The sequence below is a fragment of the Rhipicephalus microplus genome, chromosome X (assembly GCF_043290135.1).
Source record: "Rhipicephalus microplus isolate Deutch F79 chromosome X, USDA_Rmic, whole genome shotgun sequence".
NCBI lineage: Eukaryota > Metazoa > Arthropoda > Arachnida > Ixodida > Ixodidae > Rhipicephalus > Rhipicephalus microplus.
In genome coordinates this window covers 127,059,693-127,120,640 of record NC_134710.1, presented here as the reverse complement: position 1 = coordinate 127,120,640, position 60,948 = coordinate 127,059,693, and the positions used below count along the sequence as shown (strand labels likewise).

Sequence of the window (60,948 nt, the reverse complement as noted above, 5' to 3'; positions counted from 1 at the left end):
TCTGATCTCCTCGATGTTAAAGTCGCCCTCAAGACCTGGATTGGGCCTGCCCTGGTACTGTCTACTTGGTGGTGCCAATCCTCTTTTGATTGGGAGGTACTTATGCACGAGCCGCTGCACAACTTGCTGTTCTGTAGTGCGCCCTATCTCTTTATGCAAAATTCGAGCGATAACATGCTTTTGATTTGTTTTGGTGGTGTTTTCGTTGAGGAGATGCTTTAACATATTCCATGTCTTGCCATTGCGCATCTGACCATCGACGGAGTTGCAGATTTCGTCCCATTGCTGCCTGGATAGTGCGCGACAATGTTCCTCGACTGATCTGTTTACCTCAGCTATCTTCTTCCACAGTCTTCGGTTCAGGCGCTGACCCTTCCAACGGTTCAGTAGTGCTTGCTTTGCCTCAAGAAGCCCTTCTTATCTATGTAACTAAACATATTACACAGAGCATAAAATGTTGGCAGTGTTTTTGACAATCATTAAAATCGCATATAATGCGTGAAACCCACTCTATAATGAGTGAGAAAGTTGTTTAAACTTGACACCTCACCTTTTCTCAAGACACTTGTTGCAATGCCTCCTGCCAAATGCCTCCAAGCTGCTGCTACCAAACATACTGGGAAAAAAAAGCTTACAGTGAGATGCAAACACACTACCTCAAGCAGAAAAAAAAATCAGTATTATATTACGCTTAGATGTACATACATACTGGTGAATATGGCCTCGTTCACTTGAGATCTCCAAATGCCTGTGTTAAAATAGACTGGCAATATGTAATACGTGAACAGACATACATGAAATAATATTTCTGCTTTATTATGGATCCTCTAGCACTTTCATGTCCCTAAAAGCTAAATGTAACAGTAAGCCTGAATGGATCTGTCAGTAGCATGACCATAACTAGGGGGGAGTTGAGGGAGCTCCGACAGCTCCAGAAATTTTTTTGTTTCAACTTTTAGGCTGATACTTAAGTGCTTGCACGCCTTCACATGAACCCCCAGTTGCCAAAATTAGCCGTCCGACACATAAACATGCCCCCCCCCCCCCCCCAAAAAAAATTCCTGGGTATGGGCCCGGTCAGTAGCACTATGGTGTCATGCACTACTGTTGGTTTAGAAAAGAGTACCTCTATTGTTATATTGAGTGAATTTGGTGCATTGAAGCCTGATACGTCAAATTAGTGTTTTCAGTGACCATAATTTTCTTCGATAAAAAGAAAATCTCTTGTCACTTCACTCTCTCACATTAGCTGTTGCCTCCACAAGCAACTCCACAGGCAAGCCTGCTTTGACAGAAACTTGTAAAATGATTTCTACAAACAAGGGGCCTTTGAGTTATACATTTCGAATTTGTACAGTTAATTGTATTCAGCATTTGTGAAGCCATGATTTGATTTTAAAAAATTTTCTCCAGTGCACAGAGGCGAATTATCTTCCCTACAAAAGAGCGGCTACTTGGGCTGGTTGGTATTGAATTTCGGAATATACTTTTTTAGTGCGCAGGGAACGTTTCAGAAAGACGACAGATAGGACAGAGTGCTCTGCGCTCTGTTCTATCTGTCATCTTTTTAAAACGTTCCTTGTGGAATAAGAAAGCGTATTTAAAAAAAAAACCTTCCCTAGTTATCCCAGGGAGCAGGAACTACTCTTTCCTTTTTGTACCGTTCAAGTCATGTGCTTGATAGAAGTCCAAAGCAGTACTCTAATTGCAAATGGGTGCAAGGCTCACATATGAACATGAATTTACATAGGCAGAAACCAAGAGAAAACCTTCCAACAAAGGAGATCATGCCATGAAACTTGGAAAAACTTGAAATGGTAGCACTCCCAAAGCAATAATCGTCAGTCAATGATTTCCAAGCGCATCTGGTTGTGAAAATAGTCAATCATCGCACGAATGATACGCTTTTTGATATGGATATCACCACAAAGAAGAGCACACATCTCCACAATGTCCATAACTTCAATGTCTGAGAGAGCTCGTTGCACAGCTGTGATAAGCTCGTCCTTTTGGTCATCAGACATGTTGCTGATGATCTCAGCAGCAGACACAAACTTGTCTCGCATCAAGATTGCAGCTGCACAGCCACCAAGTGCCCCACCTGCAAGTGGAAACACATGCACATCACTTACCACTTTCAACACTTTTTTTTTTGTGCTTGCGGCAGGCGAATTCCAGGAAGACTATTCTTGAGACAAATGTTTTACCCTGCATGTTAATAACAGCACAAAAATATCGGGCCAAAGAATATACCAGTAAGATAAAGGTACCAAATTATCAAGAGATAATTTTATTATTTCTGGGTAAGAACTAAGAATGTGGAATTACAATGATCTTTAAATTAAATTTTTTCTAAACTTACGGGTACTTATACATGTGCTGATCAGTGTCTCAAATCCTGGATTGACATTTTGGCTACGATAGTAATTTTCATATTACCACAGCCAGCTATGTGACTGAAAGAAATACAAAAGTGAGTTCTTTTCATGTTGTGCTTCTAGTCAGCATCATATGCGGTAGCTGCACGCATACTGGTTATAATCCTGGTGATTACTAAACATCTAGCAAAAATATTTCAACATTTTTGCTGTGCTTCTGCGCTCCCCCTCCCAAAATGGAAGCATTTCTAGCTAAGCCAATCAAAGACAGCGAATATCTTTTGTTGGATTATGATATGAACAGAGGACATGGAAAAAGTTAATTGCATTCCTGGATTCCTTTTGAAAGCAAAGTTTGAACAAACAGACCAGTGCAAAATTTTTGCAACTGCACTATTACAAAGTTATTGTAGAGCAAGTCTAATGTGCCACTGTTTCACATACAACAAGAACAATTTTTACATGTTTTGCTGGCAGCCATAGGTGGCTCCAGGTAAAGCTTACATCCAGTGTTTTGTCTGGTGCAACCTAACGATTGCAGCAGCAAACGTTCCCACAGTATATTTCAAAAAGTTGGCTTTTCAGTATTGCACCATGCAACATGGCAAGGTCTTTCAACCTCTGTACGATTAGAAGGTGCTTCATTGGAGTGAAAGAGAATGTGGTGACACATGCATTTGCACTCACGACCAAAGAAAGGTCAGTCATATGACAATACTTAATCTCTTGAAACATCACCAAATGATGTACCACACTTAAAATGTCAAACAGGCATAAAGAGCAATGCTAAATAAATGACAAAGTGTTTTTTATAAACTCTACCGTTGTTATTAGGTTCATTACTGGAAGAACAACTCAAGGCCAGGAAGCCTTTTAAAAAACTTCATGCTGGTTGGGGAAGAAGCTGCTAGGGGGCCAAGCCACTCAGATGCCTCTCAAATAGGCTCTGACAGTTTTTTATTCTTGCGGCTGACTAAGGACAACCACAGGATTCCAGACCATCACAGTTGTCGCCATACGATCACCTTATTCGTCAGATGCCAGGATATACCAGGTGGGCCTCTTTTTTTGAGCCGTAAGACTTCTCTCAAGTTCCCAAAATGGCATCGCCTTAAGTACACCATCGCAGGGCCTTGAGCGCGCCGTGAAGTAGGCGACAAGTTGGGCCCTCAGCTTGTTCCAAGCCTACGAAATGGATATTGTGAAAACTGAGGGCGAGACGCTGTCTCCTGAAGAGTGCAACGCTCAAGGACGGGTTGTGGCCCATGAATGATGCAACAAGGCAAATGATAAGACAAATGCGGTACTAGCCACAAATGCGAAAGGTGCATCCAAGGAGGCATCTCGGAGACTAAAGAATTTTCTACATCGCGGGCCAGTACCGAAAGGAGCGCAACTGCTGGAAGATGATTACAAGGTAGTAATAAATATGCCCAGGAGGTGGTCTGGGCTTGACGTGACAGTACAGCGCTCATAAGAGCGCAAAAGTACAGCGCGGCAAAAATTCTACGCTTTTTTATATCTAGGAGTGTCAATCAGCGCCGTTCTTAGCCATGACGGCAAGTGTGGAAAACTGCTTTTTTGCCTATTGGAATCACGTAGCAGGTGATCTAATCACGAGCCAGCAGCTGACTAACGATCCCTTGCATACTTCCTGAAGGCACTAAGTCTGCCAGAATGAGACCCTCACTATGAATAGAGAAAAGAAGTGGAAATTTAAGGGCTTGTTTTTCTTTGTTAGACACAATAATAATGAGAAATAACAGATATTTATGCAAATAAACGTATAGGCAATCTTATTAGTTGTAATTGTCATGTGAATGTGAAGAAATAAAAGTGGACGAAAACAGAATGTACCACTAGCAGGGACCGAACCTGCGACCTTCGAATAATGTGTCCGATGCTCTACCAATTGAGCTACAGTGGTGGGCATCACTCCGTCCACTTTATGGGGTATATATGTGCATTTATTGAGGGTCTATATGTGCATCTTTTTTAGCCTATATTTTAACATACACAGCATATTTATTATTTGACATATATAGAGATGTGTGAAATATTAAATTGAATACAAAATATAATTCAAAATGGAATGAAACAACACAAAAATGAAATCTGCTCATGTCATTAAACACAAAACGCACTGAGTGACTGCTATGACAGATTTTGCACGTTTTCCTTTCCTTGCTGGAGAATTATCACTATTATCACGAATTAATAATGGTACATTTCTAAAACCTTCCCTCATATGACACAATGTTCTATAAATGTGCATTTTTAATGCAAATGACTTTATTCAGAATAAAAGCTGTCACAATGTTGCCCCATTATGGGGCAACATTGTGACAGCTTTTAATCTGAATAAAGCCATTTGCATTAAAAATGCACATTCATTATATGGGGCAACTTTGTGACAATGTTGTTCTTCGCTGAATATGGTTGGAAAAAAAAAGGCTGCACGAAGTTACCTCATCAAAAGTTTATTTGAGTTATCTACGATTGGTTTCGGCTCGAGCAACCTCACAATTCTATGAAAACTTATTCATACATGTACCTCTTCAATCAAGATCTTTCACCTCTAAGATGCCCCATTTGCCTACTGGCCTAGGAGATTCATTTGAGTACAGAATCTTCCTTTGAGTACCAAACTGCGTCTTTGCGATCCAACCATCTCCAATTATTTTGAGTCCTCTCCATAGTGCTGATGATGCACCCATCATGTTTGACTGCCGTCACTCTTCCCGGGTAAAATTGTCGTTTGAACTTCACTATGACGAAGTCAACCTTCTTGAAGGTTCTTTCTCCGGAACCCGCACCATGGGCTCTTGAGACGTTGCTAGTATTTAGTATCACGGAAGGGGTAAAAGTGTCCGTTTCAGATAACCTGTCAAGACTTCCGGAGAGTACCTCAGAATCAACTGTATCTGTTTCCGACCACTTTTTGTTGTCGCTGTGCTGACCATCTAAAGACGATTATTTCTTACTGCTTTCTTCTTCGCTGTTGTCTTCAAGAGGAGACCTCTTCCAAGGTCGTCTAGCTCTGATAACATAAGAAGAACTGCCCTTCTTAGGGTAATTTTGCTACAGTTGGCGTGTCACAAAGTTACCCCAAGAAGTATCAATATTTCAGTTTCCTTTCTATAACCGTAAACAGACATGACTTGATTAAATTCATGTTACAGTTTATTTTAGCCTACATAATAACAATCACAAGTATATACCAGTTTTCGCCGTTTTTCTCGTAGGGACGGGTCGAGCACAATAAGTTTACGGTGCTTCGAGAATGCGCGCCAAAACACCAGTCAACATGTCAGTGCCTAGAATGGCTACGCAGCATGGGAACTTTGGCCGGATGTCCATAGGTCACTTGGCATGGCAGGCGAGCTTTTTGAGCGGCCTATTGCTTGCTGGCGCGAGATTTAAAATACAGAAACCTGAGTGAGTGTCACGAAGTAACCCCTGCAGGCACAAGGTAACCCCCCCATTTTATGGTATCAAAAGACTATAAATTGTTATGCAGAAACACAATCTGTTAACACAATCTGTTCCACACGACCTGGCTTCAGGCTCTCTTACCGTGATGTTACGATGTTTCCGGTTTACCTTACAATAATAATGTTGAGCTTCATCATCATAAGTGGTTCAGGCCCACAAATCTTCGGGCGCCTGTTCACAGCAGCATTTTAACTGCACACTACATGATGGTAGATTCTGAACGAGTGGTGCAGTGCGGCAAAGGCAACTGCACAGCGTGAACAAGTTTTCGAACCAATCACCAAGGTGTTCGCAGGCCAAAAATGGGAGGTTTAGCAGCGCTTGTGGCGTACGCAACAGAAGAAATCCTAGCCTTCGTTTTGGAAGTGAAGTTGTCAAGGGCTTGATCGTTTTCTGCTGTGTTTTTTATAACATGTGAAAATGACAATCTCCTTTCAAATAAAATGTGTTCACTTTTAAACCAGGATATCAGAGAAAGTTTTAATGAAAGACTGGCCCATTCTAACAACATTCGCATTAGTTCTAGCTACCTCACCCTAACCAAGTTGCACCAATTCCCTTGGTCATGTTCTGAATATTCGTCTAGCCAAATTAATCGAAACTTCGAAAACCTTTTCAAAAGTCGCATCTAAGTATACGATTAGGTATTAGTCTATTTGAATGTGAAACTCGAATATTCGAACACCCCTAGGTTTATCAGAAATACAGATACAAGATACCCAAAGAGTATAAAAGATAGATACAGTATCTAAGATACATGTACCTTTGATAAAAAACCAGCAAATACTGAAGCCAAGGCAGGTATAAGCAGTGTTAATCGTTCTGTTTTACATGTATTGTAATCAGTGAGTCAAAAAAATGAAAAAAGAAAGCAATATTTCCCCAAAAGAAACACGTAACCGGAACGTTACCTATTATTTTGTTACGGAGTGACAACAAAGAATTTTATATAATTTTTCAGTGCACAGTAAAACATGACAACCTGCAACAAACAAGGTCATGAAATGTCAGCAATAATGCGCACATATCTCAAGGTACAGTAACAGTGCGCATCTCAGGTGGCCATTCTGAAGTAAAGATAAGTATAAATTGTGTAAAAAATGTAAACAGTGGCAAACATAAATGTTTAGCTTAAAGCAAGTGGACTTTCGTGTGCCTGTCATGCAGGCTAGCTGGAGAGAGTATTCTCGGCTTTGAAATTGGTTTTATCAGAATAGCGGTCACGCACATCAGAGTGAACTCTGTGACGGGTAATGCTTGCTGCAGTTTTCAGGAGCAAAAGTCTGGAATAAACTACCAGCAAAAATAAAATGAACAAAAAATTTTTCATCTGTGCTTAAAAAACACTCGCTTAGTCTGATTGATGTTGCTTCAGTGTTAACAATCAGGATGTCATTTTTTTTTTTTGCTTGTCAGTAGTTTCCTGAAACCTGCTAACAAAACCAGTTTTCCTTGAGGTTAAACATATAAATTTTAACTTTGTATATTAATACATGAAATTACCTTGTTTTACTGCCTTTACATGTTTACCTAGAATTGTAACTCTGCACTTACCGGTACATTTGCTTTCCTTTTGCACGCTTGAGCAATTTAAAAATGTAAAATGGTTATATCCATTCACATTTCTGCATCTTCCTTTTGTACATGGAAATCTTATTTTTTATTTATCATTGGACTACTAGCCTTTGGCTATGGGTCCAACCAGTTTTCATATTTTTATATCTGATGCCTGCAAATAAAGAATTGATTGATTGATTGACTGATTGATTGATGTGCTGCTACTGAGGTTATGCTCACTCCCTTGACACTGGGCATTAAACCTCCTCAAAAATTTTGTAATTAAATTTTGAAAAAATAGTGCAATAATTTAGAGGCATACTGTTTTGTGACACTTGGCAGGAATTCGTGGCACAGTTACTCCTGCTCCTCTAAAGATTGTGGCATGAGTGTGTTTTACCCTGTGCCACTTTCATAAGAGGAACACAAGTAACTATACCACAAGTCTAATATTTTTATTATTGTTAGTTTGACTTCCAATTTTTACATATAAGCATCATTATTCCTTTTTGTTTTTCATTCCAGAACATAAACAAAACTTTTTGCAGTGGAACGAAACTAAAATCAAAACCAAAAATATTTCATTCCAACACACTGATTGTAATAATAGTAGCAAAGATGTGACAACAGTAAAGTGGATGAAAAGACACCTAATCACTGGTAGGGACCAAACATACAACCTTTGGATATCTATATCACAATTATTGTAATACACTTAAAAAAGTACAATTGAATTATAGCTGCCAATACCTTCTGTGGTTTCATTATCCACTGGTTTTTATTAAGGTTATGAGGAACAAAGAAATGAGTATTCAAAACATTCCCTTCCTTCAATTATGTATCTTAAGCGCTGCCCAACCCTGAGTGCCACACACCATTTCTATACTAGCGCAGAGCTAAATATATTACAGAATTTACAGAGTTCACCAGAAAAAAAAATTAATGACATTGTTCTGGGTGTCAACATCCTGAAATCTTGCTGTGATTGCAAAGCATGCCACAGTGAAGGCACAGGTTAAAGGAGTAGTGACACAATTTTGAGACATCGCAAAACATCGCAGAGTTCGCGAACTCTGCGTCCTGTGTACAGCCTGAATTGTAGAAACCGCCAGAGACAATGCACTTATCGTTGTTTACATGTACCACGAGCAAATGACACATTTGCCATTAATGCGTCGCGAATTACTGTCTTCCTATGACGTCACACTGATATTGCACGTTACGAAGGAGCCACCCCTTCGATACTAAAACCGAAAGTGACTTTTTAAGATAGTGATATAAAAAATATGTGTTGCATTCCCAGGCACAATAGTACTCTCAAAATATTTAAAATTCGTGTCAGTACTCCTTCCACCTTGACTAACTTGATTTAAATGTATCTAAATTTAACTGTGGGTGTTCTTGCATTTCACCAACAAGTGGCTTCCATGGCCAGGAATTGAATTTGAATTCTCGAGTCAAGTAGCGCAACACCTTGTCTGCTGGCTACCACAATGAGTCAGTTATCAGCAATACGTACAGTTGCTAGCTTTGTGTTCTGCCATCAGAAAAAGAAAAAAACGCCTGGCCTGCGCAGAAGGCGCAGCACAGTCACAGCGAACACTAGAAGAGCAGCCTTTCAGAGCATCTTCTAAACACTGATTGGGTAACTACTGCAAGTACACTTGCTTGGTACCCACTAGGGCATTAGTAAGAAATTTTTTGAGTAGTAGGCCGGAATTCGCTAGGCTATTTTTCGTCATTCTTCTGAGAAGCGTGGTATCTGCTATACACTTGCAAGGAATTTCGTGCCAATCGTTCATGCAGTGGCTGACGACGATGAGGAATTATGGCTGAAGTGGGTATGCGCCACAGTTAATAGGGGAACAAGAACATGATTTTGTAATGAGTTAGAGCATTGGACTACCCACTCGTTACGCTATTCACATTGTGTGATGACTGGTTGTTCTTTCGCTGTTTTAAAACGCTTCATAAGTCGTATTAATGCGATTGCTTTCCTGACATAAAGCCTGCCTAAGGCAAGTTTGCCAACAAGTCGCAAGCACCGGCCAAATTTTATTTTACAAAGCTTTCAAGAAAACACTTGCTCCTATATTGCTGAATATTTTTCAGATGAGTTATGACATGGATACACTCCCACAATCTTTTTGCAAAAGTCACACTGTGTTAATACCGAAAACAACTGACAAGGAAAAACTTCACTTCGTCGAGGGCTACAGACCAATATTGCTGTCAAACGTGGGCTACAAAATTTTCGCAAAAGTATTAGCAAATAGGTTGCAATTTGCTATGTCGATCCTCATTGGGTCTCATCAGACATGTGGGATCAGAGGTCGATCCATACAAACAAATATACATGTCGCTCGAACAGTGCTTCAATACTGTCATGGTTCTCAAAAACATCTTGCAATGCTACAGGTAGACCTTGCAAAAGCTTTTGATCGTGTTCCTCATTCCTTCCTTTTTTCTCTTCTCGAACAAGCTAATGTTGGCAAAGTTGTTCTTAAAGGCGTTAAATTATGCTATAATGAATGCTCAACTCGTCTGATAGTTAATGGTCAACTCTCCAAGCCAGTTTCTATTCGCTCTTCTGTAAAACAGGGATGCCCGATGTCACCTCTTTTATTTGCACTTTATCGAGAACCACTGTGCTTAAGCATAATACAGTCGAGTTGCATTCGTGGCTTTAGAATATTAGGCAGTGATGTTAAAGTATTGGCTTATGCAGACGATGCCGCATTTTTTTGCACAGATAAACCAAGTGTCGAAAATGTGGTATATACTATTGAAAAGTTTGGCGTAGTATCAGGAGCTCGTTTAAATGCCTCAAAAAGTTTAGGACTGTGGTTTGGCTTGTGGGGTAGCACACCGAACCACTTTGCAGGGATTAATTGGACAAGAACTCCTCCAACATACCTCGGTGTACCATTGCATGCATATAGATTCAGTGCGCATTACTGGAAGGAACGCGTCCCTAAGCTTGAACGACAGGCCCAGACATTTGTTCCCTATCGACTTTCGATATTTGGGAGAGCTGAAGCTTGCAATACTTTCTTAGCGACAAAGCTTTACTATGTATTGCAACTTATTCATTGCGCAAGATTCTATATACGCTTTCATCGGATTTTCGCTACTTTCATATGGTCTTCGACTTTCGAGCCCATGCGTCGTGATAATATATTCAAGCCAGTTAGTGAGGGTGGGTTAGGACTAAAACACCTTTATCTATGGCAAATAGTGTCCCGATTCTTCTTTTTTCGAGACAATTCCCATCCTGTAATCCGTTCCTTCTTGCAGGTTACACTTGTTGATTCCTTACCAGATTTAATTGTTTCATCCAACTTCTCCGAACGCCCATACTTGTGGGGATTCATGCAAGAAGTTTACCTCGCAGTTCAGTTCCTTAAAGCTCACTTTTCTGTAGAATACCTGTACACAGTATCACGCAAGGTGATGTATAAGGACCTACTGAGTACACTCTTCCCACCTCCACTGTACCGTTCACTGTACTCCAATCTTCCAGGTCACGATGTGTTGAAGCGAGTGCGCAAAATGTACATTCCACCGAATTCAAAAACATTCTTCTATAAACTCCACTCTGAAACATTGGCGGTAAACACATGGTTAGAAAGAAAAGGCATTTTCATTCCGTCTGTTAACTGCCGTCTATGTGATGTGCCGGAAACGATTGAACATTGCTTTGTTAGCTGCAAAGATGCCATACTATTTTGGGATGTCCTTCAACGAGCACTGAAAAAACGTTTCGTCATTAATTCTCACACAATACATTATCTTCTACCAGCAACGCTTGATGAAGTACCATATGATATGTTTTTCCTCATGGGTTTGCACAGCTTGTGGAAGACACGAATGCAAGACCGCAATGCAGAGCCCACCACCTCTTCAAGCGCACACTTCATTCAAATGGCTATCCACCTAAAAAACATTTACGACGAGCTAGACTTTAGACCGGACTGGTACTCCGTCTTAGAGAACTGTTTGACCTCACCCCTTTTTTGTTTGTATAACACGATGTGAAGAACTCTCCATGTGAGGAACTCGCGCTGTGTCAGCCATTTAGTGTTTATGAGTAACGCTTGAACACTTACTTTCGCGATTTGATCGTACTTTTGTTCGCTTGATTTTGTCTTTATTGCCCAAGTACTTTAATAAATACCATGAAAAAAAAAAAGCACCGGCCTAGCTCAGAGGTAGAATACTAGGCTGGCACCCAGCAGACCCAATTTCAAGCCCCACTGTGTCATTGGAGCTAGGTTTTCATTCTAATTCCGCGCGATCTCATAGCAGCTTTCTTTTTAAAAAGTATAGACCAACAAGGCTAAAGCAACAAGCAGGAGATTGTTGCACAAACATACACATATAATGTGGTGTAGCAACAAAATAACACAATGTCCACCCCCAATTTTTTTTCTCTATGGCATACAGAGGGCAAAATAGCCACTTCCCGGCCCTTACTTCAAATAAAAAAAGTTTCTTTTTAAAAAGTATAGACCAACAAGGCTAAAGCAACAAGCAGGAGATTATTGCACAAACATACACATATAATGTGGTGTAGCAACAAAATAACACAATGTCCCCCCCCCCCCCCCCCTTTTTTTCTCTATGGCATACAGAGGGCAAAATAACCACTTCCCTTCCCAGCCCTTACTTCAAATAAAAAAAGTGCCCCCCCCCCCCACCTAAAGAAAAAATAAAATAAATCTGCCTACGCCCCTGCACATATGTACCAGCGCTCATTCAAAGCTGTCCGATTCACATTCTTGAAACGTGTGAGAGCTATCTATGATGCACTAAAAGGAATGCAGGGTATGCAAGTACGCAAACACTATGAAGCAAGGTTAATTACTTCAATATACCAGTGAAGCTCCTTTACCATGATTCACCAAAGTGACTTTCAAAATTTTTTTGGAAGAGTTCTTTTTTTTTTTTTTTCAAAGAAAAGAGAGTGGAATGCCTATAAAACCAGAACAGGCTGTATAAAAGCTACTGCAGAAATTTATTTAGGGTGTTCGAAGGCTGGCCTGCAGGTTGCTAAGGTGTCAATGTCTATCTAACACCTTGACATAATGCAAGACTTGGAGTGTTCAAATATGCCAGTGCACTCCACAAATAGCGTACACTGCTGTGACCATTTCAGCCAAATTTAGCAGTTGTGCACAGTGCAGACAGTTCAACAGTGGAACACAATTATGACCTCTTTCTAGATGCCGTTCTATAAAATGGAGACCTGCTGCCAAAAATGGGCCAAGCACATGCAATCTGTAAATAGTTATGTAAAAAATGCACCCCCCAGAAATGGGTTGACGGCGAACCAGCATGAAGTTATGTAACTTCATAATTTATGGCAAAATGAGAAAACATGTCGCTGTGTATTGAGACATATAATCAGGAACTAGTCATTCATGCATTTATTTTACTGATTAAAATCTTAAATATAAAATACAAAACACTGCAGAACGAAAGGGGACTAGTTACCTTCGGGAAGTATTCAAGAGTCGGCATTCAATAATAGTTATATATGCCTTACAAATGGTGCTTGTCTCAATAATTGCCTTGTGTTTAACACTCTTGTTTCTTTAGGAGGTCTACATACATTAGCAAAGATAGAAGTTTTGTTGCCATTGTAGATGCTCGAGGCTAAGGCAGCGGTACGATTAAGCACCTTGTTTAACATCATGCAGGACCATCAGGAACGACTTTAGATGCAAAAAAAAATATATTCAAGAGCCTCTGAGCTTATACCAGATATCAGCGGCATCAATTGAGAACGCATTAAACCTAAAACAAAACACAAAATAGGCCGATCGGATTATTGCATTACTTTATAATGAAATACGCGAGTAGTCATGAGGGGTGTTATAAACTAACAGACGTCGAAAGCAACACAAGACCGCTCACTACAGGCTGCACTTAAATTGAGAACACTTTCACACACTCGTAGTGTGCAACACTTCAGCCCATTCTGTACACTGAAGAGCGAGCAGCACAGATGCCTCATCCGCGCGAAAGGGTCCTAACTACAGTCGCTAGAGTGCACTGCAGTGGGAACAGACATGAATTCCTGGTTCCGACTACTACTTAGTGTTGCGACGCAGAAACTATGTAGGCGATAGGTACCATTTCTTATCCAACGCATTCAAGGAGAGCTTGTTAAAATAGTGGAACAATTCGTAAAAGTACTCACCAACTGCTAACCCAACAGGTCCCATAAGAAAGCCGGCTGCCATCGCAGTTGCGCCAGTGATAAGACCTCCTTTAGCCGAATGCTTCAGTGTCACTCTCAAGTTTTCTTCTTTAGACACCATGCACAGAACGTCCAACATTTCGTCCCTCTTGACAGGCATGTCAGCGGTCAAGGTAGCCACCCCAACGAAGGCCCGGCGTGAGTCTGGGCGAGTTCCACTAGCACTGAAGGAAACCAAAGAAAGGTTAATATTGTCTTTCTGGTACTTTCTTAGCGGAGGTATGACGCAGCGTTAAGCAATGCGTCGCAACACTTCAAGGAAAATTAGTCCGACGTGGCGGTTACCCCTACGTATTCTTAAAGGTCTCTTCATGCGGAGCGCGAAACAACTGTAGAAACGAACTGCCCGTGTAAAACTTGGTGAGGTACTGCATAGGTATCCAAAACGACCAAATCTTGTATACGTATTCTTGGCGGAGGTCTCTTCATGCACAGCCCAAAGACACTGTAGAAACGAACTGCCCGCGTAAATCTTGGTGAGGTACTGTCAAAGTATCCAAAACGACAAAATCTATGTAAAGTACGCGCCGTTAAAAGTATTCTCCCTTGCCAGCTGCACAGCGGAACGTAAATAACGTAAACAAGCACCCAATGCGCTATGCGATTCTACAAACTGGTAGGTGTTCTGTGATTCTACTACTGACGTCACTGGTACCGACTCTCATACTTGCCTCTAGCGGCTCGATACGGCTATATTACAGCCAAAGAAAAGAAATACATGGTGGAACAAAAACAACTAGATTGAAAGCTCCCGCAATGCCTTGCCACACGGAGAATGAAAAAACTATTTTTCTTCCTTCATGCCTTGCCAGCAGAAGAGGTGTTATCTGGCAGAAGTGAAGCCAGCTTTTGCCCTGCCAAGATGTCAGTAACGTGCTCTTTTCTGGTAGTGCCATCTTAGAGTTAGGTTTGAATGCTACGTTAATTCTATCTAAAAAGATAGTTGTTTTCGACAAAATAACACACAGGAAAGAGTATGGGTGACTGAATCTCCAAAGAACTTTGCCTCCAATTAGAGGCTTACTAAGAAAAACTAGTAACACTAAGACGCACTTGGAGCACTATGAGACCCGAAAAAGTTTCCACGTTACACTAATTGGGCGTGCGAGAGAAACGCTCCGTTCTTAATCGCTGAACCATCCTTCATCCATGCGCTGAACAGAGATACGATAGTGATACTTTATCACGCCCCTAGTTCTTGCCATAGGCACGGCTTCACTCGCGGGCTATTTCCACTCCTGCAATTTCTTTAAGCCTCCTTGGGTAGACCGTAAAGGAAAGACAGCGCAAAAACACGAGCACACGAAGAAAACACGTACCTTTATGGGCTACATGTTCTACGTGTATTCTCTTTGTCCTCAGCCGGTGACGGTTATACGTAGTTATAGTGAACTAGAATATACTATAGTACTATAGTAGTGAACTACTACTAGTAATGGCCGCGGCGATGGCGTAGTGGTTAGAGTATCAGTCTCGCATGCAAGAGGTCCGTGATTCGAATCCCGGTGCCACGCAGTTTCCAACCGTATTATAAAAGATAATCCGCGTGGAGATGGAAGTGCCTGCGGCCTCACCAGTGACCACCACCGGTAACGCACTCCCTTACCAGAGAAGGATTGGCCACCCTAGTGCAGTACCTAGCCGCGCATTCCTCCGTGTAGCCGCGAGTTAACAAAGGCAATGCCTCCTAGAAAAATTATGCCTGGAACGTGCGCCGCGAACGTGCCAAGCTACATTCGAATTTTACCCTCTCCCTCCGGTACGAAGGCGAACGCCTTTGGTGGTCGCCCCCTGCTGCTCCGTGCGCCCTGCGAATACAGCATTGCTCACACAGTTGCCTCCGAGCAGCTATGATGTCACGTGACAAAGCGGCATGGTCACGGAGGAAGGAAATGTTCCTTCCTCCACCTTTCCTTCCTCCATGGGCATGGTAATGTTACGTGAACGCGGCCGTTACGACACTGAGCGGTACGGAGGCGAGCGGTTCGAAGCGGCGAACGGTCGCAACACGTGACAGGAGACATAGCCTCCGAGATTTTGTGCTAGCAAAAAGCTCCCAATTGAAAAAAGCGCGACGTTCTAGGCATAGATTTTTTTTAAGAAGCGTTGACAAAGGCAAGCAAATAGACCCTCCCACCCTCCCATGCACTGCGCCAGGCGGCCTCACAAGGCTCTCGGAAGCTGCGCACTCATTGGCAGCGCTCATAACGATGCGGCATGACGATAGTTATAGCGCGAGAACAAAACGACGACACAGAGACAAGAAGGACGCTATAACTATCGTCATGCCATACCAACTAGCCCAAGCTGCCACACTTCTAAGATGCGGCAGGGTTCGTGTGTTGGGCGCCGGCACAGCTGATGCAGACGCCGCGGTGAAAGAGAGAGAGAGAGAAATAACGTTTATTGCACCCGTCTAGAATGACGGGGGAGGAGGCTTCGGCCTCTGCCCCCAATCATCCCCCTAGCCATCAGCCCTTGGGACTCGGCGGCGGTCAGGGCGAGACCGATGACTTGACGCTGTTCTTCGGCGTCACGGCTGTGTAATAAGGCCTCCCAGGATTCTACGTTTCTACTTGGATCATTGTAAGATGGGCATGTCCATACCATGTGCACTAAACCCGCAGTGCTGTTGCAGTGCGCACATCTGGAGTTGAACACTTCCGGGTGCCATTTACTGTACAGGTGAGGGTTTGGAAACACCCCGGTTCGCAATTTTCGCCACATAATTTCCTCCTTTTTGCTCAGCTGTTTAGCTGCCTCTGGATATATCTTACGGTGGAGTTTATAGTGTGCGGTGATTTCCTGAAACGTTCGTAGTTCGTCTCTTGTGGAGAGGGGCTGCTCGCGCGAAGGCGGCGGGTCAGCGTCGATCGACCGGAAAGTGAGCCCTCGGGCGATCGCGTGCGCCTTCTCATTCCCCTTCAGACCTTGATGGGCCGGGGACCATACTAGTGAGATTAGCTCTGCGGGTACTGGTCCTTGTCTTAAAATTTGGCGGCTGTAGCAGAGATCCTGCCCATATCGTAGTTTTTAATGGCTGACTTAGAGTCGCTAACAATCACTCGTGTGCCTTTTTGAGCTATTGCCAAAGCAATCGCAAGTTCTTCTGCCTCTGTGGTGGTTGTGTTCTTAGAGGTGCAGCACGAGACCAGGTCCCCGTTCTCGCGAACCACTACCGCTGTGTGTGCTCCCTTTCTTTCGTATTCTGCAGCGTCCGTGTAAAGCACGCCAGATGGACCTTCAAGTTTCGCCTGCAGGGCTACAGCTCTAGCTTTGCGTCTGCCTTCATGAAACGCCGGATGCATGTTTTTCGGCAGCGGTATAATTTTCAGTCTTGCCCTAGTTGATTTAGGTATGCTAGCAGTCTGCCTGGAACACTCCGTGGGCTCGAACCCCAAGCGCTCCATGATTTTCCTCCCTGTTCTACTTCTCAGAAGTCTTTGGTGCTGTGACATCATGGCGGCTTCTATTAGTTCATCTAAAGTGTTAGAGACACCAAGCCCAAGAAGTTTAACCGTAGATGTGTTCGGGGGAAGCCCTAGCGCAGTCTTGATGCCTTTTCCTTATAATGGCTTCAATTTTATCTTTTTCTGCTCTACTTAATTTAAGATAAGGGGCAATGTATAGTACACGGCTTATCACGAAAGCTTGAACTAATCTTAAAAGATTGGCTTCCTTCATCCCCGCATTCTTGTTAGAAATGCGCTTAAGCAGGCGGCACGTCTGGTTCGCACTAGCTTCGAGTCTCCGGATAGTTTCAGTGTTTTTTCTATTTGCTTGTATGCGCATCCCTAGAATTCTAATACTGTCTATGGTTGGAATAGCATTACCATTCACTCGTAAAGCGATGTCCCAACCCCTTCCGAGGGGATTGTGTGTTTTCCTTTTTTGCGATGGTAGAAAAAGAGCCTCTGATTTTTCTGCCGAGCATTTTAACCCTAGTGGTTCGAGATATTGTTCGATGGTATCTATAGCCGCCTGAAGTGCGCTTTCAATATGTCCGTCACTACCCCTGTTTATCCACAGCGTCAGATCGTCTGCATATATTGTGTGATGCAGATTTTCGATTCCTTCCAACTTCTCAGGAAACCCAATCATCGCTATAATAAAAAGAGTCGGAGAGAGTACAGACCCTTGTGGCGTCCCTTTGTTTCCCAATTTAATGTTTTCGAGCGACTGCCCTCCCATGCTGATAGTGGCTGTACGATTTGAGAGAAAGCCCCTCACGTAGTTGTATGTCTTGACGCCTACGTTTAGCGCACTAAGGTTCTTAAGTAAGGCTTCATGTTTGACATTGTCAAACGCCTTGGAGACGTCCAGACCCACAATTACTTTGGTGTCAACAGTCTTTCTGTCTATTATCTACTCCTTTAGCTGTAGCATAATATCGCACGTCGATAGGTGGGATCTGAAGCCTATCATAGTATCAGGGTACAGGTTTTCATCTTCCATGAACCTAGTCAGTCTTGTTTGGATGACGTGCTCCATAAATTTTCCTACGCAAGATGTGATGGAAATGGGTCTGAGATGTTCAAGACTGAGCTTTTTCCCTGGCTTAGGAATGAAGACTACATTGGCCGTTTTCCAAGCTTGCGGTATTTCTCCCTTGTCCCAGCATTCTTGCATATAAGCTGCAAGTTGACGAATGGAGCCGTCGTCGAGATTCCTGAGCATTCTGTTGTTGATTTTGTCCGGACCGGCAGCCGTTTTTGTTTTAAATCGGTTAATTTCAGCCCTGACTTCTCCAACCGTGATGGGGCTGTCTAGGTCCGGGTTTTCTGAACCAGCGTAGTCAGGGAGCTTTTGAGATTCTGCGCAGCAGAGGTATCGATCCCTAACCTCCTTTAATAATTCCGTCGTCTGACCTTCATATTTATACACAAGCTTTTGAAGTTGCTGTCGGGCCTCCGACTTGGTTTTCTCTGGGTCTAATAGATGCCGTAGTAGCTGCCATGTTTTAGCACTGCCAATTTCTCTATCCATCTGATCACAGATACTACCCCACTTTTGCTTGGTAAGTTCCAATGCATAATCTTCGATCTCTTTATTCAGTGCAGCAACTTCCTTTCGGAGATTCCTGTCTCCTCTTTTCTGACTGACCCCGCAGGGGCGCCTGCGCAAGTAGGCGTTTGGTGTGTAGCGACACCACGGACCCGAGCTAACGGGGGAGTTTCTACTCCCTCCCACGCCTAGCCGTGCGTGGCTTTGCCGTGTCCGGGGAAAAGGGGATCCTGGGGGTTGAGCCGACGCTGGGTGATTGGACCGTTAAGGCCCCCCGGCAGAGGCAACACACCCCTTTGGCCCTGGCTTCACGTAGACGGCACCCCTGGGCTGACCCACCCAGGGGAAATCGGCAGTCGCCTTTTTTTATCTCTCTCTTCCTACATCTTAGTCTTTTCTCGTCTTTAAATCTGTCCTGTCTTCTTCTCCCTTCCATTTACTTCCGATTTTTCCTGGCGGCAAGGGTTAACCCTGTGCAAATAGCCTACCTTGGTCTAGGTGCATTGGGTTATAGTGGCGTTGTATGGCTGGCGTCTGCAGGCTTCAGCATTCGCAAACTTGTAGCGTCCCCTCGTTGGGCTCCGTGGTGGGTGGCCGCCAACGCTGCTGAACAAAAATAAGACAGGCATGCACAGAGTATTCCCCTTACTGTCTGATCGTACCGGCTTAAAGCGGGTACGCACCGATGATATAAACTTTTTTAACCAGCCCAAAGAAACATATCCTCACTATCATGTTATCCACTGTGAAAAAACTGAAAAGCAAGCTAGAACCGTCTCTCCTTTCCTGGTTTCTAGATGTCTTACCGAAACTCTTGGCACAGGATACAAGGTAACCAAAATGGCTAGTGGAGACCTTCTTCTCGAAATCCGTGACAAAGAACAATTTGAAAAGCTAGACCGTCTTTCAGATTTCGGTGGCATACCAATAACCATAACACCACATAGATCAATGAACACAATTCGCGGAGTGGTATCTGACATGGACTTACTTGACTTGACTGAGACTGAACTTTTGGAGGGGTGGAAGAGCCAAAATGTCACTAATGTACAGAGAATCATCATTAGAAGAGATAATAAGGAAACACCGACGAAACACTTAATACTCACATTTGCATCCAGTAAACTACCGGAATCTATTCAAACAGGGTACACAAAGACATCTATCAAGCCGTACATACCAAACCCTCGTCGTTGCTTCCAATGCCAGAAATATGGCCATGGATCTAAAACCTGTCGTGGTCGCCAGACATGTGCACAATGTGGAGTCCTAGGCCACATGTCTGAGAACTGCAAACAACCGCCACACTGTGTAAACTGTGAAGGAAACCACGCTCCGGCACATTCACGCTCCGGCACATACTGGAAAAAAGAAAAAGAAATAATTACGTTGAAGGTGAAGGAGAACATTACATTTAAGGAAGCTCGGTGAAGAGTCGCTCCATTCTATGGACCTACATACGCTGATGCGGCGCGTCAGGGGGCACCGCCGCACCAGCCCTCGCCACTCCTCCGGCCCGCGCATACCGAGCCGGTGGTTGTGGCACCTGCCCCCAAGGCGGCTGTAGCCCAGGCTACACCGCCTACTCCCAAACAGAGCCCGGAGACTCCAGAGTCCTCCGGTCTCAAGGCCTCACCTCACCAGGCGAGGCCCGAAATTCGAATTAACAGCCCGCACGTGCGGGCATCCAGTGCCTCCGAGGAGGCAATGGATACGTCGGCACCCTTGGTGTCGAAAGAGCGGCGTGGCTCCCTGGAGCGCGTCGAGAAAACAAAAAAGCAGATAACAGGGCCTAGTGATGGCCATGTTAAGTGAACTCAAACTCCCTGTCTAAACAGCCACTCGCTTTTCGTACACACAGCACTATTTCACATTCATTATGAACATTCCAATTATACAATGGAACGTCAGGGGCCTTCTCAGAAACCTTGACGACATCCAAGAACTCTTACATGAACACTCACCAAAAGTGCTGTGTGTACAAGAAACACACCTTAATTTAAAACACACAAATTTTCTTCGTAAATACGTTATTTTCCGAAAAGACCGTGTTGATGCCATGACATCATCCGGAGGTGTTCCCATCATAGTGAATCAAGGAATAGCATGCACACACCTACAACTCCAAACATCCCTTGAGGCAGTGGCTGTTCGAGCGGTTCTTTTTGATAAACTGATCACAATCTGCACTATTTACATTCCTCCTAGCTATCAGCTGCAAAAACGCGATTTACACTCTCTAATTAAAGAACTTCCGGAGCCTTATGTTCTCCTTGGAGACTTTAATGCGCATAGCAGGCTATGGGTTGACTCTCGGTATGACTCCCGAGGTCGACTCATCGAACAGTTCCTTATCTCGTCGAGCGCGTGTCTCCTAAATGAAAAAGAACCAACCTATTATAACCTCGCTAATAACACCTACTCCTCCATAGACCTGAGCATAGTATTTCCATCTCTTGTGCCTCTACTCCAGTGGAAAGTCGTCAGTAATCTGTACGGAAGTGACCACTTCCCCGTAGTTTTGAGCACAACGACAGTAACTGAGTGTCTACCACGTGTTCCCAAGTGGCTCATAAACAGAGCCGACTGGGAACAGTTTTATACTATCGCTTGTCTAGGTTGGAATGACTTCTGTACTTTGAACATTGATGTTGCTGTGAACTACTTCACAGCGTTTTTGATTGATGCTGCAACAAAATGCATCCCACAAACAAATGGACACCCTGGAAAACGGCGTGTGCCATGGTGGAACTCTGAATGCCGAAACGCGCGCAAACAGCAAAACAGAGCTTGGAGGCTGCTTCGGAACTCACCGACAGCCGAAAATCTTGAAACATTCAAGAAAATAAAGTATTAAGGCAGGAAAACACGTCGGCAGGCCAGAAGAGAAAGCTGGCAGAAGTTTTTATCAGGGGTTAATTCATACACACAGGAGGCTAAAGTCTGGAACATGGTCGGTAGAATAGCAGGAAAACAAGTACACACACTTCCACTCGTAAACACTCAGGGTGATACCTTGGAAGATCAGGCAAACTTCCTTGGTGCACACTTCGAACAAGTATCCAGCTCGTCCCACTATACTGACACTTTCCAAAAATACAGAACAAGAATAGAAAAGCAGAAACTCGAACACAAATCCACTAGATACGAGGCATATAACCAAGCTTTCAAACTAGCTGAGCTTCGAACATCTCTAAACTCCTGTAGTACTTCTGCCCCAGGTTCTGACCGTGTGATGTATGAAATGTTAAAAAACCTACCAAACGAAACCCGAAAAACCTTACTTTGTTTGTACAATGCTATTTGGTCTTCTGGCACTATTCCTACCTCCTGGAAAGAGGCTATTGTTATTCCCATTTTGAAAGAGGGCAAGGACCCTTCTTTAGCTTCGAGTTATAGGCCTATTGCACTTACAAGCTGCTTGTGCAAAGTCTTCGAAAAAATGATAAACTGCCGACTTGTACACTTTCTTGAAACAAACAATTTGCTCGACCCATTTCAGTGCAGGTTTCGAGAAAGCAGATCCACGACAGACCACCTTGTTCGTATCGAGGCACAGATCAGAGACGCCTTGGTCCATAAACAATATTTTCTCTCTGTGTTCCTCGATATCGAAAAGGCTTATGATACAACATGGCGTTTTGGAATTCTAAGAGACCTGTCCCACCTTGGCGTGCGTGGAAGAATGTTTCACATAATCAAAAATTACCTGTCAAACCGGACATTCCGTGTCCGAGTGGGCACGGTTCTTTCCCAAACATTTGTCCAGGAAACAGGCGTGCCACAAGGAGGTGTACTTAGCTGCACACTTTTTTTTATAAAAATGAATTCCTTGCACTTGACCATATCCCTCGCAATATGTTTTATTGTACATATGTCGATGACGTCCAGCTTGGCTTTAGGTCTTGCAATCTGGCAATGTGTGAGCGGCAGGTTCAGTTAGGTTTAAACAAGGTCTCCAAATGGGCAGAGGAAAACGGATTCCGGCTGAACCCACAAAAAAGCACGTGTGTCTTGTTCTCCAGAAAGAGAGGCATGCACTCAGAACCCGACATTGAACTGAACGGTCAACGTCTGTCTGTTAATACGGAGCATAAATTCTTAGGATTAATCTTGGACAACAAGTTGACCTTCGTACCGCACATCAAGTATCTAAAAACAAAATGTTTAAAAGCCATGAATGTTTTAAAAGTGTTGTCACGTACTAAGTGGGGTAGTGACAGGCAATGTCTCATGAACCTATATAGAAGCCTCATTCGCACCCGCTTAGATTATGGGGCCGTTGTTTATCAGTCTGCGACTCAAAGTGCTTTGAAGCTGTTGGACCCCGTGCACCATCTGGGCATCCGCCTTTCTACGGGTGCTTTTCGCACCAGCCCCGTAGAAAGCCTTTATGTTGAGTCAAATGAGTGGTCGCTTCATCTGCAGAGAACTTACATGTCCTTTGTTTATTTCCTTAAGGTGAGAGCAGACAAGAAGCACCCCTCATTCTATACTATTAATGATTTGTCGAGCTCAATATTGTTTCAAAACAGGCCTTCGATGAGGCAGCCCTTCTCAATTCGCCTGAAGAGTCTAGCTGAGGAAACTGGAGTCTCACTAGAACACAGTTTAATGGCTCCTGTAGCATACCCGCCACCGTGGCAATGGCAGACTATAGACTGCGATGTGTCTTTTCTAGAAGTTACAAAACATGCGCCTATTGCCCATATCCGAACATACTTCCTGGAACTTCAACACAAATACACACGTTCTGAGTTCTTTACAGATGCCTCCAAGTCTAAATCCTCTGTGTCCTACGCTGCTGTCGGTCCATCCCTTTTCGGATGCTGGCCCTCTACATCCAGGCACAAGTATCTTCACAGCGGAAGCCTATGCGATACTTGTGGCGGCGAAACACATCAAGCAATTACAAATACAAAAAGCAGTAATTTATACAGACTCCCTCAGTGTAGTAACGGCTCTGCACACTCTTAAAAAACACAAAAACACAGTCCTTGTCTCACTTTACTCTATTTTATGCACACTCTACACACTCAAACAACATGTTGTAGTGTGCTGGGTGCCAGGGCACCGTGAGATTCAAGGCAACGTGAGGGCGGATCAGCTCGCTGCATCCGTCCACTGAAGCACTGCCCCTACACCCATACCAATCCCGGCCCTTGATCTTAAGCCGTCTCTCAAACGAAACCTCAGAGTATACTGGCAGAGCAAGTGGGATACACAAACACAAAACAAACTACACGTCATTAAGCCACACCTTGGTCATTGGCTGCCCGTATCGAAATCGCGTCATACAGAGGTAATACTAACGAGGGATAGGACACACTTACGCGACACACACATATCTTTTGTCTGGTGACAATCCACCATTGTGTGACAGATGTGGTGAAGCATTAACAGTCCTTCACATTTTAATTCAGTGCAAACAATTGGACACTGTAAGAAAACGACACTTTCCATTACCATACCGACAACATATACCTTTACACCCTGCAATGTTCGTCGGTAGGGAACCGCTTTTTAGTCACAAATCAATGTTAGCGTTTTTTAAAGAAATTCATAGTTTTAATATCATATACCCGGGCATTTCGTAGCACAACCTCTCCAAAGAGGTTTTGCTGCGGTGGCTACACAAGAAAGCACTTGCCTCACGGCCCTTGGATGCAAGGGTATGAACGAGTGAGGCACTTGTGCTAATGCCATACATATCCACCATAGTTTTTCATTATCACCAACTTTTGTCGCCTATTCACACCACACACACCTTTCACGGCATGGTCATGATTTTATTATTTGTATGTTTTTACCCGCCTTACTGCGAGGAATTTTATGGCCCTTATACAGCCGCTAATCACAATCATTGTCCACATTCCTTGTCCCATGAACTGGCGCTCTTTGGCCATCGAATGGCCCTTGCGCCAAAAAACACCATATATCATCATCATCATCTTTTCTGACTGATTTTTCGCTCTAGGTTTTTCTTTTTCTTCCACATGCTTACAAGATGTCTATCAACAACTTTCTCATCGCCAGCGTCAATCTCTTCGGTAGCATGCTGAACCGACTGGATCACCCCTTTACTCCAATCGTTAATATCATTTATGGGGACTTGTTCCGACCTGATATTTCTAAAGGTCACCCAATCTGTAGTTTTAATTTTTCTCTTATTGATCACCAGCGGGCCATTGGCAACGATAATCTCTAAAATTCTATGATCACTACCTAGGTCTTCGCCGGTATTGCACCACGTGGCGGCGGTGGCACTGCTGACCAGGGTAAGATCTGGCGTCGTGTCCTGAGATACGCTATTTCCTTTCCTCGTTGGCTGCATTGGGTCTGTTATAAGTATGAGCTCATGTTGTTGAATTTCGTTCCACAAATTTCTGCCCTTAACCTGGGTATGATGCGCCTTAACCATGCCGTATGATGCGCACTAAAGTCGCCCAAAATCAATAGTCGACCGTTTGCTGAAATAACCTTTGTTTTCATGAAAAGATCACCAAAGTTGATTTTGCGTTGCCTTGGGGAACTATACACATTCAGGATAAAAAGACTCTTGTCTTTGCGCTTGCGAGGCACAAGTTCGACTAAAACATGATCGATCTGCGAGTTCCCCGTCTCGTGCTGCAATGTCGTAATGTTTCTCTTTACGAAGGTCGTAACTTGGGTATCATTACCCGACCCGGCAAAAGATTTGTAACCTGCTAATTTTGCATTTTTCCCACACTCCTGGATCGCAATAACCTCCGGTCGATCGGCGTTGGTAAGAAAAGATTGTAAAACCGCACGTTTGCGCGAGAAACCTCTACAGTTCCTCTGCCAAATCGTATTACTGTAAGGGTGCAGAGCCATCATGGTTTAGCTTGAGCGCTTGGCATAGCCATTCTATCTGTCGGTCTCTGCTAGCAAATTCAGCCTTAATTTGCTCAATAGCGTTGCCTACTTGTTTCATCTGTTCTAGTACAGCTTGGAGCATACCTTGTAATGACTTTGTTTCCACCTCAAGCGCTTCAATTCTCGCTCCGTGATTTTCTTCAATTTCGATTTCTTTAGCCCTCTTCTTTAAAGGCGGTTGGTTTGCTACCTGGGGTGTTTCCAATGCCTTCCCTGGTTTACTGGTTAGATGAGCCTTAATCTCATCAAACTGTTTGCGTAATTCCGCATTTTGCTCCTGTAATATCCGGTTTTGCTCTTTAAGAGCATTAATCATCTCTGTATTAGCATCCTGGGAGACCTTAGTTACCCAACCCACCTGTGGTCCTGTGGATTTTCACTTCTCCTGGGCACAACCACCACCATCATGGGATGCCTTGTGAGAAACTCCCGGCTTCTCCTGCGGTGACAATCGGGGGAAGGATTACGAGCGCCCTCTCGATCTACTTCGATGCTTGGATTTGCGCCTCGAACGATCTTGAACCCCGTCTGTCCTGCTGTGCCGCTGCGTGCCCTCTTCGGCCTTGCGTCGTTCTTCTTGCTCCCGCGCTTCTTCAAGCTTCATTTCCCACTGTCGCTTCTTCACTATATAAGGTGCCCGAAAAAGTTCTTTGCACCTTTTGTCTCCAGTCACGTGCTCCTTGCCACACAGACGGCACCTCGGCGTACATTTATGGTCCTTGGGTGGGGAGGCCACCCCACAACCTCTGCATTTTTCGTACGGGCTGTCACATACGTCGGATCGATGTCCCAGCTCACCACACTTGTAACACACTTCATATCTCTTCTTGTAGAGAAAACGTTTCATCGGCGTCCCAATGCAGATCATCCATCTCGGCACGTATTCGTCAACAAAGGTGATGATTACCGAAGTGGAGTTGCCCATCCTTCGCACACCAAGAATAGGACGATTCTCTTCGTGTGAGAAAGTCAGTTCCGATTCTCTCTCAGAGAGTCTGATATAAAGTCCACGTACCACACCTTTGCCACAGCTTTCAGGCGCAGCCATGTATGTCTTCACTTCGTACTCCTTGCCGTCGAACTTTATGACTTTCAGGTCCAACATTTTCTTGGCATCATCCTCCCTGGGCGTGCTGTATATCAATGTTCCTTGCTTGTCGTTGACTACGATCCTGTCCTCCTCCCGACCTTTCTGCCATGGAATGCCTGCTGCCATCCTTACGGCTCCACCAATCACAGGTACCGAGTGTCTGGTGAGCGTCAGTCCTTCTTTGGGCCTGATAATAACCTTGTGATCCGCGTTCGGAAGATGCGGTAGATGCGACGCTACTGACCGGTCCGCGAGCTTTTTTCCCGCCGCTTTAAATGAGGGTCTCCCGCTTACACCATGCTTGTCGCCATTGAAGCCGGCCGGCATCGTCCTGCCTTCTTTTCCGCATCCACTGCTGGTAGACGCCGCCCTGGTGGCGCCATCGCGTTCCCGTTGTTGACTCTCCTGGAGCTCCGCCACACGTTTCGACTTTTTCGCCACCCAGTCCGAGCTTTACAATTCTTCTTGATCGGCATCTCTACCATTAACAGTCACTTCCATCGTTATAGTGCCTCCGCAGACGCTCTACGAGCCGACGCCTGGAGCCTCGAACGCCGATACGACCACTTCGGCGCTAGGCCGAACGGTGGAGTTGGCGAGACGCACAACGTAGCCGAGCACCGAAGGCGCAATAAAATCCTTTAAAATCTACTTACAGTTTTCAGAATGGTAGCCACAGGATCCTGAGAACGTCCGCAACCACACACAGCACTTTATCAGCTGGCTGTTGTCATTTGCGCGTGAAAAAGTGGTCATTTCACGGAGCCGACGCGGAGCCGTGTCTCACGCCATTGCGAGCCTCGCGCGTCCCCCGCGGCGAAAGCGAGAACAAAGTTGACGCTCGCACACAGAACACCTACGCTCGCACGCGTCATCATCTACGCTCGCACACAGAACACCACTACGCCGGATAAATGGATAGATTTATCTTTTTTTTCCTTTAAATATTGAGGTTGAGGATTCGTACTTTGCAGCGAAGGGTTGAATTTTCACTCGTGCCTTGACTTTAGCCACCAATCAGATAACCTCCTTCTAGTCAAGTCTACCTGCTTAAAGTCTATTTTGCCCTCCCTGTCCCTAAACCCCAGTGCTTTGAAAAACTCTGCGCCATCATCCTGAGCTATAGGGTGAAGCCCTTTACAGAACATTATCAAGTGTTCGGCAGTTTCTTCTTCCTCTCCACACGCACTGCATACTGTGTCTACCCCTTCGTATTTGGCCCGATATGTCTTTGTTCGCAATACTCCCGTCCTGGCCTCAAACAGTAGAGAACTACCGCGAGTATTATCATAGATCCTTTCTTTGGCAATTTCCTGCTTAAAAGTTCGATAGATCTTTAGTGCGGACTTCTTAATCATGCCAATTCTCCACATGTCAGTCTCCGTTTCCTTCACTTTCTTCTTAACCGATAGTTCTTTTTGGTTTTGCCACCTGCTGTTTTCTAAGTATTTACCAGCCAATTTCCTGGTTCGCTTTCTACATTTTGTATCGACATTCTTCATGTACACGTAGCTGAAAACCTTCCTAGCCCAACGCTCCTCCCCCATTTCTCTCAATCGCTTCTCAAATTTTATCTTGTTGCTAGCTTGCCTGCCCTCAAATGATGTCCATCCCATATCACCTTGTACTCCCTGATTTGGTGTATTCCCGTGAGCTCCTAAAGCAAGCCTACCTATTCCACGTTGCTTAATTTCTAATCCTGCTTGAACTTCTGATCTCATGCCCAAGACCGCATTGCCGAACGTCAGCCCAGGAACCATGACCCCTTTCCATATTCCTCTCACAACATCATACCTATTGTAATTCCACAGTGCCCTATTTTTCGTCACTGCTGCATTCCTGTTACTTTTAGTCGTCACGTATATTTTGTGTTCCCTTAGGTACTCGGTCCCATTGCTTATCCATACGCCCATATATTTGTATTTATCTGTTGTCTCTAGCGTGACCTCCTGTATTCTAAGCTCACTATTTTCGTTGTCATTAAAAATTATGACTGCTGATTTTTCCTTACTGAATCTAAAATGTAACCTATCTCCCTCATTACCACAGATGTCCATCAATCTCTGCAAATCTTCCTTGTTGTCGGCCATTAGCACTATATCATCTGCGTACATTAATGCTGGTAGTGCCTGATCAATAAGTTTTCCTTATTTGACTAAAGAGAGGTTGAAGCCAAGTCCACTTCCCTCTAATTTGGCCTGTAATCCTTGTAGGTACATCATGAATAACAAGGGTGACAGTGGACACCCCTGCCTAAGTCCCCATTTCACCTCTGTGGGCTTGGATACCTGTGTTTCCCACTTTATAACTACCTTGTTACTTTTATAGATTTCCTTTAAAATATTAGTGACTCTATCTTCCACACCCAGTGTGTCTAGTATTCCCCACAAGTCCTCTTGAACCACGCTATCATACGCTCCCTTGATATCCAAAAAATGCTAGCCACAGTAGCCTGAGTTCTTTTTCTGCTACTTCGATGCACTGCGTCAGTGAGAACAGATTGTCATCCAACCTCCTGTGTTTACGAAACCCATTCTGCAGTTCCCCCAGCACCCCCTCATCCTCTATCCATGCCTGCAGTCTTTCCTTTATAATCTTCATCGCCAGCCTGTAGACCACTAATGTCACTGTTATAGGACGGTAGTTGTTTATGTCATCTTTGTCCCCCTTTCCTTTATAGATCATGCTCACCTGCTAAGTTTCCATCCATCAGGGACTTTACCATCGATTATTGTTCTGCTCACTGCCTCTCTCAAAGTCTGTTTAGACTTCGTACCCAATGTCTTTATCAGCATAATTGGAATGCCATCTGGGCCTGTTGATGTACTACTTGGAACCCTCTTCTCAGCCCTTTCCTACTCTCGTTGTGAAAATGGAGCCATTGTGCCACTTGATCCATCCATAAGGCACTTCCTTGTTGAACTTTTTCTGTCACCCTTGTTCTTATATATTCAATAGCTTCGTCCCCTTCTAGCCTAGCACCTTGAGCTGTAGTTATAAACTTCTGCTCTAGGTTTGTTTCATTTCTTAGGGAGTTTAGATGGTTCCAAAATTTTGCAGCTGCCTTTCTGTCCTTTTTATGTACTTCTGCCAACCACTGAGCACCCTTTCTTCTAATCTTTTCATTGATCATGCAGGAGGAATGCTTCCCTTCTAGAGCTTAGAAAGATTTCCCATTTTCTTTCAACATCATCTGTCGGTTCATTCCGTTGCTTAGCATGTCTGTGTTCACTAGAGGCTTCCTGACGTTTTGCTATGGCTCTCTTAACTTCCTCATTCCACCAACTCTTGGGCTTGTGTCTTCTTTTCCGAGGTGACTTGTCATGTGCCTTAGCAAGATCTAGCCCAAACAGTCTAATTAGATTTGTGTATGTTCACATATTTTTATTATCCTCAGTGATTACTTTCTCAATTTGTTGAGTAGAAATTTCTATTTGCCTTTCTGAATAAAAATTTTCCTGTAGTTGCTCATCTTGTCTCCTTCCCAGTTTCGCTGCTCTTCCAAAACTTAGCTTGATACGCCCGTCATCTATACCAGCGCTACCTACGTAGGGTTGAAGGTCTTTGCACTTGGACTTTGAGATTAGCAACTTTGGCGTTTGCTAATTTCGGAGGCTATTCCTTGTATTGAAAGAGTTTCTTGTTGAATGAGCGCAAAACGCCCGTCATATATGGCAACGTTACTTACATAGGGTAAATTGTAGTTAATTATAATGCTTTTTAAAACAATTTGCGTTATTTCTGTTGCATATAAGTTCCGAAAACGTAAAAACTTATTTGAGGACAACCCTACCTAAGTGACGCTACCACCGCATGACGATAGTTATAGCGCGAGAACAAAATGACGAAACAGAGACAAGAAGGACACGAAAGACACGAGCACAGAGACACGAAGGACACGAAAGACACGATCGCTCGTGTCTTTCGTGTCCTTCTTGTCTCTGTGTCGTCGTTTTGTTATCGCGCTATAACTATCGTCATGCCATACCGACTAGCCCAAGCTTCCACACTTCTACCACCGCAGTTCCGACGACGGCCGCTTCCCAAGTGACCAACTGACCACGGATAATCCGGCATGCAAAGGAAATCTAGGAGGCCACAGAACACCTGAAGTGGTTCTTAAGAGAAAGGAAGAGAAAAAGTGAGCCCCGTTATTGTCTGCTTCAGTGACCGACACCGCCACAGAGCTCACAAGGGATGGGGGTGAGGAGGGATAAAAGGGTAGAAGTAAAGGTATAGAAAAGCGGAAGAAGAAGCAACAACAAACTGAGGGGATAGGAGAGACAGGAAAGATGGAAGAACGGTCACTGGAGTCCGAGGACGGGGTACACTTGCGAGAGATGTTGTCGGCGTCTGTAGATGGCGTAGAGCAGGTCCAGTAAATCAGAGCTGCGCTGTCGTCGAAGGTCGTCGGCGACAGGAGGTGACGTAGGGCGAGCCCAGTCGGCCAGAGCTACGATGACGCCGCAGGTCGGGAGCGCGCGGAGCGCGCGGGCGCACAACCGGTCGGCACGAAATCCAGGGAGTGTCTCCCCACAGAACACCTACCAGTTAAACACCTACAGGTACCAGGTGTTCTGTGGTGGTAGTGGCAAACAGCGCGCAGCGAAAGCGAGAACATAGTTGACGCTCGCACGCGTACTGGCAAACCGCCTGCGATGAATGGGAAGACGGCGCTATCAAGTGGTTCGTGCTATCAAGCTGCTACAGAAACGCTATGCACTCGCCTGTGTCGACGCTGCCGAAAGATTCGTCGCTCCGTTTGCAACGATCGCCGAAAGCATCGAAGTTGGCCCAGATATGCAGTGAAAATGGAAGATGGCGGTGTAAAACGTTCATGTGCGGAATATATATATAAACAATAATCGTAACTCGGTAAGCCTTTGTTGCAGCTCAAAGAGCCGGTGTCGAAGCACTTGAGGGCCTACGCCGCGCACGTCACTCGATCGGCCACACAATTGAATATAGGCTCAGCTTGCACTCACTCTGGCCATATCTTAGGCTACTCGTAGTGAAAGCCACCCCTACTGATTATAATAGCGATGCGAAATTAGAAGCATGAGTACCTGTAGCAGCGCCTCGATAGACTTGCAAACGAATATCTTCGTTTGCAAGCCTTAACCTAACCTAAACTAACCTAATCTTCGCGTTAGACTTGCAAGCTTGTAAACTTCGCGTTAGACTTGCAAACGAAGGAATATTCGTTTGCAAGTTTAACGCGCACACATAAGGAGCGAGATGCCGTGCTATTAGAAGAAATGACGCGGGTGACAGAATATTCCCTCTAGGCCAAATACGCTTCGAAATCCACTGTATGTTGTGCATATAAAGAGGCTGCCTCCAGCCGGCGTTTATTATTTTTTCGCTCACTTCACCGCGGTGCACGCCTGTAGAGCGGCGAAGCGTTCACAGCACGAGCATTGTCATACTACAAAACGCGCGCAAGCAAGGGTTTTGCGAGTAGTGAATTTCAGCAGCGAATTCAATATTGTCACAGGTAATGGGTATGAGCCATCAACTGTAGGTGAATCCTTGGGAAGTGAAGAAAGAAGAGGGCTTTTGCGTCCTGGTCTGAGGGCAAGCAAGACGTCGTTTCCTCGCTGTCTGTAATTACGTTCGTGGCACTGGTGGAGGTGCTGGGTACATGCGCCTCGGCTGCAGATTTTCAGCCGACACACCGAGCTACTTGGAGACAGCTACAGCTCCCACGGCAAGAAGCAGTCGCCGCCTGCGCTGCGAGGACTATCTCCCGAGTACGGTCCCCTCTCTCAAGACGAGATGGCAACTTCATCTAACAACCAGGCGAGTCAAACCAACGACGCCTATTCTTTTCTCCCGCATGTTTTTCATGCGCCACAAACACCACGCTCATTCCATGGAGACATTTATGAAGATGTTGACGACTGGCTTGACCACTTCAATCGAGTTGCCAACATCAACGAATGGGATGAAGCTCGCAAGCTGCGGAGAGTTAACTTTGCGTTAGAAGACTCTGCCAAAACGTGGTACGAGAATCACGAGGGTTCCTGTGCGACGTGGCATGAGTTCAGCCGACAGTTTCGTGATGCGTACCGCAGCACTGAAAGGAAAGAGAGAGCGGAGCAGGCAATCTCGTCTCGGAACCAACGACCCAACGAGAGAGTTTCGATGTTTGTCGAGGACATGCTTCGACTCTTCAAGCGTGCTGACCCTGCAATGTCTGAGGAAAAGAAGGTGCGGCATTTAATGCGTGGGGTAAAAGAGCAGCTCTTCGCCGGACTTGTGCGCAATCCACCGACGACTGTGGTAGAGTTCATAAATGAGGCAACCACAATAGAACGTACTCTCCAATACAGGTCGTCACAGTATGAACGCCACGACGTGACCCCTGCTGCATGCTTTATCGGGGCTGACAGCGAGAGGCATGCCCTCGCTGAGTTCATAAGAAGCGTCGTGCGGGACGAGCTGCGCCAACTCCAAGCAGCGGGACCCCAACCACCCGTAAGCGATCTCACAGACTTAATACGAAATGAGATCCGACAGGTGGTCACCCCACTCGCGCCAACAAGGCCTGAGGTCGCTGTGCTGACTTATGCGGCGGCTCAGCGATCTCCTGCACCACATGGCCCTGATCCCACCATGGGGAGAATGGATCAGGCTAGCCATCGATTCCAGGGCACCTATTCGACTCCGCCACCCGCCTCAAGGTTTCTGAGTGCACCAACTTATCGTCCGTCTGGATCGCGGCAGAACGCCACAAAGGCCAGCGTGTGGCGTACGTCCGATAACCGTCCTCTCTGCTACCACTGTGGCGAAGCGGGTCACGTCTACCGTAACTGCCAGTACCGCCAACTTGGTCTCCGTGGCTTTCACCGTGATGCTCGGTGCCCGCGTTACGGTGAGCGTCCTCGCGACATCGAAGCGTACCTTACGGGCCAGCAAGCTCCTCGCCTTGGTCAACGCCCCCAATCACGATCACCATCCCCTCGCCGCCCCACGTCACCTAGCATTCCCTCGTCATCTTATGCTCCTTTCAGAGGCCGGTCACCGAGTCCCCACAGGGGAAACTAGAAACCGCGGATCCTGGGGGTGAAGCCGCGTCCCAACGAACTGTCAAAGAGCCTCCTTCGACGCAAAGACCCGACGAAGACCGTTCTGACTTTCCAGTCGTTTCCGAAAGTCATAAGACTGTTTCCGCCGACATCACCGTACACGTCGATAATCACGTCGTCACTGCCCTCGTCGACACCGGCGCCGATTATTCGGTTATGAGCAGCGCCCTAGCATCCCAACTGAGGAAGGTAACTACCCCTTGGCAAGGACCGCCGTTGCGCACGGCAGGGGGCCACCTCGTCACGCCGACTGGAATGTGCACAGCCCGTGTTCGAGTCCATGCTTCGACGTTCATAGGGTCTTTCCTCGTGTTACCTGTGTGCTCCCGTCCACTCATTCTGGGGCTGGACTTTCTTCGCGAACACGGTGCAATTATTGACCTACGAGACTTGCAGGTGTCGTTCGCAGACCCGTTTCATCCTGAACCGGAAAACGCCCGCTCATCGAAGGCTGCCTTACGTATATCCTCCGAATCTGTTACTCTGCCTCCCCGCAGCAGCATTTTTATCGACGTTGAATGTGACCAAGACGTCCCCGATGCTGTAATTGCAGAAGGAAATTTGTCCCTACTTTTCGCACAACAAATCTGCGTTGCCCGAGGTATTGTTCAGCCCAGTAGAAAGCAGGCTTGCCTATTAGTCACGAATTTCAGCGAGGAGTATCGCCATCTTACCAAACACACTGCGATCGCATACCTTGAGGATATTGCTGACGTCCCTGGTCCCTCAACATTATCTGCTCTTTCGTCGTGCGACGATTCCGCCATGACATTTGCAAGCACTCGCGACATAAACCAGGGTCTACCGTCTGCACAACGGGAACGTCTTTTGAAGCTACTCGGATCATTTCGGGACTGCTTCGCTACGACTTCGAAAGTTAACCAAACACCGCTTGCCAAGCATCGTATCATCACCGAGCCTACCGAGAGACCCATTCGACAGCATGCCTACAGAGTCTCGCAAAAAGAACAAGACGTTATACGCCAACAGGTCCAGCAGATGCTCAAGGACGATGTCATCCAGCCATCTACCAGTCCCTGGGCGTCCCCTGTTGTGTTAGTAAAGAAAAAAGATGGTACTCTGCGATTTTGCGTTGACTACCGAAAGTTGAATAACATCACGAAAAAAGACGTGTATCCTTTACCACGAATAGACGACTCGCTGGACCGCATTCGCAATGCTCGTTACTTTTCTTCCATGGATCTACGCAGCGGCTATTGGCAAATATCTGTTGATGAGCGCGACCGCGAAAAGACCGCCTTCATTACTCCTGACGGACTCTACGAGTTCAAGGTCCTTCCCTTCGGCTTATGCTCGGCACCAGCTACTTTTCAAAGAATGATGGACACGGTTCTTTCTGGGCTAAAATGGCAATCGTGTCTTGTCTACCTTGACGATGTGGTCGTCTTCTCGGACACGTTTGAGCAGCACGTCCAGCGCTTACAGGCAGTTCTTCAGGTGATTCGAACAGCTGGACTTTCTCTCAAACCTGAGAAATGCCACTTTGCATTCGAGGAACTGAAATTTCTTGGTCACGTCGTCAGCCACGCCGGTATACATCCAGACCCTGAAAAAACGAAAGCTGTTGCCGCATTTCCTGTCCCAACGAACAAGGGCGACCTCCGCCGATTTCTGGGACTCTGCGCATATTACAGACGCTTCGTCAAAGGCTTTTCTAAAATCGCTGAACCGCTAAATGAACTTACGAAAGACGGCGTACCGTTTGTTTGGGGTCATGATCAGCATCACGCCTTTGACACGCTACGAAACCATCTCCAAGCCCCACCTGTACTCGGTCACTTTGACGATAACGCTGCCACAGAGCTACACACGGATGCCAGCAACGTCGGACTTGGAGCTGTACTGGTTCAATGGCAAAATGGTGTAGAGCGCGTGATTGCCTATGCAAGTCGAACACTATCATCTGCAGAGAAAAACTACTCTGCAACAGAAAAGGAATGCTTAGCCGTTGTTTGGGCTATAACAAAGTTTCGCCCTTATTTATACGGTCGACCATTCGGGGTAGTTAGCGACCACCATTCTTTATGCTGGCTCGCCAACCTCAAAGACCCTTCCGGTCGTCTAGCACGCTGGAGCCTTCGGCTGCAAGAATTTGACGTTACAGTCGTTCACAAGTCAGGACGCAAACACACTGATGCTGACTGTATGTCACGTGCACCAATTGGAAGTGTGAACGCGGACGTTGAAGAGGACGATACATTCCTTTCCTCTGTGTCAGCAACCGACTTGGCTCAACAACAACGCGACGACATGGAGCTAAGCCCGCTGATTGACTACCTCGAAGGCCGAAAACGCAGCCTTCCTCGAAACTTCGCACGTTCGCTGGCCTCGTTCTGCATCAGGGATGGAGTCCTCTATAAGAAAAATTTCGACCATACCCAGGCTACTTACCTACTGGTTGTGCCGACCTCGCTTCGGGACGATATTTTACATGCTTGTCACGACGAACCATCATCCGGACACCTTGGCTACACGCGCACATTGGAAAGAATTCGCCGCTCATACTACTGGCCCCACCTCGCGAAGACAGTCAAGCAGTACGTCCGCACATGCCGCGACTGTCAACGCCGTAAGACTCCACCTGTCCGACCAGCAGGACTACTACAGCCTATCGCCTCGCCGAAGACACCATTCCATCAAATTGGCATTGACTTGCTCGGCTCATTTCCCACCTCTTCGTCTGGAAACCGGTGGATTGTGGTTGCTACCGATTATTTAACGCGTTACAGTGAAACAAAGGCCCTGCCCAAAACTACCGCAGCCGAAATCGCACAGTTTTTTGTCACCAGCATCGTACTTCGTCACGGAGCACCAGCTGTAATAATTACTGATCGTGGTACAGCTTTCACCGCAGAGATGCTTCAAGAAGTGCTGAGACTAAGTGGTACGGAACATCGAAAAACCACGGGTTATAACCCCCAAACAAATGGACTCACTGAACGGTTGAACAAGACCATTGCAGATATGCTATCTATGCATGTGGCCGTTGATCACAAAAACTGGGATGATATACTCCCTTACGTAACTTTTGCTTACAATACAGCAGTTCAAGAGAGTACAGGTTTCACCCCATTTCGCTTAGTTCATGGTCGAGAGGTCACTACAATGCTCGACGCAATGCTCCTTCCCAACAACTTGAGCATGTTCAACACGGACGCTGCATTGTTCGCTCAACGCGCAGAGGAGGCCCGTCAATTCGCCCGATGCCGTATTGAGGCTCGCCAAACTGCCGACGCACGCCGCTACAACCTTACACACCGAGAGGTTACCTTCAAACCAGGCGATGAAGTTTGGGTGTGGACTCCCATCCGACAGCATGGTCACTCTGAGAAGTTGCTTCGGCGCTACTTCGGCCCTTACAAAGTTCTGCGCCGACTCAGTGACGTTACGTATGAAGTTCTCCCTGAAAGCGCCTCAAGACGTTCCCGTCGGTTTCCACAAAATGATGTGGTGCACGTGTCAAGACTCAAGCCATATTTCTCGCGTCATACATCGAACGTGGACTAACTTACCATGCAATGACTATTTTTTTGTCACTTTGGTTTTTTTTTCTATGACTTCTATGACGCCAGCCCATTTTTTTCCCCTTATGACGGAGTTGTTGGGTTCCATGGTAGCATCTTTTCTTTCTAAGTTTTTTTCCAACGCTCATTACCAGCATCGAGCCGATGCTTTTCGAGGAGAGGGAGTAATGTCACAGGTAATGGGTATGAGCCATCAACTGTATGTGAATCCTTGGGAAGTGAAGAAAGAAGAGGGTTTTTGCGTCCTGGTCTGAGGGCAAGCAAGACGTCGTTTCCTCGCTGTCTGTAATTACGTTCGTGGCAATATGAATCCAGTAGCGGACATCAATCATATCGAATGCTTAAACGAACCGAATGCTCTTCTGATAGTTTTCAAACCGTGAGGAAACCATTTTAAAAATAACCCTAGAACTCCACAACAGTTTATTTGAAATAAGTGTTCACACAATGTCACCAAATAATACTACAATTATTAAAACCGTGATAAGCTTGTATACAGCTGTGACCAGAGCCTTCGAAATACTTTTCAGCAGTACGTCAAAATACCGCAGCAACTACACTATTCAAGTTGAAACTCTGTTGTCAGCTTTTAAGTAAAATTACGGCATAAAATCTGAACAATTTTGAACCGAACACCATAGATGCAGCGTACGTGGCTTATTAACAGATTTACTGAAATAGGCAAAATTATCACAACATATACTCTGGCACAGAGAGCATGTAAAAATGAAGTGTTGAAAGCTGTATTTCTAAGAACAATTTAGGTGTACAAAAGACTTGCATGTGTTTTTATTCACAAAGCTGAGTGCAACCATAGTCCCTAAATTCAGTGCTGAAGACAGGAAATGAATAATGTGATACAGCCCTACCATAGTAAAAACAGAGTAAAAGTGCTGCTTGCAGCCAAAATGTTTTATCTGGTAACGATTATAGCATAATAGTGTTGCCAATACTTGGGCTGCATTTATTGTGGTAATTCAGGGATTACAAGAAGAAAATAAACCTTCAGCTGATCCCATGTTTTGCTGCTTCAAGGTTGTCCCTATTATTTTTAAAATATTTGGTATTTTGTGTTCTGTTTACAATTCAATTCCACTAGTGAATGCTATTTGATTCGTTATTCAAATATTCGCATGCCCTAGTAATGTTTTCACCACCAATGACCCACCATCTTTTTGTGTGAATGTGATTGTGCACGTATAAACATCACAAGTGCTTTTCTTTTGTGCTGTATCCCATCCCTCATTGAACACACCCTGGCACATGCCTCAAGGTACGTAAATGAAAAAAATGAAACGTACATTGCTCTAAGTGATGCCAATTCGTGACAGGAAATGGGAGTAACATAAGTGTATTTGGTGAAAATTGCTCTGAATCTTGTCCTCCGTTACCAAGAAAGATCAATGATGGCGTATCTTTTTTACTCTTAGCTTACATAAGTAAACTAAGCTTGAGCCTGTTCATAAGCACTTGTTTATTAATGCAATATTTGTGTAATGACTGTAAAACACTAGGCCAGACATCACAATTAACTCTGTTGAGATAGAAATGAAATTAACACAGCAAATAACAAAAAAAGTATCTTTGACTATTCAGCCACATGCCAGACAGAAATTGCAATGAGTGCCAATATATTGGGGCGATTCTCGAGTAAATCACGAGTGGCAACCTGATCAAATGATAATATTTAGCACCGATAAAATTTATTTACTGAGAAGCTTTGAAAGCATCCATTTTCTGGCTCAAGTTGAGTCAAATTCCTACGTACTCTAGGTGCTTTGTCAAAGCAAAAATAAAAATAAATGCGAAATCTCACATCAACATTTAAATGTTGTCCTGAAACAAAAAATGCAATATGTTAATTGTTTTGCAAGAGAATTCTGGATATGAGATGATTAATTAAGGCTGTCACAAGATGTGTTGAAAATGAAAAAAAAATACTTGCCATTGCAAAATACTTGGGGAATGTAGAGTCCACATATATTGCTACTTCAAGTATTTTAATTGCTACATATATTTGTCACGGCAATAGCACATGCAGCACAACACACATTCAGATGGCTTTTGGCCTTTGGAGATAAAAATATTTTTTTACTTGGGATAAATTTAGCATATAAATGACAAGCCTGACTACTAATTACATGTATATATCCACATGTGTTTTATTTCAATAAAGTCGGGTTTTACCCACAAATACTCTAAGCAACAGGCGGCACAGGGGTGTTTGAGAAGCTCCGCAATAACTTGAGATCACACTGCTAAGTTTGTGGACAGGATGCGAATAGTCTAGTGCTTATGCAGCCACCAGCAATAACCCCGGAATTTTCAATATCACTTGTATAAAAACAGATGCACTGTATTGATTGTCAAATTAATAATTGCCGATGCACTGTTTACCGCTATCAGGGCAGACTATGTATTGCTTGTAGTTTGACTTTTCGTTCTTCAGGCAAAGCTTCACTGAAATAAAAAGTTTGGTCTCAATGCCGCCGGCTATTGCAGTCTTCAACATCATGACCACATGGCAATAATAGTTTTTATGTTTCTCCAAGAGATGTTTACATCTATAAATCCAGAAAGTTGAAATTTCATTTTTTTTTCGTTGTGCAAACGTACAACGGCAAAATTATGAGATGTAATACCTATAGCTATCTTTTTTTTTTTGTTTTAATGTGAATCTATTTGGTGAAGCAGAGCAGTATACAAGCGCCACTGTTAATGGAGACTATGTGACAAAGCCCATTGATGCTTAGAGCAGCTTGCATTTCTAGCTTTCTAGCATAGTGTAAGAGTGAAGGTTTCAAAACAAATGTCAAAATGAAGCAATGACGTGCTGCTCACAATGGCCTGCTTGTGGTCCCCCATTTTCTCGGATTAACAATGGGATGTAAAAAGCTCTTATAACTGCACATCAGAAGTCCTTGAGTGCCATTACTGTTAAAGAACTGGTGCATAGCTAGTGGTTTAACAATGAACTCAAATAAAACAGTTCATTGTCGTTCATTCTTGTCATAACACTCTTTCACCTAGCCCCGCTATCACTATCAACGGCCACAGACATCTTTTTGCCACTATGTTCACATTCTTGGAGTAGTCCTAGATGCTCATCTAAAGTACGATCATCACATTTCACTTATAATACAGAAGATAGCACCTGGTATCAGAACATTAATTAAAACACGACCATTCTTCAACTTTGCTTATACTACACTTTTATCCACAGTCATACTATGTACTGCATCACGCCATGGGCGAATATCTATCCATCTCATATCCTCCCACTTCGTCTCCAAAATCAAGCCAGTTGCATCCTAACATTCAATACTCTATTCACCAGTGTGTCTCCACATTTTCAACAACATAGTGTACCTACAGTGTGTAATATATTCAAATATAAACTAGGGATTCTTGTATTTAAGCATCTTAACGGTTTCGCAACAGCCAATGTCTTGCAAAAATTTTAATTAGTAAATGCTAATCCTTGTTTGCCTCTAACAACAACTTTTTACAACTATATACATGCACTAACGATGGCAAACGCACTACTGCCATACATTTTGGGAATTCAACACCGCTACATAATTGTAATTCTTCACTTTAAAAAAAACTTCATCATCTCATTTTGCAATCATAACCAATCTGCAATTATATATTGGTACATATTCTCTTATCTTTAGAGCTATTACTGTACGAGTTATTTTTACATTTATCACTCATGTAAATTTGAGTTGCATGGTGTATCATTAATTAAATTCCTTTTGTTCAACATTCTGCTGCCATTTTTTATAGCCATGTATAATTACTGAATGTTGTTTTATTACCATTTTTACTGGAAGTTTGCCATGTCTTTATTCCTACAAAAAGCATTTCAATTCAAGGATTATGAATGTGCTAGAAATTAAAGTCATTGCACGGTGGAAAGTACACCCAGCACTCAAAAATTTGAGGTGGGTTATACCCGTGACACATGGGCAAAAGTAAAGTACTTTGAAGTAAACCCCTTTTGTCGCCTAAGGGGACCATTTGCAGAAAGGAGTGGAGCTGATGACACACGGCACCGGACTACTGCTTTAGGCGGTGCCTCAGAAGAACGCTGAAGAAAAAATGGCGCTGTTTGGGGAAGCAGCAAGATTGGAAATATTAAAAAAATCTGCGCATGTACATCACATTCAGTGACGCCGGAGCATAAAACCGTTTTTTTTTATTGTCTGGTTGCTTATAATGCGCATACCTGTAATTTTTTTTCGCTTTTTTGCGTTTTTAGCAGCAACTTAAGTTCGTCTGGCAACTATGAACAGTCGGTGTTTTGCTGTTTTTGTTTTTTTAGTGCTTTTTACATGGCTGCGTCCAGTTGGGTCAGTGACGGCGTGCCGCGTTTCATTGTGGTCCTGCGATGTCTCAGCGCAGAGACAGAGATAAAGCAATAGTTGAGGTGGGCCTGACTCTTGTTGCCCTCGGCTCCATCGAAGATGAGCTAAACGCTGCGAAGGCAAGAGTGATGGGCCTCAAACAAAGACTCGTCATGAACAGCTTCCTTTTGACTGCTTCCGCACTGTCACCCCGGGCTATCAACCGCGAAAGTTGGGCCTATGTGCGCAACGAACGCTGGTTCGAAGACACATTGCCGTTATTAGGCGACGGCCACTTTAAGCAGTGTTTTCGAGTGAGCCCGACACAGCAACTGCCGCTGCCAACCCTAACATAATCGCGCTAGTGACGTAATGCAGGCGTTTGAGAGTGTGGACAGACTATAGGCCTTCACTTTTGAACAAATCGCACTGCTGCTGAAAATTAAAACATTTTCTCAGCGCAAAAAAATACTGACAGGGCACCGCAGTGTTGCGACACGTTTTCTTCTATTGATAAATTATGCACACTGTATGCGAGAGTACTCCCTTCCTGCCAGAAAAGTAGATGCGGGATCTGCTTTTGCGAAAAGGATCTTTGCCGGAAAGGTGTTACTCCTTCGTCGTGTGTCACTGTGCCCGAACGCCTTTCCGAAAGATGTCCCCTTGTCTAAAGGACTTCAGGGTGCCCGTATGTCAGGGGCATTAGACTCTGATGACAGACAGTACTGTGGTGTAACTGTGCTTACAGATGGCTTAAGAGGACAGATTTTGCTTGTTTAAGGACAAGTGGAAGCAGCAACATCCAGCACTACAATATTTATTAGCAATTTTTTTATTCAATGTATATATTGTCACGTACCAAGAGGCCGGATGTCGGCTCATCGTGGCAGGCTAATAGGATGTCGTCACGAAGGTCATGAGGGACGACTAGAAGATGAGATCTGCTGCCAACACCAGTGTTTTTCTTGTATAATATGTCGTGTCGTAAGCAAAATGACGGCAACGTACGGGAAAGGGGACGAGGAACAGACGCGGTGCTGCCTTCTAAATGATCGATGATGGGTCTTAACTCGGGGTCCGCTCGTTGCTTACTGAGGAGGTCCGCCCCACTGAGAGTCCCCAGGAAGGTGCTGTCGTCTTCTACAGCTGTATGGTCGGACTCCAGAGGTGCTCGTGATAGCGTGTCGGCGTCTTCATGCTTTCTACCCGACTTGTATACAATGGTGATATCGAACTCCTGAAGTCGCAGACTCCATCATGCTAATCGCCCAGAGGGGTCTCGGAGGTTAGCCAACCAACATAAAGCGTGGTGATCACTCACAACTTTGAATGGGCGCCCATATAGATAAGGCCTGAACTTTGTAATCGCCCATATTACCGCGAGACATTCCTTCTCTGACGTTGAATAGTTGGTTTCGGCACGTGATAGAGTGCGGCTCGCGTAGGCAATCACACGTTCAATCCCATCTTGTGTTTGCAGCAGGATAGCTCCGAGACCAATGTTGCTTGCGTCAGTGCGCACCTCTGTGTCAGCGTCCTCATCGAAATGACCGAGTAAAGGAGGGGAACACAATCGATGTTGCAGTTCCGCAAAGGCAGTCGCTTGTTCGTCAGTCCACTGAAATGGGGTGTCGTCACGCGTAAGTCTGATGAGAGGCTCCACAACCTTAGAGAAGTTTTCAATAAAACGGCGATAGTAGGCGCAGAGCCCCAGAAATCGCCGAAGACTTTTTTTGTCTGTCGGAGCTGGAAAAGAGGCCACAGCCAGTCTTCTCGGGATCGGGCCGAACGCCTGCAGCGCTCACAACGTGACCAAGGAACTTCAGTTCATTGTAGCCGAAATGGCACTTCTCTGGCTTGAGGGTAAGGTCAGCGGATCGTATGGCTTCAAAAACACTCCGAAGGCGATGAAGGTGCTCGTCAAACGTTTTTGAAAAGACAACGACATCATCTAGATAGACGAGGCAACTTTTCCACTTGAGGTCAGCGAGAACGGTATCCATCATTCGTTGGAATGTGGCCGGAGCGGAACAGAGGCCGAATGGGAGCACTCGGAACTCATACAGGCCGTCAGGAGTTACAAAAGCCGTTTTTTCGCGGTCACGTTCATCGACTTCAATTTGCCAATAACCACTTTTGAGGTCGATTGAGGAAAAGTACTTTGCTCGCCTCAGCCTGTCAAGAGAATCGTTCACTCGAGGCAACGGGTACACGTCTTTCTTTGTGACGTTATTCAGCTTCCTATAATCGACACAAAAGCGAAGTGTACCATCCTTCTTCTTTACAAGGACCACTGGCGATGACCAAGGGCTACTTGATGGCTGTATTACACCGTCTTGAAGCATTTCCTTCACTTGCTTTTGAATCGCGCGTCGTTCGGTTGGTGAAACGCGGTAAGGCTGTTGCCGTATAGGGTGCGCGTCGCCGTAGGTGATAATACGGTGTTTGGTAATCGATGTTTGGCGGATTCTCGATGAACGTGCAAAACAGGCGTGGAATTCTATCAACAGGTCGTTAAGCCTTCGTTTGTTTTCGTCAGAAAGCGCTGGATTTATGTCGGCGCCTCGGAGAGGTGCTTCGGTATTATCGGTTGCCTCGGAAGCGAAACACTCAGTCACATTAGTTACTGGGTAGGCATAGGCGATGACAGTACCAGGGAAAAGGTGTCGGTGCTCGTAGCTGAAGTTCGTAACAAGTACCTCGCAATGGCCATCGTGAAGGTCTACTAGGCTTCGTGCTACGCAGACACTTTGGGAAAAGAGCAGGGATCGATTGCTCTCCGCCACCATTTCACCGTGTGCTGATTTGTTACCAGCCACTTGAACCATAACACTTGAGCGCGTTGGTATCGTCACAGCATCGTCAATTACCCGCAGACATACTCGATCGTGGTCGGGATTATGCTCTGGTGTGGCGCTTTTTGTTGAAAACGTGACGAGGCGTTGTCGAATGTCGATGATAGCACCGTGCTCCCTCAGGAAGTCCATGCCAATGATCAGGTCTCGAGAACACTGACGGAGAACGCTCAAGCTGATAACAAAGGTTGAACCACGAATCTGTATTCGTGCTGTGCAAACGCCGAGTGGCATGACGATGTGCCCGCCAGCATTACGAATTGGCTTGAGGTTCCAAGGCATCGTCACTTTCTTTAGAAGAGCAGCCTGTTTTTCACTTATAGAAAAATCCGCACCCGTGTCAACTAAAGCAGTGACTTTGCGACCGTCGAGCAGCACTGGAATATCTAATGAAACCTTTTCGGAACCAGCTGGTGTCGTCGTCGTCGGGGAATCTTCAGTTTGCGGAAGCGTCGGTAGGAGGCCTTGAGCTTGTCCAGTATGAGCGGCCTCGCCCCCGAAGGTCGCTGTGGTTAGTTTTCCCGGCGCGGACTGGGGGACCGACCCTGCGCCACGCTCGAATAGGTGCGGCGATTAGGAGAAAATCGCCGCGGCGACGGGGAGCGTGACTGGTGAAAGGATGACGAAGTTTCGCGCTGTTGAGCCACATACTCTTCAATATCAGGGGGCCGCTGACCGAACCTGGGTGGTGGTGAGTTCGTCGAAAATCCGCGTAGTCCAAGTTGCCGGTAAGAACAGTGTCGGTAAAGATGCCCAGCTTCGCCACAGTGGAAGCAGAGAGGACGTCGATCAGGCGCACGCCAGACGTCTGATTTTCGCGGGATCGGGCGAGGTGCGCTGTAATATGGCGCCGCTTGGACCGTGTGCAGCATAGCTGGGGCCACGGTGGGATGCGGGATTGCGGGTGTTACAGGTTGCTGCAAAGCTTGAGCATACGACAAGCGGGGGAAGTCACCGGGTGGTTGATAATCCCGCATGCAAGATGGTTCTCTTAAAGCATGCTGGACTTCATCTCGGACAACGCTGGAGAACGAAGAGGTAGGGGGCTGCGAGGGCACTGACAGCTTCTGGAGTTCTTCGCGGATGACTGAACGTATGAGCTCTCGGAAAAAATCCATTTGGCCACCGAAAGCTCCAAAGTAGTCCGTAGTTGAAGCATTGACGTGCCGCTCGTATGACGGGGCCCGGTGCCTAAGGATGCTTTCGATGGTGACAGCTTCCGTGAGAAATTCTGACACAGTCTTGGGTGGACTGCGTACAAGCCCACCGAAAAGTTGCTCTTTCACCCCGCGCATGAGGTACCGTACCTTCTTTTCTTCTGGCATGCCGGGGTCAGCTCGGTGGAAGAGGCGCGTCATTTCCTCGACATACATCGCAACCCCTTCATTTGGTAGTTGTATGCGGGACTGCAGATCGCGCTCAGCTCTCTCCCGACGGTCAGGGCTTGCATATGTCGCAAGAAGTCGGCGTTTGAAGTCTTCCCATGATGTAAGAATACCTGCCCGGTTCTCGTACCAGACACGTGCGCCGTCCAAAAGACTGAAATAGACGTGCCGCAGCTTGTCTGCGTCGTCCCACTGGTTGTGCACGGCAACGAACTCGTAATGGACAAGCCAATCTTCCACATCCTCAAGTGCAGTGCCATAAAAAGGATTTGGCGTTCGCGGTGTGAGTAATGTGCAATGGAGCGGCGTTGTGCCGTTCGTACCGGTTGGGTTGGTGTCGGCATGGCTGGTCGGAGCTGCCATGTTGTTTGCGAGCAGTCCAAACTCAGGGGATTGCCCTCGGATCCTTCTGCTGGCGCGGTGCACAGGAGTGACCAACGGTACGACGCTTGTGTTCCTGGTATGTGGAGGGGTACGGTGCATAGATTACCCAGCACCTCCACCAGTTTGTCACGTACCAAGAGCCGTAGAGAAGGGACAGGAACAGCGGGGCAGAAAGACACGAGCGTGTATCTTCGAAACGAGGCGCTAACCACACTTCTTCTTCGTTCTCCTTGCCCTTTTCGGCTCGCTAGGGCTTGCCGGCTCACAACTCTAGGTGGCAATATGAAGCCTAGGAGCAGGTTTGCTCAGGCAATTCAAGGGTTCATTTTACATTTTCAAATGTTAGCAAAAGTTATGTTGCACAACAGTTTCTTGTCAAACAGAACGAGAAATTATGTGTACTAAATGCCTTCAAAAAAAGTCCACAAAGGCACATGCTGTCCTCATTGCAATACTTGTCCACACTGAGCCGAGCAGCAGTACCCGGCAGTATTTCAGCTCTGGTCACTGATCCACATTGCTTCGGGGGCCAGCCTCTAAGTGGGGGAGGAGAGAACAAAATTGTTTTAAATTCAGAGTTCAGAAACCTACTGTCTAACAACATTTTTAGTTGTTTTTCTAGACAGTTGCATGCGAAGGAGTCTGCACTTCTAAGTGCGTCAACATCTCAGAGGAAGTCACACAGATGGCATAACATTGAGTACAAGAACTGACGGCTGCACAAGTGGCTAAATCAAAGACTCAACTCAAGGAATGGAAGCGTAGGGAGGTTTGCATTGCTAAAAAATTATGTCATGTGATGCCAAACTTAATCTACTAGACCGGCTCTACCATTCAAGCTGAATACAGATGAATCACAATACTGAATAGGAGCGATACTCTAATAGTGAGATGAAAGACTGCCAAGTAGTTGCTAACTTTGTGTGGTTGGTTACGACAGCTACACATTTAATGAAGCAGAAGTGAACTGCACGACAGCAGAGAAAGAATCACCGACCATCCTAAAAGCACCCAGAAGCTTCCAACGAAAGACAGTGGTGCAGTATCCATACTGGGGATGCCACTTTTTTTTTAATTAAATGTATATAAGGAGAGGTTGGTGCCAATGCGTGATGATGCCGGCTACTCCTCGGGGATCCCACTTGCTGATGTGTAAAACAGTACATGATGTCAAGCTTTGAGAAGAAACTGAAGCTCTAAAACTGACACAAGCAGGATTGATTGCAGTGCCACCTACATCAATTCAAAAAATATTCAATCTTTATCATAATCTCTTTCATTTGAGTGGTCATGATGGCATCCGGTGGAGGTACATGAAGCTAACCAGGCAGTTCACATGATCTGGACAAAAGAAGACACAACAAGATAAGTACAATCGTATCACGAGTGCCGGATTAATAACATAAAGTTTAGGCAGCTGATTCAACAAATGGTACAATCAAAATACTTTTCTGCACCGTTGGAGGTCATTCACAAGAACTTTGAAGAATATTGTAAAAAAAATCCAAAGGTTAAAGCTTGTAAAAGGATGGCGGTAGCAAAAGCAGAAAAGCGAATACCAACGGTCTGATCTCCTTCTAAACTAAGATGTTTGACAAAAAATGAGTATTAGTGAGAGATAGTGAACCAGACTTACAGAGTCAGCAACCCAATAAATGGCAAACCAACAGCGGATTGCGCTCAGGTTTACTGCTCCATATAATTCAGCGGTTAATGGGCTAGTGAAGCAAGCTAATTGAAACATAAATAAGTAATTAAGCATGTGTCCAGACTACCCGGAAACATGAAAGAGCTGCCTTTAAAAGACGTATAGCTCATCATGCACAGCCCTAAAAGGCATCTCTGGGGTGCACACCACTTATTATGTATTTTTAAATACTGCAGCCTCTATAAGGCTATTGTAGGAGTGAAAAAAACAACAAGATATCAACATTCATAAACAGACTTTTCACTGCTCCTGCAAAGCAACATATTTACCAGCCAACGCAACTGTGAGTTGAAGTGATTATCAGATTTGTGGGGTTTAACGTCCCAAAACCACCATATGATTATGAGAGACGCCGTAGTGAAGGTCTCCGGAAATTTCGACCACCTGGGGTTCTTTAACATGCACCCAAATCTGAGTACACGGGCCTACAACATTTCCGCCTCCATCGGAAATGCAGCCGCCGCAGCCGGGGTTCGAACCCGCGATCTGCGGGTCAGCAGCCGAGTACCTTAGCCACTAGACCACCGCGGCGGGGCTGAAGTGATTATCAGCCTGACAGAAGAGAGTTTTAAGTAAAACGGGTGAAGCTAAGTACAGAAAGATAGTGAGAAGACGGTTCGACAAAAAAAAAAAACAGCTGTACCAAGAATAAAGTTCCGGACTTGGGGCTACTGATGAAAGAATTGCAAAACTCAGCAGCGAGTCACAGAGGGCTATTCTTTTTTGTCAAAATGACAAGTACGTTGGCGTCAATGGCACCTTAAAATTGGCCTCCACAGCCAACGATATGACGATAGTTATAGCGCGAGAACAAAACGACGACACAGAGACAAGAAGGACACGAAAGACACGAAAGTCCTTCTTGTCTCTGTGTCGTCGTTTTGTTCGCGCGCTATAACTATCGTCATGCCATACCAACTAGCCCAAGCTGCCACACTTCTAATCCACAGCCAACATTCTAAAGGAGTACGACACAACTTTTTAAAGGCGAGTTTACTCTGCCATATGAATCTTATGGATACAAAGATGACTCTGAGCAAATGAGAATGAAATAAAATCGTGATAAAATGTATTATTTTTTATATTAAACTCGATTTTCCTGTGGCACGTCAAGCAATTCTATGGACTTCATGGTGCAATCTGGCTAGTTGTGATGATCAGTGCCACAAAAACTATCAAAATGACTGCTTGTGGGTTGGCAAAGGAGCCACAGTGCAGAGCAGTCGAGCTAGTTTCACGAATTCTCGCACAAGCACATAATGAGAAGCTCATATTGTGTTGCGATGTGAGGGCACAGTAGAAATGGAAACTAGCTTTTAAAAGCGTTCTGTAATTACTTTTTCAGAGTGTACTTTCACTTTACAGTACATTTTTTCGATCATTGAAGGTTGGGCCTTTCATTTAATGTAATAAAATGAAAAGTTTGCTGTCAGTACCCCTTTATCATCCCAGGAGGTTTGAAAACAAGTGCTGCGGAAGTGAAGCAAGCTTAAGAAGTTGCAAAAGACAAATGATTTCTTGCATAGGGAACTGGGAGGACTGAGGTGCAGTCTAAAAGACATACCACATGTTAGCAACTCATACGATAGGCCAAGCTTAGCATGCATTGAAAGAAAAATGGAAACTAACTTTCCCAAGATAACCGAAATTTCAGTATGTTTTTGAACAATGCATAACAAATATGTATCAACAGTGTAGCATTTTACCATTTTGTTTGTCACACCTTGAGTATAATCATGGTAATAATGTCAGCATAATCTGCAGTACTGCAGTGACTTGCAACATGATGCTTACTCTGGGCACTCAATCGTAAAGATTCACACATTGGATTAGATTGAATAAACTTTTATTTGGTCCTCCAAAACACAGATCACTGCGTTGCGGGCAGCTCCGACGTGGGGACTGAGATGCCAAGCTCCTCAGCCGCCTCGCGGGCTTGGTGGACAGCCCAGAGCTGATCTGCCAAGGACGAGCTACGGATTGCCGCCTCCCATCTGGCAGAGGTGATGTGCGATAAATGAGCGAATTTGGTGCACTGCCAGAGCATGTGTTCTAATGAAGCTATTTCTCCACAATGTGGACAAAGATTACTTGGGTATAGGTCAGGGTACTTGATGTGTAACATTTTCAAAGTAGGGTACACCCGCGTTTGCAAAAGCCTTAATGTAAGTGCTTGGGGCCGGGTTAGAGTTTTGTGAGGTGGAGGGAAAATCCTTCTAGACAGGTAGAAATGTTTAGTGAGCTCGTTATATGTTGTAAGAATTTCCCGGTTATCCCCTTCACCGGTAGAACGCATCCCCGGGGAGGCGCGGTTGGAGAGTTCTCGCGCCGCCTCGTGTGCTGCTTCGTTGAGATTGGGAGGGGAATCGTTGATTTGTCCAAGGTGAGCTGGGAACCAACTCAGAAGATGATGTGTTATGTTCTTGCCTTGCAGTATTTTCAGCGTTTGTTCACAGACCGTCCCTTTAGCGAACGCCCGTAGTGCTGCCATGGAATCACTGTAGACGACTTCAATGTTATCCATCTTGAGTTCTAAGGCGATGGCCACTTGTTCCGCAATGATTGGGTCTTTCGTCCTGACCGTCGCTGAGTTGACGACATGGCCAGCCCCATCGACTACCACTGCCACAAACGCTTTCCCATTGGCGTAGGAAGCCGCGTCAACAAATACGACCCCTCGTTCCTCGTTTGAGACTTGACGAAGTATAGTCCTGGCCCTCGCTACTCTTCTTCCGACGTTGTGTTCTGGATGCATGTTTCTTGGTATAGGAGATACTGTGATAGTCTCCCTGATGTTGTCAGGGATTTCATTGTAATTGCGTCTGATTGCTATTGGGTGTTGGCCCAGCTCCTGCAGGATCATTCTCCCCGACCTTGTAGTAGATAACCTTGCAAACTGTGCTCTCTCTTGGGCTTCTGCTATTTATTCGAGCGTGTTGTGTATGCCAAGCTCAAGCAGACGCTCGGTGCTGGTATGTATGGGTAGGCCAAGGACCTTCTTGATAACTTTCCTGAGGAGCACATTCAGTGTCTCGGACTCTGCTCTTGACCAGTTGTGCATTGCTGCCTCGTATGTGAAGTGACAGAACAAACGCATGCATCAACCAGATGAGGTTGTCTTCCTTGATCCCATTTCTTTTGTTGGCCACTCTGCGTATGAGGTGCACCGCACTGTCTGTTTTCCGAGTTAACTTGGCTATAGATTTGCTGTTGGCGCCGGTAGACTCTATCAGCATTCCCAGGACTTTGATGGAGTCGACCCTCTGGATGGCATCCCCTTGATTTGTACGGAGGTGGATGTCTATTTGGTTTAACGGCTTCCATCCCCTGGGCTTCGGTCACCGGCGTGCAGTCCGATAAAGCAAAAGTTCTGACTTACTCGAGGAGCACTTGAGCCCGGAAGGGCGAAGGTAGTCTTCTACGGTGTCAATCGCCTCTTGCAGAGCGCTCTCAATCTGCCCCTCGCTTCCACCTGTGCACCAGATGGTAATGTCATCTGCGTAGATGCTGTGCTTCAGTCCTTCAATGCTCGATAATTTCTTTGACAGTCCAATCATGGCAATGTTGAACAGCATTGGTGAAATCACTGCCCCTTGTGGCGTGCCCCTTGCTTCTAGTTCGATTGCTGCGGTCTCGATATCTGCAATCTTCATCACGGCTTTCCGATCTGTAAGAAAGGACCATACGTAGTCATAGAAGGCTTTCCCTAGACCGAGCTTGGAAATTGTTTCGAGTATGAATGAGTGGTGGATGTTGTCAAACGCTTTTTCTAGATCTAGGCACAGAATGGCTCTCACGTCTCTGGTTTCATTGTCAATGACCTGGTGTTTGATAAGCTTCAATGCATCTTGTGTGGATAGCCCTGCCCTGAATCCAACCATATTGTGTGTATATATTGTCACGTGCGTCCCGCGAAAAAGACGAAGGCGACAGCGCATACGCGCATCTGCACGCTTTTATGCAGAACGCAACAACGAGGAAGATGAGGAACGCTCTCTCACGCGGTTAACAAAAAGACCGACCCGCTGCTGTTTTCTCAGCGTCTTCGAGTACGACCTCTCTCTTGACGTCGCGACACTGGTGGAGGTGCTGGGGCCTGCAACCTGATGCAAGAAAGCGTTGTTCGGGACCGTACACCCAGCCCGGAGCCTCAACGTCTTGTTGCGACTCCAGTACACCAATTCAGCCGGCGCCTATTAGGCCTAAGCCCAGAACTCTTGACGGCATCTCCTGTTACCAACATGGCGGCCCCTTCAGCGTCTGCGAATCTTCCCCCGGCCCCGGCCCAGACGACTCACCATTACCAGGTAACTTTTGAGACTCCTCGTGTTCCCGAAGTCTTCCGTGGAGATCCGTATGAAGATGTCGAGGACTGGCTCGACCAGTTCGAGTGGACCGCTGTGGTGAATCGTTGGAGCGTGCAAGAAAAACTTGGCCGTGCCTACTTCGCAATGGAAAATAGCGCCCGCACATGGTTCGAGAACAGGGAGCCTACTTTCCAAACCTGGGACAATTACCGCCAAAAGCTTCTCGAGACGTTCCTGAGTGCGGACCGACGGGATGTCGCACAACAGATGATTGAAGCCCGCATGCAAAAGCCGAACGAAAGCGTCGCCATGTTCGCTGAGGATATGGCCCGTCTATTTCGCCGCGCTGACCCTGACATGCCCGAGGCAAGGAAAGTTCGTCACCTGATGCGGGGAGTTAAGGAACCGCTTTTCGCCGGCCTTGTACGAAATCCGCCAACAACAGTGAATGAATTCATCAAAGAGGCGACTGTCATCGAGCGGGCGCTCCGGCAACAATGCCGCCACTTTGACCGCCTGCCGGACCAAACGCCTGTTGGTGCCGCCGCTCAAAACGCTGCCGTTTCTGAAAACTCTTTACGGCAAATGATTCGACAAATCCTGCGGGAAGAGCTGCGGGCCCTCGGCCTTCCGTCTACCGATCCCCCAGTTGCTTCTGTTGCAGAAATCGTGCGCCAGGAACTACGGCAAGCCTTTCCATCACCGGCGCCACCACCCGAACCACGTCCACTGACCTATGCTGATGCCGTCCGCCGTCATCCACCTGCCCCAGAAGAAGCACCCTTTCAGCCGCGGCCCGTTACCTTGCCGTGGTGGCAGCGTGAACCTGTGCGGCGACCACCAGTACGTCGGACCGACTTGTGGCGCACTGCCGACCGTCGACCCCTTTGTTTCCACTGCGGCGAACCAGGCCACATCTCGCGCTACTGCCGTCATCGAGAAACCTGGTTTGGAAACTTTTCTCGGCCCGCTTATTTTTATTCTGAAGACCCTCGTGACCATGGTGCTGATCACCTACCGACCAACCAAGCGTCTTCACCAAGTCGTCGCTAGCGGTCTCCCTCACCTGCACGAGGTCAGAATTCCCCGAATCGCCAAAGATACGCGGACGCCATCAGAAACCGCTCCCCAACCCCGTGCCAGGGAAACTAACTGCCGCGACCTCCGGGGGCAAGGTTGCCAATTGCCGAGATGCCAAAAAGACCCCCTTGCCTCTACACAAAGACGACGTGACGAAGGTGATGACGAAGACGACAACAACCACGAGTACTACTGCCAATGAATTTGTACGTGCCGACCTCAGCGTTATTATAGACGGACACCACGTAACAGCACTGGTTGACACTGGTGCTGACTTCTCTATTATGCGACAAGAGCTCGCCGACCGCCTTAAGAAGGTTAAGACGCCGTGGAGTGGGCCGAGTATAAGAAGTGCTGGTGGGCAGCTAATGACGCCAACTGGTAAATGCACCGCTCGGCTCGTAATCGATGATTCGAACTTCGTCGCCACTTTTGTCATTTTACCGGACTGTTGTAAAGAGTTGATTTTGGGTATGGATATTCTGCGAGAGTACGGTGCTATCATCAACATCCCAGAACGTATCATCACCTTTTCCGCCCATCCTTACGTCGACGCCACCACTGAAGAACAACTGCAACGTTTACGTGTGGCCGATGATGTGATGCTCCTGCCGAGATCTTGCTGCCTTGTGTCGGTGTTGTGTGAACGGCCGTGCCGTAATGAGGTGATAGCGGAGCGAATTGACACGCTATTGCTTACGCAAGGTGTTTCAATAGCGAGAGGCATTCTGGCACTAATTGATGGGCGGGCAGAAGTCCTCATCACCAACTTCAGCAACAAGCGTCGTCACATCCAGAAGGGCACCGCGATTGCCTACTACGACGACGTGGACCAAGCCAGAGAATGCTTCGCTTTGCAACCGGACGAGGCGACCATCCCAGCCTCGACACCTTTGTCTGTCAACATTTGCTCAACCCTGTCAGCCTCGGAAAAACAGCGCCTACTAGAGCTGATACACCAGTTCAAAAATTGTTTTTCGTGCACGTTGAAAGTCAAGCAAACACCACTGACCCGGCACCGAATCATCATTGAAGAAAATACGAGACCGATCCGTCAAAACCCATACCGTGTGGCTCCGAAAGAACGTGAGGAGATCCAAAAGCAAGTTCAGAAGATGCTCCAAGATGACGTAATACAGCCTTCCAAGAGTCCCTGGGCATCCCCCGTGGTATTGGTTAAAAAGAAAGACGGCAGCTTGCGTTTCTGTATAGATTACCGCAAGTTAAACCAAGTAACGAAGAAAGACGTCTACCCACTGCCACGTATAGATGACTCTCTTGATCGGCTGCGGCATGCACGCTATTTCTCATCGATGGACCTGCGAAGTGGCTATTGGCAAATAGAGGTCGACGAGAGAGACCGTGAGAAAACTGCTTTCGTGACGCCCGACGGTCTTTATGAATTTAAAGTGCTTCCATTCGGGTTATGCTCAGCGCCAGCCACTTTTCAGCGTTTAATGGACACTGTGCTATCAGGACTTAAGTGGCAGACATGCTTGGTTTATCTAGACGACGTTGTCGTCTTCTCAGCTACATTCGAGGACCACCCAAGTCGATTATTCGCAGTTCTACAAGCTATACGTTCGGCTGGCCTGACTTTAAAGCCAGAGAAGTGCCATTTCGGTTTCAACAAACTTTGCTTCTTAGGCCACGTGGTCAGCCACGAAGGTGTTCGACCTGACCCGGGCAAAATCGACGCTGTCGCAAAGTTTCCCGCACCGCATGACAAAAGAGCAGTGAGACGCTTCTTAGGCCTCTCCGCTTATTACCAACGATTCATCGCCAACTTTTCGTCTATTGCGGCGCCTCTGACGCGGCTCACACGAAAGGATGTCCCCTTTCTTTGGAGTGAAAAGGAACAGCGTTCAACGAATTACGCCAACGCCTCCAAACACCTCCGGTTCTGGCGCACTTTGACCAGGAAGCGCCAACAGCACTTCACACCGACGCAAGCAATGTAGGCCTGGGCGCCGTACTGATACAATGGCAAGATAACTCCGAGAAAGTGATAGCCTATGCCAGCAGAGCTCTCTCTCGCACGGAAGAGAACTACTCGACTACCGAGAAAGAGTGCCTCGCCGTGGTTTGGGCGGTTCTCAAATTTCGACCGTATCTGTACGGCCGCTCATTCAAGGTCGTCAGTGATCACCACTCATTTTGCTGGCTCACTAACTTGAAAGACCCATCCGGCCGTTTAGCACGCTGGAGCCTTCGGCTTCAGGAGTTTGATATGACCATTATTTATAAATCAGGGAAGAAGCACACCGACACAGACTGTCTCTCGCCGTCACCCGTTGAGCCTGCCGCTATTAATGACGAGTCTATGGACGCCGCATTCTTGGGAGTCATCAACGCGGCCACTATCTCACAAGAGCAGCGCCGTGACCCTGACCTGCTTTCGCTTATCGATTTCTTAGAAGGACGACGGGAAGACGTGCCGCGAATTTTTGTGAGAGGAGTGCCATCTTTTTGTTTAAGGAACAACGTCCTATACAAGAAAAACTTTTCTCCCACCGGCAGCCCATACTTGCTCGTCGTCCCTGCATCACTGCGAAAAGAAATCCTGGAAGCCTGCCATGATGAAGTCACCCCTGGTCATCTCGGTTACACTCGAACATTGTCCCGTCTGCAAAACAGTTACTACTGGCCTAACCTACCTGCTGCTGTGAAACATCACGTCCAAACATGTGCCGACTGTCAAAGACGCAAAGCACCACCCGGCAGGCCGGCAGGCTTATTACATTCCGTTTAAGTACCAGCAAAGCCATTCGCCCAAATCGGAATGGATTTCCTGGGCCCATTTCCAACTTCTACCAAAGGGAACAGATGGATCATTGTCGCCACTGATTACTTGTCTCGCTACGCAGAAACTAAAGCCATGCCGAGGGCCACAGCAGCAGAAGCGGCTCATTTCTTCATAGAAAACGTCGTCCTTCGGCATGGTGCTCCAACAGTTCTCATCACGGATAGAGGAACTGCGTTCGTGGCAGAACTTTTGGAGTCGGTTCTCAGGCTCAGTGGTACAGCTCACCGGAGAACAACGGCGTACCACCCACAAACAAACGGACTAACAGAGCGGCTTAATAAGACTCTCGCAGACATGCTCTGCATGTATGTCGACACAGAACACAAGAACTGGGACGAAATCTTGCCTTATGTGACCTTCGCCTATAATACTGCCCGACAGGAAACTACCGGAATGACGCCGTTTAGTTTAATACACGGGCGCGAAGTCACTACAACGTTGGACGCTATGCTGCCGCACGGGTGTGACGACACTCACGCTGACGCCGAAGAATTTGGTCAGCGTGCCGAAGAAGCCCGACAGCTAGCCCGCGTGCGTATTTGTCACCAGCAACACAAAGATGCGAAACGGTACGACCTACGACATAAATTGGTAACCTACAAACCAGGCGACAAGGTATGGGTCTGGATCCCAATACGTAGACGCGGACTTTCAGAAAAGCTATTACGACGATACTTTGGCCCATATCGAGTCACCCGACGATTGAACGACATCAACTACGAAGTTATTCCCGACGGCAATTGCAGTTCCAGTCGCCGAAACTGCTCACCCGAAATCGTGCATGTCATCCGGATGAAACCCTACTTGTCCAGCTAACTCTCGTTTGTCCTGTGCGTGCCGGTGCATATGTGCGTTTTTATAAGTAGAGTGCCTTGGCTGCGCATCGGGACGATGCCATTTTTTGGAGGGAGGCAAATGTCACGTGCGTCCCGCGAAAAAGACGAAGGCGACAGCGCATACGCGCATCTGCACGCTTTTATGCAGAACGCAACAACGAGGAAGATGAGGAACGCTCTCTCACGCGGTTAACAAAAAGACCGACCCGCTGCTGTTTTGTCAGCGTCTTCGAGTACGACCTCTCTCTTGACGTCGCGACAATATGTCGTTATCTTCCAAGTACTTGTTTATCCTGTGCAGTATGGCATGTTCTGCGACCTTGCCGATGCATGATGTCAAGGATATTGGCCTCATGTTGTCCAAGTTAGGGGGCTTTCCTGGCTTAGGAATAAGGATCGTGCTGGCCAGCTTCCACTGCTCTGGCACCCTGCCTTCTTTCCATGCTGAATTGATCATATCCCTCAGGGTTTCAATTGAATCGTCATCAAGGTTACGCAGGGCCTTGTTTGATATACCGTCCGGGCCAGGGGCCGACCTGCCGTTGAGATCATGCAAGGCTCTTCTGATCTCCTCGATGTTAAAGTCGCCCTCAAGACCTGGATTTGGCGATCCCCGGTACTGTCTACTTGGTGGTGCCAATCCTCTTTTGATTGGGAGGTACTTATGCACGAGCTGCTGGACAACTTGCTGTTCTGAAGTGCGCCCTATCTCTTTATGCAAAATTCGAGCGTTAGCATGCTTTTGATTTGTTTTGGTGGTGTTTTCGTTGAGGAGATTCTTTAACATATTCCATGTCTTGCCATTGCGCATCTGACCATCGTCGGAGTTGCAGATTTCGTCCCATTGCTGCCTCGATAGTGCGCGACAATGTTCCTCGACTGATCTGTTTACCTCAGCTATCTTCTTCCTCAGTCTTCGGTTCAGGCGCTGACCCTTCCAATGGTTCAGTAGTGCTTGCTTTGCCTCAAGAAGATGAGCGAGCCGGCTATCCATTCTTTCAACCGGAAAATCTGTGGTAATGGTGGAGGAGACGGATTTGATGTCATCTTTAATCTGTTTGACCCACTGCTCCAAGCCTTGTCTGTGGCCATCTTGTTCCCTTTCCATCCTTATCTTCCTGAACTTATCCCAGTCTGTGAAGTGGAATTCTCTCTGCTTTTTACGCTCCATGGAGAAGGTAGTGGCAAGAATGCAGTGGTCACTCCCTAGGTCTACAGCAAGGTTCATCCACTGGGCCTTCTTGATGTTCCTTACAAATGTAAGGTCAGGGGTAGAATCCCTGCAGCAAGATGTACCAAACCTTGTTGGTAGGCTGGGATCTGTGATTAGGGTGAGATCGAGTTCACTGGCACTTTGCCAAAGTCGATTTCCTTTCCCAGTGTTGTACTTGTAACCCCATGTATGATGAGGGGCGTTGAAATCACCTGCTATGACGAGTGTACATTCCCCGGCGATATTAACAGCTTTCTTTAGAACCATCTTGAACCCTTGCTTTTGTTCCTTTGGACTGCTGTATATATTAAGAATGAAAATGCTCTGACGGTTGCTGGTACCCGGCACGATCTCTACCAAGACGTGTTCCAACCGGCCTGCTTCTATCTTGAGGTCGTGGGTTACGTGCGTTAGTTTGTTGCATACGAAGGTGCAGACTCCCCTCCCTTCAGTATCCCCTATTACAGGCCGGAATCCAGGCAACGTTGCTTGCGGTGAAAGGGTCTCTTGTAATAATATAATATGAGGCTTTTCTTGGCTGCTCCTGATATACTGCTGCAGGGTTGCCTTCTTTTTAAGGTAACCTCTACAGTTCCATTGCCAGATACGAAATGCTTCACGTAGCGCTGCCATCATGGTTATTACATGGGCGGCCAGAGCCTGATGCTGCACCTGTCGACAGGTTTGGTACCACTAGTATTGGGGGCCGAAGGGGTGAGCTTGGTGCATGAGGAGGCCTTGCTGTGTTGTGCAGATATGCTTCGACCTTTGTAATGCGCAAAGTCATATGCTCTTCCAGTGCCGCCACGCTTGATTGTAGCCTACCCATCTGCTCGCTAAGATTGGCTACTACTTTGCTGAGCGTGTCAAACACCTCTTTCATATCTGACATGGTCGTTTGGTTGGCTTCCACGTGTTCTGCCATGACTGCCCTCTTTTTCGTGGTTCTCGAGTCCCCCATGTTTTCAGCCACAGGGACATCAACTGGCTGAGGCATTGGCTGTGAAGATTGTGCGCTGGTTAGCTTAGTGAGAAGAATTTTTATTTCCTTTAACTCAGCTGACAGCCTCTCATTCGATTTTGTAAGTCTCGCGTTTTCTTGCTCTAGCTGTGCAATTCTATTATGCTCTGGCAGCTTACCTGTCATCCCCTCTGCCCCGCCGTTGCGCACTCGCTCAGCCCAGCTGCCTTTCGAAGTAACTGCAGGCGTCCTCCCCGGGTGTGAAGCCGTGATCTAGAACTGAACGCCAGGCAGCTGGCCATCGGGTGCCGCCCAGGCTGATCCCGACCCTGATGGTGACCTTGAGAACTCGAGCGCCCCCGTGATTGGGAGCGGGCCTTGGATCTAGAACCTCTTCTGGAACGCGACCTCCCCCTGGAGTGGGGCCGCCTTTCCTGTTCTTGTGTAGTCTGGATGCTCTGGGTCCCGTAGGCTGGAATAAGCTGCTTGTCGTTGATGTCTGGACTCGATGTGATTGATGCGTCCCGAGCTTCTGCGGCTGCTCGCGATCTTTCCCAACGTCTGCGTCTGACGACGTATGGCACTAAGAACCTGTTCTTTCACTCCTTGTCTGCCGTGGGATGGTGACCGTCACACAGCCTGCATCTTGGATTGCACTGGTGCAGGCTATCTGGGTTCTTGATCTCGCAGCCTCTGCAGATTGTTTCAGCTGGGTTCGGACAGACGTCAGACCGATGTCCCAGCTTTCCACAGACGTAACAAATATCGATGTTCATGCGGTAGAGGGAGCACTGCAAAAGTGAAGGTCCCTATCTCACGAATCTGGGCACCCTGTGTCCTTCGAACGCTATGATGATTGTCCCGGTGTCCTTGATTCTCTTGGCCTGCAGCGCGAGCGGGTTGTTCGCGTTCACAATCTTTCGGGTCAAAATGTCCTGAGTATCACTTACATGGATCCCGCGAATCACTCCTTTACAAGTATCGTGGGGTGCCGCGGCGTACGCGCTAACCTCGAAAACTTTGCCTCCAATGTAAATTTGCTTGACCTTGAGGTATCTTAAAGCTCTGTCTTGGTCCGGAGTGCTTGCCACCATAATGTTCTGCTGCAAGTTGGAACAGATGATGTCCTGCATGGCCTCTTCCTCTTTGACGCCGGCCGCCAGTACTATCGCGTCTGCCACGGCTCCAGTGCCGATTCTCGAGATATTTAATCCTCCACGTGGTCGTAGCACAATTTTGCTGAAGTCCTTAGGTAGTGGCGGCATGCTTCCAGCTCGCACGATTGTATGCTTTGTGTCATACCTGCTACGACTGGCTCGAGCGTCTCCCGCAACGCCAGCCTTGGTCGAACCCTTGGCAGCAGGAACGCTAACCGCGGCTTGCTTATTCCTTGAGCGTCTCGTTTCGGCTTCCTTCCAACCCATGTCTTCCGTGCAATCCTCTGAAGAGACGTCCTCTCCATCTACTTGGTATTCCATTCTCAGTTGCAGATCCTGGAACGCGCAGAGCGTTGAGTCGCGTTTGCGCCGGGCCGGCGCATCGGCGACAATCGCCTCCTTGGTTAGGCTTAAATCCCCCGGTGGCGTTGCCGTGTAAAAATGTCCCAAAAACGGTTTAAAAGTCCACTCACCAGCACAAAGGTGGTATCTGCTGATTTCTTGAGAACTTAGGCACACGATGGGACTAAAAACTCGGCGACAAATTCGTGAATACCACAGGAAAGCATTCTTGAAAGCAGGAGC

General features: G+C 46.3%; 1 protein-coding gene across 2 annotated transcripts; it reads right to left on the bottom strand.

Moving 5' to 3' along the window:
- Positions 1-393: 393 nt before the first annotated feature.
- On the bottom strand, positions 394-15,820 carry LOC119176416 (protein C19orf12 homolog). Of its 2 annotated transcripts, XM_075877642.1 has the most exons (3): positions 15,015-15,820; positions 13,636-13,859; positions 394-2,101 (listed from the first exon to the last, which is right to left on the bottom strand). In XM_075877642.1, the coding sequence occupies exons 2-3, from the start codon at positions 13,793-13,795 to the stop codon at positions 1,842-1,844; spliced, it is 420 nt and encodes a 139-aa protein (XP_075733757.1). In that variant the 5' UTR covers positions 13,796-13,859; positions 15,015-15,820; the 3' UTR covers positions 394-1,841. The 2 variants fall into 2 exon arrangements, with proteins under 2 accessions (XP_075733757.1, XP_037283575.1); XM_037427678.2 differs by lacking the exon at positions 15,015-15,820 and having other exon boundaries at positions 13,636-14,369.
- Between the last annotated feature and the right edge of the window lie 45,128 nt (positions 15,821-60,948).

Bases quoted from the DNA above. Each gene is read 5' to 3' on its own strand.
- LOC119176416 (XM_075877642.1), bottom strand. From the start codon at position 13,795: ATGCCTGTCAAGAGGGACGAAATGTTGGACGTTCTGTGCATGGTGTCT. The intron at 2,102-13,635 runs GTGAGTACTTTT...TTCCACTTGCAG, and splicing joins ACCTGTTGGGTTAGCAGTTG to GTGGGGCACTTGGTGGCTGT.